Source organism: Artibeus jamaicensis, unplaced genomic scaffold (assembly GCF_021234435.1).
Source record: "Artibeus jamaicensis isolate MK-2021 breed Jamaican fruit bat unplaced genomic scaffold, CSHL_Jam_final contig_332, whole genome shotgun sequence".
Classification (NCBI taxonomy): domain Eukaryota; kingdom Metazoa; phylum Chordata; class Mammalia; order Chiroptera; family Phyllostomidae; genus Artibeus; species Artibeus jamaicensis.
Window position 1 is genome coordinate 21,655,011 of NW_026521788.1, and position 60,948 is coordinate 21,715,958.

Consider the following 60,948-nt stretch of genomic DNA (forward strand, 5'->3'; position numbering starts at 1 on the left):
GCCAAGAGAAAAATATCAATCAGTAGAAACTGAGACTTGAAAGATGTGATGGAATTAGCAGACAAGGATTTTAAACAGCAATTATAAAGAGATTCAAGTATTTAAGGAAAACATAATTATAATGAGGAAAGAAATGGAACGAATTTTTTAAAAGCACTAAATGAAATTTTAGAACTAATGAATACAGTATGACAGTTCATTTTATTTGTCAACTTGATTGGGCCCAGATATGTGGTTAAACATTATTTCTGGGTGTGTCTGTGAAAATGCTTCCAGAAGAGATTAGTATTTGAACTGATGAATTGCGTAAAGAAGGTTGCCCTCCCCAGCGTGTATGGGCATCATCCAACCCACTGAGAGCCAGACGAGAAAGAAAGTTGAGTTCTCTCTGTCTCTCTCTCTGCCTTACCGTTTGAGCAGAGACATCAGTCTTCTGCCTTGAGACTGGGAACTTACACCATCAGCACTCCCGGGTCGGGCCACTGGTCTTCCCTGCTTGCAGATGGCAGATCATAGTCCTTCTCAGTCTTTGTAATAGTATGAGCCGGTTTCTTGTAGTAAATCTCATTCTACATACATGATAGACAGACAGACAGACGTGTATTTCCTGTTGGTTCTGTTTCTCTGAAGAACCCTAATACGTATAGTATATGAAATTTAAAAATCATTGAGTAGGCTAAATAGCACACTAGACATGGTGGAAAAAGATAAGTGAACTTAAAGATGGGATAAACTGAAGCACAGAATAAAAATCTGAGGAAAACACCAACAACTTCAGTGACCTATTAGAAAAACGATCTTACATACATGTAATTAGAGTCTCAGAAAAAAGAGCAGGGGCCGTGTAGGTGTTTGAAAAAAGATCGTGACTGCCCTTGCTGATGTGGCTCAGTGGATTGAACACCGGCCTGAAAAAGGAAAGGTTGTTGGTTCAATTCCCAGTCAGGGCACATTTCTGGGTTATAGGCCGGATCCCCAGTTAAAGGGACAGATGGGGTGAGGGGAGAGGCAACCAATCCCCATTTGATGTTTCTCTCCCTCTCTTTCTCCCTCCTTCTAAAAATAAATAAAAAATAAAATCTAAAAAAAAAGATAATGACCAAACGTTTTCCAAATATGATAAAAAATATAAACTGATACATTCAAGAGACTCAATGAATTTCAATCTGGAGAAACACAAAGAAAACCATACCCAGACAACATCACAATCAAATGGCTGAAAACCAACTATGAAGGAAGAAAAAAAAACCCTTAAATGATGTCAGAGAAAAATCTTAGCCTGTGGCAAGGATCAAACTGATAGCATGGCTGTCATTTCCGTTATTGAATACTCTGAATGGACTAAGGTGAATCTTTTCACCTGTACAGACTCACTCAAGGAAGAGACTTGAATGAGTGCTCTCCCAAATACCTGTGATTAATTACCCCCAATCTTAGTGGCTTGAAGAAAGCGGTGCTCAATGGGGACAACAGGAGAGACATTCAGCAAATTTTAAATATATGTCTAAAATAAAAACTATGAATGTGGCTATTGGTACATCGAGTTATCCAGAATAGATCAGAAGACTGCTATGTTTTTAAGTGAGTTGTACTGCCAAAAACCCCAAAGCCTAGAGTTAAAAAGCCTATTCAAGGTTTAACTTTTGAGCTTGCAGAATTCTACAGGCAGAAACAGGCTGAGAAAACTGCTCAGCCCCCAAGGAGGGCACATTTCCCAGTGCTCACTATAGATTTGGTCAAGGAGGATAATAGGGGAAAAAATGCACTTCCTAAAACAGCAGGGCTATTGCTCCAAACATAATGCTTCACATCACGTCTAAATACTGCAAGTCAAAAAGACAGTCTCTCAGAAATCTTCCTCTTTTGTCAAGGAGAAAAACTTTTGTCAGAACACTCAGCAGACCACTCCTCAGGTCCCATGATTCAGGACTGGACCTTGTGCCCACACCCTAGCTGCAAGGGAGGCTGATTAGCAGGAATTTGGTATTTTTAGCCTCAGTTATGGGAGGTGGATTCTGCCAGCAGAAAATAAATAGGGGGTGTGGGATGACTATTGGATACCACCCCAGGAGTGCTGAGAGTGAAAAACGAGGTTACCCAGAGTGGAACCCTGGGAACTCAAACATTTCATGGAGCTTCATAAAAAGGTAAAAAAAAAAAAAAGGTGATCTTAGTTTCTGTGTACCAATTTGCCCCCAAACTTAGTAACTTAAAGCAACAGTTATTTTCTCACGCTTTCTCAGGGTCAGGAATCTGGGAACAGCTTGGCTAGATGGTTCTGGCTTAGGGTCTCTCATTAAGTTGTAGTCAGGATGTTGTCTTGGGCAACATTATGCTCACTCACATGGCTCTCAGTTCCTCTCTGGCTATTGGCTAAAAGTGTCAGTGGCACAACCAACTGGTCCTCTCTATAGGCTACCCGGGGGTCCTCAATATATGGCAGCTGGCTTCTTCCAGAGTAAATGATCCAAGAGAGAGAATGAGAAAAAGACCAAATGGAAGACAAATTATCTTTTTTTTTTAGTTGAATTTATTGGAGTGACATTGGTCCATAAAAACCATACAGGTTTCAAGTGCACAACTCAACAAAACATCATCTGTACACTGCATTGTGTGCCCATTACCCCCAAGTAAAGTCTTTTTACATCCTTATTTTCCCCCTCTGCCCACCTCTACTTACCCCCACCCCCCTTTCCCTCTGGTTATCACCACACTGTTGTCTCTGTCCGTGTGTTATGTACATATGGGGTTTTTTGCTTAATCTCTTCACCTTTCATCCAGTCCCCAATCCCCCTCCCCTCTGACAGCTGTCAATCTGTTCCATATGTCCACGCCTCTGTTTCTATTTTGTTTGTCAGTCTATTTTGTTCAATAGGTTCCACATATAAGTGAAATCACATGGCACTTGTCTTCCTCTCACTGGCTTATTTCACTTAGCAATAATAATATCCAGGTCCATCCATGCTGTTGCAAAAGGTAAGATTTCCATTTTTTATGGCCAAGTAGTATTCCATTGATTCAATGTACCACAGCTTTTTCATCTACTCAACTACTGATGGATATGGGCTGTTTCCAGATTTTGGCTATTGTAAACGACACTGCAATGAACATAGGGGTGCATATATTCTTTCAAATCAGTATTTCCAGTTTCTTTGGATAAATTCCCAAAAGTGGAATCACTGAGTCATAAGGCAGTTCCATTTTTAGTTTTTCAAGGAAACTCCATACTGTTTTCCACAGTGGCTGCACCAGTCTGCATTCCCACCAGCAGTGCCCGAGGGTTCCCTTCTCTCCACATCCTCACCAGTACTTGTTCGTTGCTGCATTGTGTTTTGCAACCTAATCTCAGAAGTGACATACAATCGTGTCAGCCATATTCATACTGTCTGACCCTAGTACAGTGTGGGAGGCAACTATGCAAGGAAAATTCCAGGGGGTGGGGACCTTTGGGGACCTACTTGGAGACTGGCTATCGCAGAGCTCTTGAAGGAGAGGGCTGTGAAGGGTGATCGAGAAGAAGACAGCAGATAAGAGGTGGAATCACAAATGTAAAGGGAAAGAGTTCCAAAAAAGAGTTCAATCATTTTCAATACAGCTGGGAGAACTAGTAGCTGAGGCTTGAGAAATGTCCATTGGATTTGCCAATAGGGGTACTTAAGAACATTAAGTGCAACTAAGAGCAGCTTAGGTGACCAGTTTACAGGGAGCTGCCACGTGAGTGGGTGGTGAGCAGTTGGAGCACACCAGGCGTGGACTACTTTTCTGAGAAGGTTAGATGAGAAGGGCAGAAAGGAGATTTGGACAGAAGCTAGAGGAGGACGTGGGAAGATTTTGGTTTTGGATGTGAGAGGCCTGAGGATGTATCTCGGCAGAGAAGCAGCAGCCAGTGGACTGGGAAATGCGTAGATCCGAGGGAGGGAAGGATGACTGATGGGATAGCCTCTTGGAGGAGGCAGGAGAATTGGAGGTCAAAGGCACGGGCAGGGTAGTTGGCTTTGAACAGAAAGATACCTCATCCTCCAAGGCTGCGATGAGGGAAGCAGGATGAGTGGCTGGCACGAGACCTAAGGGTGAGGACATGTGGGGGTTGAGAACTCGTCCCTTATGGCCTCAATTTTCTCCGAGAGAGGAGGAGGCAAGGTCGCAATGAGGGGAGAAGAAGGAACAATGATGTCAATTACCTCAGTGATTGCTTGCATACAGCGCAGGCAAAATAGGTTCACAGATGTGAGCATGTGAAAGTTTCTTCTTGTATTATTATATATTAATTATTATATTAATTTTTATTGTTGTATTTATTTATTAATTGTTGTATTATTTGTACCTGTATGAAGGAAGGCTTGGAAACCGTCTGTTCTCATGGGCAGGGCAAGTCCTTTCCTCAGGATGTAATTTCACTTTCTGTCTCCCAGCAAACTCATTTTTCATGTCTGGTGATGCCTTCAACACGGCACCAGTGAGTTACCACGAGGTATGAATTAGTGGGATTGAACTGAGCAGGGTGGGAGTGTCCAGAACTCAGTGGGTGTGAAGAATTACACCATCTCAGTGGGGCAGGAAGCTCCGAGGTCGCTTCAGACCTGCCATCGGAGAGTCTGTGTCACCATCCTCTGTGCCATCATTCTCCCAGTGGGGAAGTCACTGCCTCTCTAAGAAGAGTCTCTCCATTTTCAGACAAATCCTTAGGTCTTTTCTTCAGCACAGCTGAAGTCCGATCCCCTGTGTCCCTTGGGTCCACATGGAGTCCCAGGACTGGGCCTCCCACCTGACGTCCTTTCACATCTGTTTCTCCTGTAGAACAAATCTTCCCGGTTTCTTCATCCTTCTTCATACAACAGGGTTTTCTGACCCCTCGCCGAACTGCCTTCTCCTCCAGATTGCCTCCAGGGAAACAGGGGTTCTCAGGATTCCGCGGTGACCTGGCCAGGTGGCTTTCTTCTGAGTGCCCGCAGTGCTCAGGAGCGTGCCAGGCAACCGGCCGCCACCCAGCGCTGTGGGCTGTTACTGGCAACTCCTTTAGTTCTCCTAGGATGGTTCGATCAGACCAGCAGTCTTTTTCTCATCATCCTCAACCTTTTTTAAAAATTCGTTTTGATCCTTAAGTGTGACATGCAAAAAGAAGCTCCACAGATTATTTGGGAACTGTGACCAGTGGCATTGTCTTTACAGATCATTTAACCTCTGAGTTTCTGGGGAGTCTTGGCTGCACCTCAGTTAGTGTTTTGAACTACTAGCCAGTGTTGCTCCCCACCTCTGGCATTCCCCCTTCCCATACTTTGCTCTTTCCTTCTCACCCCCAACCACAATCTGTCCCACCCTATTATCTCGGGGTGTGACCTCAGAAAGCAGGGGGAGGGTCTCCTGGTTTTGAGTTGAAAATTCTTAGCCCATGAAGCAGCATAAAGTAAAATCTGGAAGATAATGTGAGCGTGAACAATGATTCCATCCCTCAGACTCTGTCTCCGGATGGGGAGTGAGGCAGCGACAGGAGCCGCAAGAGCGCAAAAAGTGGTGATTTGAGAGAAACCTAGAGAGCTCTGGGGCACTTGAGAGCAGAGGGGACCTGGGTCCTGGTACGGAGCTCTCCTGGCAGGTGGCAAGATCCCCAAAAAGGGAAACGCCTTTATGGCATGTTCCAGTAGCAAGGTCTTCGCCAGCCTTGTAGAGATGTCCACACACCAAAATGGCCATGAAGAACAAGATGTATCTGCTACTCCCAAGCATGGTAGCAGTCTGGATGAGAGAGATCAGGGCCCTGTAAAGGGACACAGACCATTTCCATGGCAGCCTGCAGAGACCAACGAACAAGGACAGGCACAGTGACAGATGTCACAATGGCAATGAACACCAGATACATGGACACCACTTAAGCTTCTGGGAAATGAGGCACCATCATGGAAAATCAGAGCACCCCAAACCGGCTGTGATGATATCTCCACTACTAGAGCTGAGTAAGGCCTTGACATGGAAATGGAGACAAAGCTGTCTGTCCTACCCGAGTTAGTGAACCGTAATTCATCCTCACTGCATGATGTTGTTGCCATCCTCCCAGTGTCCTCACACCTGCACAGATGAGCTCCTCGGCTAGCAGGGCCTTCATTGGGCAGGAGGGAGCAGGGGAGACTAAAGACCCAGGTAGGGACCTCCCACAGCTGTAGGTGCATGTATCATGTCCAAGGCATGGAGAAAGAAGCAGAAGCCACAGGCCAGCATGGCAGAACGGGATGGGGACAGGGCTGGTGAGAGCTGGGGCCTTTCGGAGTGTCGGGAGATCTGCCACACCCTTCCCAGGAGCTGAGGATAAGCGGCCCAGGAGGGGACCACTGAGTTAAGGAGGGAGAAGCTCTGAGCTCGGTGCTCAGAGGTGCTGCTGGGACTGAGGGAAGGGGATGTGTGAGGGAGAGAGACAAGCCCCTTTTCCTCTATGTCCTCGGGGTTCTGCCTCCCCTGCAGCCACTTCTCCACCCCAGACCACTTCTCCCAGGAGCAGCTGAGGCCATGGGAACCTGGGATGTTTTCACGGAACATGCCGTCAGTGAAGGCCCTTCCTTCCCACAGGACAGAAGGCACTGTCCATCCCCTTCTTTACACAGGGCCCTCCCACATGGCTGGCCAATCTGGCCTCACCCTGCCCTCATCCCCTGCAAAGTGGGGCTGTGGCCCAAAGGGGCAAGAAAGCACCCAATACCTGCTCCTGTGAGCCTGCCAGAGGCCCCTGGCCAAAGTCCTTTTTCATTTTCTGCCCTGGCTTTCCCTCCTCTACTTACAGAGGTGGGGGAGCAGTGCTTTGAGTGCCAGGTCCAGCTCCCTTCTCCTTTCCCTGTGTTTGCCTTATGGAGAGACAACTCAGGAGTTCTGAGTACAGGCAAAGCCAGCCAGGGGTTGCCAGTGGCCCTCCCCATTCATACCTCACACGACTTGTGATCTGGCACTTGTAGACAGAGCCACGGGCTCATGTGGCCTTTTGGGGGGTCTGACAGAAGCCTCTGCAGGCTGAGCAGCCCCCCAACCCCACAGCTTGTTAAGTGGAGCATGGGTTGACCAACGCTCTGCCCACCCCTTGGGCCGGCACACTGCCCAGCCATATGTGGCAGCTGTGACTGCCGACATGGCCCTGTGTGCATCTCACGAGCAGCCTTGTGAGGCAGGCGGACTGATGTCCCCACTTTGATAAGGAGAACACTGCGGCTGCGATGTGTCAGGGCCGCACGGCCAGTAAACGGGAGCACCGGCACTCACCAGGTCCTCTCTACTTCCATCGCATCTCTGTCACTAGGCAACAGCCGCATCTCTGTCACTAGGCAACAGCCGCTGGGACTAGTCCCCAACTGCTGCCCTTTGGCTCCTGGCCAACCACTTGTACCTATGTAAGAGACCCTGCTTGCACCTGTACTGTGAAATGCTTTTTCTTTTCACACATCTGAGCCCATTTTCCTGCCTTAATAAGCAAAGTGTCACAAATTGTTTTGACCCTGGGGAATCACTGGGGGACCTGCAATTAGCTCTGTGGGTATTGACATACTGCTCCATGTGTCCGACCCCAGGAGTCCCAGGCCACTGGGGGCACAGTTTACCACACTTTCATAACAACAGCTTCCAGTTCTTATTTTATTTTTCTCTGTCTTCCAAAGAGGACTTGAAATGAACATGAGCTCACTGAAAGATGCATTTGGGGTATAAGTGAGGCCTTCCTGTAGTTCAGTGCTGACTGAAGGCCTGAGGCCCCCCATCTTTCTGTTCTCTTCAGTTCTTCCATCTTCCCTCTCCCTGGCCACGTCAGCTGCCTCCCCTTTCAGGCTCATGCAGAGACTGAGCTCCTCGCCCATCTGCATTAAATGAATAGAATCCCCCTCTCCTTTGCTCCCCGCCCATCCTACTCCAGATGCCTCCTGGCTCCTTGAGCTTCCTCATTATCTGAACTGTATGTGCAGAACTACACTGAGGAGCCTTAGCCACACCTGGACTTGCTTTAGATGATGAGATTCTGGATTTTGAGCTTTTGAGCTGATGTTGGGGGCCCTGGGAAGGAATGAGTATATTTTTGTATGTGGGAGGGCCTCGCATCACTGGGGTCCAGAGGGAGCCCTGCAGTAGTTAGTCTCTTGCCTCCTGATATTCAGGCCTTTGGTAATCCCCTCCCACATCCAATCAGGACTGTGACCAATGGAACACAATGGAAGTGATAGCATGTGACTCCTGGGGCAGATCACATCATAAGGCGGTGCTGCCTCCGCCCTGGTCTATCGGGCCCCTTGCACTGGGGGGAAGCCAGCACCTGCGTGATGCACATACTCAGGCGGCCTTGTGGGGAAACTCACACGGAGAGACACCGAGTCCTACGGCCAAAAGACTTTGAGCCTCTTGGAAGTGGGTTCGAGCCCTCAGAGGGGTACAACCCCATCCACACCTGGCTGCCACCTCAAGTGAGACCCCAATTAGATGCCCCTAACCAACCCACTCCTGAATTCCTGAGCCACGGTAACTGTGGGAGATAATAGATGATTTTTGTTGTTTAAAGCCACCAGATTTCGCATAGTCTGTCATGCAGCGTTTGATCACTGAGACACCATCACTCACCACCACAGGCTCCAACTCTTTTTTATTTCCCTAAGTGAAGCACAAAGCGGTGGAACGGTGGCCCCAAGCCCCACAGCACAGCAACTCAGATTCAAATGAACACCTTCAGTGTCTCCGCTCCCAGACGGCTCCTCCGTCTGCCCCACCCTTCTCACCTCCCTCTCTCCTTTCTGGCCGTGTCTTTATTTAGCCCATCCCCACCTCACCATCACCTCTTTTGGAAACAGGGTCATTGCTCCCCTCTTTTCAAATCTTTTGTGCTCAAAACCCAGCCCCCTCCAATGTGGAGCTGGTAACAACCACCCACTCCCGATCCAACGTGGGCAATTTGTGACAGAGAGCGTTTGTAGCTGTGGCACAGCCAGGGGTTCTCTCGTGTGGGAGGCTTAGACTCTGTAAGATGCACAGTTATTGGCTTTGTTCGAGGCTTGTCAGATTGGCCCAAAGAAAGGAGAGTCCTGGCCAAAAAATCAAGAACTTGATTAAGGATAAGGGTCATATGTGACTGTGAAGTCTCAGTTTCAACAGTTAACCCTTTGAGTGTGGTTTTTATAAGCCCCTCTTGAGCTTTAAATGCAGAAACACGGTTGAAAAAGATGGGAGGGAATGTGAACACAAGGTCTCGTATCTTTCTATGTCTCTGCTCCACTGTTCTTCTGGCTCAGAAAGCCTTCCTCTCTCCCCAGAGTGAGGGTCCCCTCTCCACTAAAGGGGAGGTGCCACAGCAGGCCCAGTGACACCCGCCGCCGTGCCCGCTTCCCCATGACACTCCTCCCCCACGTTCTCCACACAGGGCTGTAACCCCAGCTCACTTGCCCTTATTTCTCTGGGCCTTGTGTAACAGCTTGTCCTTTTCACATCCCACCTCCCCCACCCCTGAGCTCTTTAAGAAGCAGGGGTTGCATCTGGTTTACACCAGGGCTCACAAGGGCTCCACTGAACCTGGGCCCGGCAGGAGAAGATGCTCAGTGACATCTGAGAAATTGCACACAATCAAAGCTACCCAGTAGGACAGCTGACACACAGTCCCAAGAGTTACGGGATTCCATTAACTTGAATTCCACAAGAAGAATGTCTCCATTGGGTTAAACTTAGCTGGCCAAGAGAGGCTGGCAGAACAAATAATATGTGGAATGAAAAATACATAGCAAAGCTCTTCGGATTATTTAGCCATTTGAGGAAGGGCCTGAGTGGGAATTTGCAGCAAGGCCATGCACGTTCTCTTGGGAAACATTCCCAACAGCCAGACTTAATTTCCCCAGGGGGCGGCCCGGTTCTCCCCCTGCGACGCCTGTGTAAGGGCTGGGCCTTGCCTGCCTTTCTCTTCTGCTCCCTGTGGAGCACCTCTTTCTCCAACATTTCACAGTCATGATTAAAGTAATGGTGGCTTGACAGTGTGGCTTTGAACCATTAGAGACGACTGTTTTTTCTCAACAGGCTCATGTTTTGACACTCCCAAGCAGAATCACTTGGCAGAGAAACAGTTTTCTCATTGAAAGCCTGGGCTCTGCACAAGATGAATCAAGGGCGTTTAGTCCAGGGTGGGTGGGTGGGGGGGGGGAACCGAAACACTCGCTAAGGACACTTTGGGGTACCAGTGACAGAAAACGCAACTCATCAGGCTTGAGCAAAAGGAATTCTTGGAGCATATTCCTGACAAATCCAAGATAGCTTCAGCATCAGATGTCACTTGTTTCCGGGTTTCGGATTGTCACTGGGAAGCAGCTTGGCCCATTTCTCAGTCGCCCTTCTGGTCGTCTTCATTTTCAGGCTCTAAGTTGTGGTAAGGTGGTTGTCAGCAGCTCCGAGCTGTATCTTCTCAGACTCAAACTCAACAGAAAAGAGTTTTGCCTCCCACAGTTATGGGAAACAAACCCCTGGGCCTGGCTGTCATCGGCCCAGAAGGGGTGGCGTGTCTATCCCTGAACCAATCACTGAAGCCAGGAGAGTGGGACGGCACTGTAACCTAATCCTAGGTCACATGGTACCAAGGTCAACCCAGGGCACATGGTCCTATTCGAATCACAGGGACAGAGAGTGGGAGGGACAGGTTGTTTCCCAAAGGAAATTTGGGGTGCTGATCCCGTGAGGAGCGTGAAGAGATCATGAGTTATAACAAAAACAAGCGTCCGCCCCCAAGTACAGAAAGCACCACAACCCTGGCTGTTATAATGGTGCTACATGGGTGAACAGAGTCCCCGGAGCATTCACATCCACAGAGCAGTTGTGAGGAATTAACAAAATATTTCATTCTGTCAAAGTATTTAGATGCATTTTTACCGATAAAGAGGTCGAGGGGCCCCAGTGCCATGAACCATGTGGACGCTTGTTGGTTGCCACCCAAGACCCAGGAGCCCCTCCCAGGAGCCCTGTTTTCTGTCTGATGATAGTGATTCAGGAAGGTGAACTCTAACTCCAGGCCACCTGAGGAGTGAAGCCAGTTGGCACATTCTTTCCTTTGCCCACCAGGACTGGTCCAGAGGTGAGCATGTGACCTGAGCTAGCCCAAGTAGGATGAATCTCAGGATTTCTGCTGGTAATGCAAAAATAAGATGCTCTTTCTCCTTGGCCAGATATGAGTGAGAAAGCATTGTGGCCCTGGGAGTGATGGGCAGCCATCTGGTGACCACAGAGGAACTGAGGTTGATTTACAGCATTAAGGGGAGCAGAGAGTGGGGCTGGATAGAGCTGGTGCCTTCTAAATCCAAATTCAGAGGTTTTCCCACCGCATCCCAGACTGACAGAGCTTCTGGAACACGTGCTTTGATGGGGCACAGTGGTGGGTATGGAAGAAAGTTCCCAGGTCAGGAGACCACACCCTTTCCTCTGGTCCTGGCTCTTCCATTTACTTGCTGAGTCAACTTGGACAAGTATTTTCACCTGTTGGGGCCTCAACGCACAACACCCAACAGGCTATGGATAAATGAACAGCCTTAGTGGGTGCCGTGGTGCTACCTGCCTGCAGCAGTCACCACTGAAAAGAAAAAGCTAAAAGGAGGGGAGTGGGACCCCCACCCCACTCCCAAGGACCACATTCCCACTGGGGAGCCCCCGCAGGCCTCCTAGGGGAGTCTGAGATGGGTGCTCCTGAGGCTACACGAGCCTCCATCAAAGCCAGAACCATGTCAGCGTGGAGCCCAGAGCTGGAACCTTCTGCATCTGTGTAAAAGGCTTCATTTATCTTTCTTAGTTCTCTTTGGCCAAGGGAGACAATAGGAGTATGCTTTACTTTCTCTCTTTCTTTTTTTTTAAAGAAAATTTTCCATGGTGAAAATAGCATGCATTTATTTTTTAAAATCCAGCCACAGGGATCTATAACTTCTGGGGGAGAAGACTGCACAGGTGTCAGTACTGACCCACCCGGCTTAAAGTCAGGCCTGTGTTTCTCTAGCCCCTTGATTCTTTCATCCTAGAGGGGAAGAATCTCCTTTTAGCAGAACTGAAAACTTGCTGGTCATTGGCTACAGTCCAGACATGGGGCCAAGCTTGAATCTGGAGGCTGTTCCCTACAGAGGGATCTCTTCTCTTCCAAAGAAAAGATCAGGCCTGCCACTAGTATGCTGGGTGACCTTGGACCGCATTTGAACTTGGGTAAATTATAAAACCTCACTGTACCTCAGCTTCCTGATTTGTTAAATGGGGGTTAGAAATATTGAGAGTCATGAGGATTTCATCATTCAAGAAAAACAGCCCCTGGCACACAGTAAATGCTTAACAAAAATTTGCTGCTATTATTCTCCAGAAGTAACTCATTTTGACCAAGTAGGCCATGATTAACAAATAGTCACAAATATACACCAAGAATAAATGATCAGACACGAGATGCAATGCTTTTTTATGTTTGCTGTCTTACCCCAAGTTTACCTGACCTGATGCTTGAGTCCCTGGAGCCACCTGAGATTCTCCTAAGGACCCGATAGGGTTGAGGACCCCTGGTCTTTCTGTTCCAGAAAGTTCCAGTACAATTATCATGTTCTATTAGGATACCATCTGTGACCCTCCTCTCCACGTCAGATTTAGCTAGAATTTATCCAGCTAAGAAAAAAGACAGAAGCTGACGTTTCTTGAAGAATTCGTTTGCCCCTGCGCTATCTTTCTTTTGTAAATGGTCATTTTCTGCATCTTCTGAGCCTGTTTCTAAGACGTATACCCAGATTAAGCTGGAAAATTCAGCATTTTCACCATCATCAGTCACATGATCACCACCATTATCGTCAATATCACCATCTAGTCTAGACCACAATCCCCATCACCTCAATCTTGGTAGCGTCACCACAACACCATGATGACCTCCATCACCAGTGTTGTCTTTACCATTTTCATCTCTACTGTCATCATCTTGAAACTTCTCACATAATCATCTTTACACCTTCATGATTACTTGCTAAGATCAGTCAAAAACTTTTGGTAACAAGAGACAGAAACCCAAGTCAACCAGCTTAAGGGGCAAGAGAAAAAGAGAGATGGGGTGTATGGTTCACACACCCAAATTGGAAAGTGCAAGACTGTCCTCAGGAAGAGACAAACAAACACCAATAGGATGCTTTCTTTCTCTTCATCTCTTTTCTCTGCTTTTCTCTGTTTTCCTTCTGTAGACAGACCCCGGTTCATGTGAGCTTTAGGGATTTACATCCTGGTTGTGTAGTGATGCAAAAGCATAAGAATTTCCACCTCCCAAATTCAAATGAAAAAACCCCAAGAAAGGTCCCCGATTGGTTTAGCTTGGCCATCCTTTGGGCCAATCACAATAGCTAAAAATGTATGTTCTTTCGATTGGCTCAGCTTGGTTAAGTGCCAAGCTCAGACATGTGTTTGGGAGAAACTTGGAGAGCACATGGGTACCCTAGTTTGTAACCACATTCACCCACCCCATCCACTGCTACCACCACCACCACCTTCACGACTACCATCTCCACCACCACAACCACCACTCCCACTATCATCGCTCTTTTCCTGAGAACTTTAATGTGCCCGGCCTTGAGCTCCACATTTGGAACCTCAACAACTTCAAGTTTGATGAAGTCTCCAGCCCTTCAGAAACTTTTCGTCTCTGGGAAACCAGTTGACATGTTCATGGAGCTGGACTCCTAGTCCTTGGCCATGAGATGGGAACAAAGAGAGGGCTGTGGGGACAGAATCCAGCACATTAGAGCACTGGCTCTAATCCCTGAGCAGGCCCAGTGTGACAGTGGCCCATGCCCAGCCCAGAGGAGGAGCCGTTCCTTTAAAATTGCAAAGTTCTCACACTAGCCTATGGCCTGCAGTTTGCCTGAGCTAAGCCATCAGCACATCTGCCCCCTCCTGCAGGGGGCTGGAGCTTGCTTTTGGCCCCATGCCTCCTGCTCTTGCTCCATCTTTGAGCAAACATCTGTTTGCAGATGTTCTCCCAGAGCCTTACAAAGCCAAGGGAAGATTCAAGTTAATATATCTACAACAGACCCAACTGTCGGCGGCGAGCTAATGTCAGGAACCGATCAATCAAGGAAAGCAAGACCCCTCATTTCCTGATGGGGGGTGTGGTGTATAGGAAAGACAAACAGGGCATTCCCTGCCCCGACTTTAGAAATGACCTTAACAAAACAAGAACCCTTAGGAAAAAAGAAGGAAAGAAAGAAAGCCTTTGTAATGAGATTTACAGGAATGTTTCAGGCAGTTCTGCTTTCACAGCTATTGCTAGTGAAAGTGCTTGAGGGAGTAAAGCTCGGTTGGGAGGACAGAGCCTCCTCTGGGTTTGCTGGCCATTGGCTACAGTCCAGACGATGGGCTAAGCTTCAACCCAGAGGCTGTTGGGTGCCTGGCAGAGAACAGACCCTGCCCAGATCTGGGTCTGCCACCAATATGTTGCATGACCCTGGACCACATTCGGACCTCTCTGTACTCAGTTCCTGCAGGTGAATATACCAGGGGAAGCCTGGAGGATTTACAAAGGTTCTTCTGGGCAAGGATTAAGGATTCTTCCTCCTTCAAACCAGGAGAGCTACTCTTAAGATGAGGCTCAAAGACTGAGCTCCATGGTCAAGACAAAGAGCTCCAGAGTTGTGGGGGTGGGGACAGGAGAACACACAGAGACGCCACACTGTAATTTGTAGTTCCCAGGTGCTGGTAAAAAGGGATCTGCTTCAGTAAACTAATTGTGCTCTCCAGTACTGGTCTGTCATCAACCAAAAACATCTGTCTTAACCCGCAGTCACCTGCCTTTCCGACAGCTCTTCCTGCCTGTCACTGAGAGCTCAAGTCTTGGGGCGCCCTTGCACTATTGCTGCACTGAGGCCCAGATTCTGAGTTCTGTTTCCACAGGCTGACAGCTCGGAGGGTCTGTGTCTCACTCCCACTCCTGAACTGATTGTTCCTCCTCCAAAAAGCTGCAAATGGGGCCCTAATGGATGCATTTGCTCAAGCTTTCTGACATCTGGCTGCATCAAGACCATCACCATCATCTCTTCTGAAGATTGTACTTTATTAGAGCCTCGAATACATGATCTTATTTGAGTCTCTCAACATTCCCCTGAGTAGGAATTAATATTCCCCTGCCCCAGATAGGAGGCTGAGATCAAGAAAGGTTAAGGTGCTCACACAGTTTGCAATTGGAGAGGCCAACACACAGAGTTTTGGTTTCAAAGATGGCGCTTCAACTCAACCTGAGTTAGCAAAATGGTTTCACCCCAAGTACTAACCTTAACAGATTGATAATAGCCTCTTGCTTTGAGGAGCTAGAAGGTATGGGGGAGGGGAGCTCAGGGGAGGTGCTGTTCTTTAATTGATTAGTGATGTCTGCCAATGGTGTAGGAATGGGAGTATTGGTATGTATGCTGAACATGACCAGATCAAGCCATATTAAAAGAGAGGGATGAAAGGGACAGATGGCTAGTGCTGGGGGGGAGGGGGTTAAAGCTGTCACATGACTCATCCTTGGCAAGGAGAGACCACAAAACTCATAATTTCTAATTTTCCCAGTCCTCTCTTCTGTCTGGATCTTGCTTTAGTCCATGCCCAGCTCAGGACTCACCTCTTCCAGGAAGTCTTTCTACACTTCACCCCAAGTCTAAGTCTCTACCTATCTTTCCTTCTCCAAGTTCTAAGCCACTACTCGTGTTTGTTTGGCCCTCAGCTCATGCTGCCTGGCACTGCTCTTCTCTTTCCTACACGTTTAAATCCCTACAGGGACCCCACGGGACTGCAAGGTCTGTGAGCCTCTGACTCTGGGTTTTGCTCCCACCAGGAGCTCAATAATAGGTGTGGACTGACTGATGGACCAATGACCTACACCAACCCTCCTCCCAGCTGCAAGAACACAGGGCCTGAGACAGGGCAGGAACTATTTGGTCTTTGTTGTATGTCCCCAGTGTCTGCAGTTATTATGATGGCAATGGCAGTCTCACATTAAGTACTGACATGGCACTGAGCATGCACCAATGCATCCAGTCCTCCCAATGGCCCTAGGAAATAGGATTGTTCTCATATTTCAGGCTTTAAAAACAGCTTCACAGATGCTGCATAATTCGTCCAAGGTCACACAGCTAGTAAACAGTGCAGCCACCCATGAAACCATTCAGAACAGTCTTCAAGGGAGCAGAAAGTAGGCTCCAGAACTTTCTAATGTTTTACCTTAGAATGAGGCCAGGATGGAGACTTCTGCTGAATTACACTTGGACTACCCAAGACCAAGGGACTATGTACTATTTGGGGCCTCCAGCTGCTCCTGCAGAGGCTATAAGGACACAGCTAGTCTGGGCAAGATCTGGGTACTGGGCATGGGCTTTGCTAACCATCACACTCCCCAAACTCTACTTTTTAGGGTCAAGCAATTCTGTACACAAGCCCACTAGCCCACCCTACCAGGCATTCTTCCTATCTGGGGTAGGCAGTTACATCTGAGGCTTCCAATGGAGCACATATCCTGGAATCAGGTTCTTAGATAGTTCCTTGGGCTTGAATCTGGGTTTTGTCATGTGATTTGTTTTGGCCAATGGGACATTAGCAAATGTAATAAGCATTTGCCCAATGGGACTTGTCCTCTTGGAACTCTCCCTTTGCAGTAAAGAAGCTCAGGATAGGCTATGGGATGACAAGAGGCCACCTAGGGTGACTCCTGAAGTGTGAGAGGCCATCCCGAATGCCCCAGCCTCAGCCAAGCTCTCCCCATGCAGCCACAAGAGGGACCTCAGCCACGCTACTTGGATCAGAAGAACCACTCTGCTGAATCCTGTCAATTCACAGAACTGTGAGAAATAATGCCATTCTGTTTAAGTCACTGAGTTTTGGGGTAGCTATAGATGACTGAAATACTGTCTCTAGTTACTACCACTATCACTCCTAAATACGGTTGGGGCCCTGACCATTCAGAAGCATGTACATGTGTGTTGTCGCATACACATCTAGACCAAAGCAGATGACACACATAGAGGTCAGCATACACCCCTTTCTGGGCACACGAATGGGTAAATATGCATACCTGTGTGCACACATACACACATTGGGAGTAGCTGGGAACCAGCCCACTTGTACTGTGGAGCAGCCCTGGCCAACCACAGCACTTGCTCTTCCTTGCACATGCCTGCTTGTGTGTGTGTGCAGAAATGTGCGTGATCTCACGTGTACCAAAACACAAGAGCAGATAAAGGCAAGTGCATGCAGTGAGATATTAGAGGGATGGCAGCTGGCGTCACACCCACACACGTGCACACAGTCACTCATGGCCCAAAACCATAGCACTGAGATTCCTCCCAACCCTTCAGCCTGCTGAAGAGGGTCCCCAGCATTTTCATAAGTGCAACCCCCACACTTGGCTCTGCTCTCTAATGAGAGAGTTTGTTTTGGCTCCAGTTAATAACGTTCCCAGGGCCTCCTGGGCAGGCTGTCCCTCCCCCACACATCTGCAGCCCCTGCCCCTCGACCCCCACCCCCTACTCTGCAGAGTCACAGCCAGTGAACTGATTGGTGTGGTTGAGTGGGAAGGAAATGGGGACTCAAGGAAAAGCACTTCCAAATGTCTGATCTGCAGTTCCAAGCAGGAGCTGTGGGCTGGCCCACAACATCCCAAAGAACTCTCCCCAGAGATACCACATGCTACTGTCCTTGACCTGGGGCAAATGCATCCAATTTTAGAGTCTATACCAAGGCAAGATTGAGAGCTTGAGCCCAAGAGAATGCCTGTGTGTGCTCATCTTATCCTCTGAGCCTGGCCTCATTCATGCTCTCTGGGACCTCCATCTGGTGCAGGTCAATAGCTCCCAACACCCAGTACAGGAGCACAGCCCCATTCAATGGCCACCTTTGCCCTCTGGAAAAAATTTAAGCCCCTTATCCTGCCTGGCCCCACCCACCACTCCAGCATAATCCCCACCCACCCCTTTCCCTTTGCTTTCCATATTTCAGCCACAGTGAACCACTCACAATTTTCCCAAAGCACATGCTCTTTCTCACCTCCAGGCCTTTACACAAGCAGGCTTGTTTGTTTGTCGTGCCCTCCCTGTACCCCTTTCTCTAACTACCTCTGCTCATCTTCAGGTCTCATCCCCCAGGCCTATAGGGGCTCCTCTTCTGTGGTCCCCAAGCACCCTCTTTGTCCTGCATGGTAGCACTTACCCCTGTCGGCCCCCACCACTGACCTGCCTTGTTCACCGTTATGGCCCCCAGCACCAGCTCAGGGCCTGGCGCTAGAAAATGCTCCATAAAGATGTGTTGAATGGATGAATTTTTGAGTTGGAAAGGCCTTACACATTCCAGTTCTCCTTTTTCTTCCTTGTCCATCAATCTTTAAATCTTACATAAGTGGAAGTAGATGCAGGTTAAGTAGTTTAATTAGGAAAGAGCCAGAACTAGAATCCACCCAACCATTCACTCATTTACTCATACATTCAAACCACCATTTCTTGGGCACCTATATTATTCTGAATGCTAAGGATACAGAGATGAATACAGTCATCTCCTGTTCTCTAGAAACTCATAGCTTAGTGGTGGGGACAGACACAGGTTATATAGTTAGGACATGGTTCAAGTTGCACAAGACAGACCAGAATAAAAGTGGCTCAAATGAGATATGTAACTTCTCATTTGCATGCAAGTCTAGGCTTGCCTGGCCACTGAACTCCACCAAGCCACCAGGAGCCCAGGCCTCTCCTATTTTGTTGTTCATTATATGCAGGAGTCAGAAGCAGAATTGAGAGGCAGGAATATCATGCCAGTGATTATAAAGCCTGGGGGAGAAAAAAAGAACAGGGAGTCTGCAGTGCCTGGCGCACATTCTGGCAGGTGCTGGGGCCAGGCTTCCTCAGGTTAGGTTTCCTGGTTGTGGCTCCCATGTGGGGAAGTTGGGCCTGCTTACAAACTAGGCATGGGGCAGGCAGTAAGAGGGAGCAGAGAAGCCCAAAAGGAGGAAAGGATCTGAGAGAAACTAAAGAGGTAGAATCTGCAGGACTTGGTCCCAAATGAGTGAAGGAGGTAAGGGTGAGGAGAAGGCAATCATCCAGGCTGCCAATGTCACTGGCCAAGGCAAGGAAAGGGAGGCAGAGTGAAGGGAGGATGACTGGGATAAGGTAGGGGTCGCGGAGTTCGAAACAAAGCCACCAGGAAGCAGCTGCAGACATGAGTGAGAAGTGCCAGGGCTGGGGATGTGGGCTGTGGATTTGCACGGGAGAGTCCTCATCAGGGAGACAGAAACTGCAGCTCAAGTTCCCCCTGGGGGAGGGCCCAGTGCAGTGACCTTCTGCCCTGGATGGACATTCCAGTCCCTCCACAAAACAGGTTTTTAGTCCCTTCTAAAAACAGGCTGGACCCTGGGCTTCCCTGTGCTGAGACTCCCATCACAAAGAGATTCTGACTCAGAGAGATGGGGTGACTATCTGTGACTGCGGGTTCTCTTGCTTGCAAGAGAAGAAACCCAATTCAAACTGATGTAAGCAAAAATGACTCCTGTAATTGAAAAGTGCAGGCAGGGATGAGCTTCAGGAGCAGTTTGATTCAAGATGACAGATAGCATCCTGAGGACTCAGTCCGTTTCCCCAAGGCCTGCCTCCAGTGTGGGTCTCGTTCTCAAGCAGGACCTTTCAGATCAGTGGCAAAAGACCTCCTGCAACCGTTGCTGTTCTTTCAGACAGCCCTTCGCAAAGGAAGTTATCCCTTCGCACACAGTCTTTCCAGCCTGATTCTTGTGAGTCTGACCTGGGCCACACGCCCATCTCTGGCCCAAAGGCTGTAGCCAGGGGAGACAGTTAGATTCGTTCATTTCCGGAGAGCTGGGTATGGGGTCAACCTCATCAAAGCCACATGGACTGAGAGTAAGAGGGTTTCCCCCAAAACTGAGCCGCAGTTGTGAGGAGAAGGGGGAATAGGTGCAGGGAAGATAAAACAACAGGGGTCCATGCTCCTGTAGCCTCCGGAGGTGATTATGATACGCAGCCATGTTAAGAGTTGTGGACAAAACAACCCAGCACAGACTCTGTAACAAAGTTCTGAGGAAAGGTGACCACCATTTTGATGTGGGGAGAAAAAGGGGAGCCTTCGGGGAGGACGGAAACCCAGGCCAGAGAGACAGCAGTAGACAGGGCAGTCGGGCCTCAGAACTGGGTGGTGACGGCAGTGCGGGCAAAGCTGCAGAAAGAGGAAGAGAGGCGGGCTCACTCCATAAAACTGAGCTGGGGGCTATGGGCAGGACTTTAAGGTACAGAGAACAGGTGATTGAAGGACAATCTTCCTGGAAGAGGGCCCAGCAGAAACAAATATGTGGATGCAGAAAAACACAGAAGATGCTTGAGGAGCAGTACATACCCATAGGGACACTTCTTGGCTTTCTGGGCTGGTACCCAGAATATTCATTTCCATATAAGAGCATAACCATAACCACAGGTTGAAGTCAAACTCTTAGGGTTAGCATCGAAAGTCTTCCTTCTTCTTGCTAGAAACAAGATAGTCTATTTCCTAGGGACTTTTCCTGAGTCACAGGATCCCTGCCCTTCTTGGGAGCCTGCAAAGCACCTTCTTGTGGCCTTTACTCTGCTTTGCAGATTTTCGCTCTCTGCCTCTTGTGGCAGTTGTCTCTGAATGTATCTTATCTTCCCTACTGGACTTTGAGCTCCGGGAAGAAGGGGTCTTTTCACTCCTGTGTCTCTACATCCCAGGTTGTACTTGTGCAGAAAAAGGTTTCAAGATAAGCTCAGTTCCCTGGGGTGGGCAGTGCTTAACCAGAAGGGAGAAGTCCCCAAAGTAAGAATTTCAGTCAGTGGGCGAAGAAGGAAAAGGACACGTGGGGACAGGGCCCCCCACTCAGGCTGTCTCCCACAGGCCACTACCACCAGCTAACGGTTTTGGGGTGGGGGGAGGCTGTGACTCATTTGCTTTCTCTTTGGGCTGAAATTTCTTCCTGTTTCACAACTGAGAGCCCAGAAGTGGCTGTGTCGTAGCCACCACTAGTAGCCATGAGTTCCTAAAGAATGAAGCACAGAACCCTTACTGAGTGCCTACTATGCACCAAGCACTGTTAAGGGCTTTACATGCACTACTCTGTAAGTTTCCCCATTTTGTAAATGAGGAAAAAAACCCCAGAGATGTTAGGCAACTCTGATATTGACAGAACTGTGATTCATACCAGGTGTCTCTGATTCGAGTTGCACTGGAAGTTTCCTGGGTCCAAACATGTCATTTCTGATGCTGGAGTCAGGTTAGTCCTGTAGCCTCTCCTTCAGCTCCCTATCACAGAGGATGCGGCAGCCCCAAACCTTTAAGGGTTCACTGCCTTAGCATTCTTGAGGGCTCTTAAGGTCCTTAAAGGGAAAAGGTCAGCTTGTGGAATAAAAAAGGCTGAAACTAACTCCCCCGTACAGTTCCTCCATTCCCACTACCTTTGCAGCAGTGCAGCATCAAGGTCCTTGAATCCCCAGGCAGTTCTGAGTGCAGAAATTCTCTAGCGCCCCCTGGTGGTCTTCAACATCCCTGCGTGCTCTCAGGGATTATTACTCCGTACAGCGCAATGGAGACACCCCATCACAGCGTAGGGAGACGGAGGCGCACCTACCCAAAGCCCCACATGCAGGAAATGGTAGAGCTGGGATCGACCCACAGCTCCGGGCAGCCGGCCCTTTCCGCAGCATCACTTGCTATCCTTGTAGTTCTCCATAGTGGTTGACTGACCCAGCAGGCAATGCTATTAACACTTATTACTTATAAATACTATATTACTCTTTCAAATGTGCCACACTATTAGGTGATACTGTGTTATATATTAAGCTCAATTAGGCAAATATCTAAAATGTGAAGATGGCACACCCTGTTATTATACACTGGAATCACAACACTCCTGTGATTTCAAGCGTCCCCCATCTCACAGGTCAAGGACCAGACTTACCTCCCGCCCACTGTTGTTGGGAAGCAGGCTCTCGCATAAACTCATTCCCACCACCTCATTTGCAGGAAGGTAAAGACGCCCAAGGAGATAAAGTCTCTTGAGATACAAATGGTACTTCAAGTGGAAGAGGTGACAAGAGAGGAGAGGAAACAACGAAACGCCCTTCGGTGGGCTTTTCTCGCCTGGGGGATAGGAAATGACCTCAGGAGGGAGCGGAGTTGGAAGGACTCTCGGGGCCGGGGCTCGAGAGTGTGAGGACTGCTCACCTTTGATGGCTGGGACGTCGGCGCTGGCCGGTCTGGGGGCAGAGGGACGGAATGGGTCCCGGACCAACGGCAGGAATCAGGGAGAGTCCGGACTGCAAGGCACCGGGACCTGCCCCTCAGAAACCCTGGAATGAACACTTCCTCTCAGTTTTTTAAAAAAAAAAATTCATTTATTGTTTACACTACTTTTATTGTATTTTCCATTACCATTTACTCCCCCGTACCCTTTTCCACCTCCGGGCCCACCCGGTCCCTCCCGCTGCGCTCTGTTCGTTCTCCGATACCTTTGCTACGCCGGGGTCGCGAAAGAGGAAGAGGCACCGCCGTGCTGCCCCCTGGAGGGCTGACTCATCACCTCCCCCGCCCCCACCCCGAGGGAAGGTGTGGTTGGCGGAACGCGCCCCACCGAAGTCCCTGGGGAAACTGCGGGACTCGGGAGGCAGAGAGCCCAAGGCGGCGTGAATTTGGGGAGCCAGGGAAGGAATAAGACATGGAGGGGACGGGGAGGGGGGAGCGCGTAATGGCAGCCGGAGGGATTCAGGTCCTCCTGCTCAGAACCTGGAGATGCATCTAGATGCCCGGTGATAACTCAGCCGGGCTCCTTGGAGGATCCCAAAGGCCGGCTTTGCCAGTTCATCAGAAAACAGAGTGATGCCTGGCCCCAAGTCGCAGAGGGCTCCGGGTGAGAATCGGGAGGAAGAGAGAGAGGTGAAGCCTCAGCCCCACTCCACACCCTCTTCCTGCCTATAAATAACCCCGCGTCACTTCAAAGCGGACAGAGATAGCGGGAGAGGCCGCTCCCCGGGGCCGGTGGCTCGGGGGAGCGGCCCCTGCACACCACGCCCCCCACCCGGGGCGAGTTTGAATAAATAAACAAATCCAAGCCGTCGGCCCCGCAGGAGGTGGAGGAGGAAAGGAGAGGAGGAGGAGGAGGAGGGAGGGAGGCGGGAGAGATTAGTTTGGGAAGTAGCACGGATTGCTCATCCGATCCGTGCAGCCGCAGCTCGTGTGTCAAGTTACAGAGACGCCGGAATCGGCCCCAGCGCTCCTCCGCAGCGGCCACGACCCACCTCTGCCCATGGGGCCCTCTAATCGCGCCCCTTCGCTCCGGGACTGAAACTGGCTCGCCGGGAAGACGCGAGACACCAAGAAGCACCGACTGTGCAGAATCAACTCGAGGACTCTGCAGACACTTGAAGGGAAAGACGGGGCGGAGAGAAGTGCCGGCCAGATTCCCCTAACTTTCCCGGACTTGGAACGCTCCTCGAAGTAACTTTTTCTCACCTGGGCGTACCCCGATTACGGCGGCTTGTGTTTTCTCGGCTTCCCCTCTCTTGCTGCTAATTTTTCCATACTCTTTGCCGGGAGTAAAGGAAAGGGACATTTTCCAGCCACACAAGCCCTTTCCCCCCTGCCCTGCAGCTTGGATCGAGCCTTTGGGCAGTGGCTCTCTCCTTTATTTATTCTATTTATTTATTTATTGATTTTCAAGACGCGAGGGGATGGTAGCGGAGCGCACCCGAAAAGCGGCAGCTGCCGGTGCCCGAGGCCCTGGGGAGCTGGGCGCTCCCGGGACGGTGGCTCTGGCGGTGGCGCCGGCTGAGCGCTGCGCGCGGCTGCCCAGCCCGGGGTCGTGCGGGCTGCTGGCGCTGACCCTGTGCTCGCTCGTGCTCAGCCTGCTCACCCACTTTCGGACCACGGAGCTGCAGGCCCGGGTGCTGCGCCTGGAAGCAGAGTGTGGGGAGCAGCAAATGGAGACAGCTATTTTGGGACGAGTCAACCAACTGCTGGATGAGGTCTGTGCTCTTTGTTGCTGGCTTTTATCCCTCCCCGCGGCGCCCCCTCGCGCAACCTCCAAACTCTCCACCCTCCGGTGCCCGCGGGAGCTTTCTATCCACGCCGCGCGGTGCGCCCCGGGACTCACCCAAGTTGTCTGAGGGAAGGGTGGGGGCGGGGAAGGGCTCTGCCCTGCCAGAGACCCCGAGGACCCGAACTGTTTAAACGGGACCCCCTCAATACCCCCCTTGGGCAGGCGCCCCCAGTGTCTGGGGCTGGGAGCGCCCTGGGCGCTTGAGGCAGGTGGAGGAAGGCAAGGCGCGCCCAGAAGCTCGGAGGCGGCCAAGCCCCCACTTCTCCCACCCGGCACCCAGCCAGGGTAGGGTGAAAGCCGCCCAGCGCCCACGCGGCAGGACGTGTTCCTTGTGGCCCCAGACCGAGGCTTGCTGGGTCCCCATGACCCTCCCCATCTATCCCGGGAAGATTAGTATTACCTTTTATTGCTAATGTTCCTTTTCGGAAGATAGAGTGAGGGAGTAAGTTATCCAAGGGGCTGAGGGGGCCAGAGGGGACAGTTCTTGCAGCTGGTGGTGTCCTGGCCCCTGCCCACTGCCCCAGACCACTGGGGCCCAGGTGTGGGTCTCCCTGGCTCTGCCTACCCTCTTGTTCCTAAGCTGGGTTTCTTTTTTCCTGCCCTCTGCAATGGCCCCCAAACATTTTGTGTCAGTGTGTTTTTTTTTCTGGGGAAAAGATGCTGAGCTTTCATCCATTTCCAAAATGTTCATTAACACAAGTGGATTAAAAGCCACTAGTGTCCCTTAACCGTGGCACTCTGGGGAGTACATAAAAAGACCCACCCTCCCCAGGAAAGAGGGACATGTGTCTTATAGGTGCCATCAGAGAACAGGCCTGAGGCCTGGTGAGTAACTTACGGGAATCTGGACAGCACAGGGTATCCAGGGCGGGGTAGAGGGGAGGAGCCACAGGTAAGGGCTGCAGCAGCCTGGGAAGAGGTCCTGCAATAGGCATGGAAGGTTTCCATCGGAAAAACCAGGAGGGCCTCTTAGTAAGAAGTGGGGTGGAACAGTGAGGAACAGGATGGTAGAGTCCAGCAGGTCTGTTTTGTTCCTACTCAGGCTGTGCAACCTGGGGCAAATACCCTATTCTCGCTGGGCTCAAAAAATGGTGGTGACAATGGAAAGCGCAAGAGCCCATCTCTTTCTGTAGTGGTGTTGTAATGGTTCTGGAATGATGCACCAGTTCCTACAGCCTGGCTCCTCTCAGGTGCCCCTACCTGGCAAAGCAGGTCTCCAGATTGGTCAAGGAGGGGGAGGCCACGTGGCCAGAACAGAGAGAGTGGCCACAGGACAAGTTTACTGCTGCTGTCAGCTCATTCCCATGCTCTGCCAGATCCTAGGGAATCCAGAGGGCTGTCAGGCCGCCACAGTTCCCTGGCCTGGCAGGGTGGGGGAGGAGGCCGGGCAGGGGCTGTAGGCTCAGCAACGCAAGCAGGCAGCCTCTGTGGTCCGCCTGCCTGCGAGTGCACATGGGACTGGCTGTACAGCGGCGGGTGTGAGGGCAGAGAGGGCTGTCCCGGGCATCTGTGGGGTGCCACTGGCTGAAAGACAAGCGTCAGACCCTGGGAGTTTCACTCCTTTCCTCGCATCCTCCTTTCCCCTTTCTGGCCACCGCCCTTTCCCAGATCTTGTTTCCTCTGTTTGAGACTTAGCCACGCCACGTCTCGTGCTCTTAGGGTCTTGGAGCTGGCAGTGTTATCTGACATGCTGATTCCTCTTTCCGAAATGGCAGCTGCATGTCTACCCCACTGACGTCTAGCCCTCTCATCTGCAGAGCAGCTGAACTGACCCTGTTTCACAGACGGGGGAACTAGGGCCCAGAGACGGGCAGTAGGTTACTCAGAGTCACATGGTGAGATCCAGGACTAGAACCTAGGGCTCCTGACCCTGCGTCCAGCACTTTTCCCACTCTGTCCTGCCATCTTCTTTGTTGGTTCTCATCCAGTCATTCAGCAAAAGCTTCCCGAGAGTCACCTGTGTGTCAGGCCATGTGTTCTGCCTTCCTAAACGTGCAGACGCACAGGGCACAAAGAAGAAAATGGGCAGGGGCTGCGTCTTGTGAAAGGTACTGATCGTGGAGGGCGGGGAGGCCTGGGGAATGTACTGCCATGCAGCCACCTGATGGGGTGGCTTCCTGGGAGAGTGATTTTCAAGCAAGGTCTTCAAAGTAAATAGGAGTTTTCCAGGCAAAAGGGGATGAGCGTGGGGGTCTTGTTCTTAGGGGCAAAGGAAATAGCCTCGGGAGGCTGAAAGTCAAAGGGAGGGGTTTGCTTTGGGGAAATGAAGAAAGTCCATGACCCTGGAAGGCTGGAGGGTGGCGTAGTGGCTGGAGAGACAGGGCCTCGGTCGAGAGGGACCTCGGAGACAGTTAATCTATGTAAGAGCGGTGGGGAGCCATGGAAGGGTCTAGAGGGGAGCAGTAATGTCCCCAGAATGGGAACTTAAGGCAGAGCAGGGAGGTCAAACGAGAGGCTAGTGCAGGCCAGAGAGGACTGTGACCCAGATTAGGGGGAGAAGTGGGGTCAGAGGGGAGTGAATGGAAATGGTGGCAACAGTGGTGGGACCTGAAGTCGGTAGGAAGGGCATGGGGACCGGAGGGAGAGAGCTGTCCTGTGGGTGGCAGGGTGCGTGGCCCGGCCTGCATACAGAGGGCCCCAGGGTGCATCTGCTGGTTGTGCCATGCAGTCCAAGGGCTCCTGAAGGGACACTCTGAGGACTGCGTTGTCCAACATGGTAACCTCCGGTCATGAGTGACTCATCTACATTAGTTCAAATTACACAAAATTTAGAATTTAGTTCCTCGGTCACACCAGCCCCATTTCAAGTAAGTGTCCGGTGGACACCTGGAGCTGGTGGCTGCTGGGCCAGACGGCACAGACACAGAGTCATCGCACGTGTCGTGGTAGAGAGGTCTACGGGGCAGCACTGTGTCAGAAGCAGGACACTTCTGGGCCAGCCAAGGTGTCCCCGAGAAACTCAAGGCCCTCCTCCACCCCAGGCCTTTTCTTTTTCAGGTATGATCTCCCAAATTGGAGCCAAGGGCACAGGTGAGGAGAGGGTGAGGCAGAGAAGGGAGAGCTGGAGCTAGCGGAAGTCCCTGGGAGAAAAGAAGATGCAGAGAAGAGAGGGGGGCGTGGCTTTGTTAAAGAATGAGCCTGTGAAAGTGTGTGCAGGGGATCCCTGCTCTCAAGGGGCACACGGACGCCCTGCGCATATGGGGGCCTAGACCCAGGATTCCAGCTGGGCTTTGCCGCCCCCTGAGCTTCCGCTTCCTGCTCTGTAAAACCCAGGCCCGGCCTCCCTCTTGGGGAGGCTGTGGGATTGCACTGCAGGGTGCTGCCACCAGAGGCCATGCTCAGGGCCACAGGAGTACCTGCAGGGGGCCCCCAGGGACCTGGGGCGGGCAGGCAGTCCTGCAGCAGGTCGGCCCTGGCCACTCCCTGAAGGGTGGAAGAAAGGCATCGGGCACAGCACCTGGTGAGGCACACAGCCTGTGCGGCAGCCCGGAGGCAGGGATCTGGGGGCGCATTCACTCTACCCACCCCATTTTGGAAGCAGCCTGCTGGGGCACAGAAGTGAGGCAGGAGGAGGAGGGGACTGCCAGGGAAAGCTGAGGGGACCCAGCAGGAGGGGAGCCTGGAATGAGGCGAGCCCCAGCCCCAGGCAGATGTGAGCAGAAGGGCCAAGCCACTGGGAGGGGAGGCTGGGTGGGGGATGGGTGGGGGGCCAGCTCCTGGGAGCTGGGAGCGCGGCTTCCAGCCCTCAGGCCCCAGCTCTTCCCCCGTCGGCCCCCTCTCCTGGTCTGGGACCCTTAATGAGCACTCCAGCTGCTGTTGCTTGATGTGCTCGCCGTGAAGAGAGAAACCGGAATGTCCCAAATGGAAGCAATCAGATGTCACCTATGGCTGGGCAGAGGGTGTGCACTGGAAAGAGGGGGGAGAGGAATTTGGAATAACCAAATCCATTAGTAGGCCAAGGGCAAGCAAGGGGTGTCAGCAGCCACCTTCAAGGTGAATACTGAGGGACCCCAGGCAGACTCCCTCATCCTTAAATATAATAAAAATAACCATTGTAATAGCGACGTCTCACATTTATAGGGTGTGTGCAAGGGCCCTTTATTGGGTCCTTTCCAGGGGACCTTTTAGGGGAGAGATCAAAGCAGTGGCTGAGAGGCTGGGGCTTTGCATGGGTTCCCCTAGGACTGAAATGCTGGGATGAGGGCAGGAGCGGGCCCTTAAAGGGAAAGTGTGTGTGGGACACAGTGAGGGGGTGGCCTGTGTAGTGTCCTGTAGCGATCACAGCTGCCTGCACCTCAGTAAAAGAACAGATCTTAGATCCAGGTGCCCTCATATGCAGCAAGGACCCCATATGTCGTCCCAACCCTGCTCCACCCTTCATGGAGGGAGGGAATGACTCAGGGTGTTGGCAGAGGGAAGGTCCTCAAAGCCTCTCTAGTCCAGTGCCCTTGCCCTACAGATAATCGTCTCCGCTAGCCAGTCCCTGGCCCTCAGCAGATATTGCTCATTCGTTGTAGTGCACTTTTCCCCTGAACTTACTGCCCAGAATCCTTTTCAGCACTGTTCCAGGAAGCTACCGCTAACTAGTGAGCTGTTATTCAAGAGAAAGAGCTATGTTATGACTTGAAGTTTTGTAAATACAGAGCAGTAGTTACTATAGATAAAGCCAGGGAGAATTTCTAAAGTTTTATAGCTTCTCCAAGTCCTTAAAGCGAGCTGGCAGCTCCAGGCCAGACTGAGGACCTCGTTAAGTAGCCAACCCTCATGGGAAGGTGGTGGGAAAAAGTCAGAGCATCTGAAACAAAATGCCATCTGTCCTAAGCATAGTCCCACAATTCGACACTCTCGGAAAGATGTCTTTTCCCCTTACTCTAGACTTGCCCCGATGCCATCTGGAAACCCTTACCAAAGAACCCCAGCCCCAACGGGGCTCTCTCCCTGCTTAGACTTCCCGTAGAACTCCCTGGCCACACCAGACAGCCAGCTCAGGGGAGGAAAATAAGTGAGACATGGCACGCGTTGACTTCTCTTATCTCAGAACCTCAGCGGCCATGCCTCATCCCTCAGCACACTCCCAGAGAACCTAGATGGGCCTCAGAATCCTTCTCAACACGGTACACCGGGCAGCCACTTCTGGTCAGAGTCAAAGGCCAAGGTAAAATTTATTTGCCATCCGTGGCTCAGGCACAGACACATTGTGCAGTTTGCCTGCCTCTCTACTGCCTTTAAATGTCTTATTTCTCCATTTGATCACACCCAACCCGGTGGCAGGGATAGGGCTCCCTAGTCTTGGGGTCCTCAATGGGGTCTAGCCAGGACTTGGCACATAACAGGCAGCCCTCACCAATCAGCTGCTGGTTCACAGCCGCCCTGCTGGAGGCTGCCGAAGCTGTCTCCGTCTGCTGCCCTCCCCACAGCCCCAGGCCCAGAACCACCCGTGTGCTCAGCACTTGCTGGGGAGATGGTGCCCTGGAGGTGGGTGTTTGGCAGCCACCAGCAGAGGGTGAAATGTTCAGCTCCTGAGTCAGGGCTGCACCCCTGGCTGAAAGAGTGGGGATGGTTTAGTCAGTGCGGTGTGTTTCCATCTAGACAGACCAGCTGGGAGCACCCAGCCCCTCCCATTGCCTCCCTTTGAGGGTCTGTAGCTTCTCCTCACCCTCCCAGGCTGCCTGGCATGTTTTGGTGGGGGCGAAACAGTAAAGTGGGCAAAACTCTGACATTTGATGCCACCTGGACCTAACTGGTTGTGTGACCCAGCCTCAGCGTCTTGATCTGAAAGAAATGGGGATGACAACATCCTCCTCCTAAGGTTGCAGGATTAAGTAAAATCATTCAATTAATAGCAGCATTACCACCTCCTTCACTGTCAGAAGAGATAAGATAGGGCTGTGCCAGGCTCACAACTTTTATTAATAGTTAATATCTACTGAGCACTGTATAAACAGCTTTGCATCTATTCATTCATTTAATTCTCACAATGGTTCTATAAAGTGGTTATATTTTTACTATTCCCTTCTTACAGCAGAGAAAAATGGAGGCCCAGAGAAGTTAAGTAACTTTCTCAAGGTCACACAGCTCGTAAATAGCAGAGCCAAGCCTTGAATCTGGGCAGTCTGCCTCTAAAGGTGGCATTCTGAGCCACTGTATATATCACCTGCATGAGACACCCCACTAAGGCAGGTCACCCAGGCCAGGGGCTGGGGACCTGTTCAGTTCGGCTCCCACAGAGGTGGCATTTACTGAATCGACACAATACCACCTTTGTTGTGAGGATGACACGGAGGATGCCATTTGTTGTCGACAGCCTTGGTTTCCAGAATGCTTGGGCTTCCCAGGAGGGACGGGTTGCTTCTTGTCCCTTGGACACCGCATTGTCCTCTGGGAAGCTTGGTGCCAAACCTGGGCTCCCCGCGTGGCATGGCCCCGCCCTTCAGGCAGCGGTCTTTGCAAAGCCCCACTCCGGGCTCTGCGCTGTCCCCCTGCCCCGCCGGTCTTTTTCCCTCTTACCACCTGTTGCCTTACTATATAATGTGTGTGTGTCTGTCTACGCAGCTGCCCAAATGCCCCTTTTTGGTGCAAGATAGGGGTAAAAGTTTTATAGTAACTGCACCTCTTTAAAGTTATTCTTTCCTCCTTTTCATCATATTTGCACGCCCTCAAAGGCTGCTCCGAACTGGTGACAGGCTGGCTATGTAGTGCCACCTGGGTACTTTCAAAAACACCAAGCTGACCCACTTCCCAAAACCCTGATGTGAATCCCTGTGGGGAGGCCCTGGGCATAGGGTGTCACCAGCTCCACGGTGGGCAGTCCCCTACACACAGAGAGAACTGCCCTGTGCCCCGTGCCTGGGGCGTCCTGCGCATTCCTACCCAGACCCCTCTCAGTGCTTGAGGGCCTGATGGTGACCGCAGTGAGGGTCACAACAAAATGTCAATAAAAGCGCTACCGTGCTGTATGCAGTATGACAGTCTGGGAGATTCGAACAGTAGGTTCTTTTTCGTGGGGGGCGGAAGGGTTGGTTTGGAGTTTTTGGTTTGTTTTTATTTGCAAAAAATAAAATCAACGGAGGGTTTGCCATCCAAAAGAAAGGAAGTTTTAGGAGAAGCCTCAGGAATTCTTCTGCCACATCTTTTGGTTGGATTCTGCCCTCCCAGAAGCAGCTTGCTGAGGCCTCAGTGAGTAAAGGAAGTCAGCAGTCTCCCCCCAGGGAAACTGAGGCCGGGCCTGGGGAGGAGCTGGGAGGGCTGTGCAGGCTGGGTCCCTGGCTCTCCTGGGTGTCATCTGGCCTGCCAGCAGACGCCAGCAGACGCCAGCAGACGCCAGCAGCCACTCCGAGCTGATGCTCCCATTGTCCTAGCGGCCGGCCTCATGCCCTGGGGGCGGCCTCCATGAACCAAACTCTCCATGACCAAAGGGCATCGAGATGGGGCTGCTGGCAGCAGGGGCTCCTCTGGACCCTCAAAGGGTGAGGGCCAGCCCAGCACAAAGGGGCGGAACTGCCTTCCTGCGCGGCTGGGCGCGGCCTTCCACAGGGACACTGGGCCCTGTCTCCCTTCCTGGAGGCTACTGTGGGTGCGCCAGCAGCCCTCCCCCCATGGCTAGAGTCCATGTGGGCTGCGCCCCTGTCACCTCGGCAGTGCCCTTTCCTCCTCGAACCACCCCTGCCCCCAGCCTCACTGGCCTCCCTGACGCCCGTAGTTCTTCCTCAGCCTTTCCCTTGCTCAGGCGTTTCCTACCTGGGCAGGCTCCTGTCCACCCCAGTCTCCCTGCAGGCAGCTCACTGCTACCTGTTGTGTAAGGTGCACTAGAAAGGCCTTGCTGCCCCCAGGGCTGGCATCCTGCCATCCAAGGAGCTTTGCACCTGCAGTTGCCCGTTACACAGTAGATGCCTTGTGAAGGTGCCTCTTCAGCTGTCACTGGAAGTTTTCTGTATCAGGTCATGCTCTGACAAGGTGGCCTGTAGGATAGGACACGAAGGATGACCTCTGGCGATAAGGATGCAGAAAAGGGGCTGATTGAAGGGGCGTTCGTTGGGGTCTTTCCAGAAACAGACTCAGTCCACTTCCCTGTGTTGGCACCTGAGGTTTCCTGGGCGTAGGAGGAGACTCCGTGACAGCGGAGGTCAGAGGGTGGTGCTGCCACCTCCAGCCTCTCCTCACTCTGTATTATCAGAGTGTTGGAAGGAAGGGGCTGTGCCCTGTACCAGGAATCTCCCACAACATTTCTGGTTCTCCGGCTTGTATACTCTCCGTGATGGGGAGCTCATTACCTTATGCAGGCGACGATTCCATTATTGGACAGCCCTGGCTCTAATGTCGTGTGTGTTCCTCATCTCATCAGTGCTCCAGAGCCATCTCTACACCAGCCATCCCACCCCTCCACATGTCTTGAAAGTGACTCAAACTCAATGTGTCTAAACTGAACAGGAAGTCCAGCTCCCCGCACCCCATTGTCAGTGAATGCAGCACTGGCTTCCCGAGCACCCAGCCCAGGAGCACAGCTTCTCAGCCTCCCGCAGATCTGTCCTCTTCCCTCGTCACTGCCCACCCTTCCCCACTGTGCTTCCCTGGGCTCTCCCGGAGCCTCCTAACTTATCTGCACCCATTCGCCGTGCCCTGCCCTTTCATCACCCACACGGAAGCCAGGGGGGTCTTGAAAAACTCTCAATACAATCACATTTCCCTGATTACAGCTCTTCAATGACTTCCTGTTGCTCTTGAGCAAGAAACTGAAGTTTATTAATGTGGTCCATGAGGCCGCAGCACCTGGCCCTTGCCACCCTCCCCAGCCTCGCGACTCACCTCCCCTCACTTTCAGAGTTACAAGGCTAAACAGCACAAACTCTGGAGCCAGAGCTCTGAGTTCAAGTCCAACTCTGCTAATTACTGGTGGTGTGGCATTGGGCAAGTTGTTTAACTTGTCAGTACTTTGGGTTATACCTCTGTAAAATGGGGGTGATGATAAGAGGACCTCCTTCTAGGATTGCTTTTAGGATTAAACAAGTTAAAACAAGTGCTCTGAGCGGCTCCTGGCAGGCCAGTAATAAGATCGTGATGTTGCAATCCCCTGAAAAGAGCCCAGCCTCCCGCAGCCCTGCTCCTGGTCGCAGGCACACACCGTGGGGGGACTCTGGCTCTGAACTAGGCTCCCTGGTTCAAATCCTGCCTCTGCCCTTCCCGGCTGTGTGCCATCACACAAGTTAATTCACCTCTCTCCGTCTCAGCTTCCTCGTTCATGACAGAGTTGTTGTAACTGCTGAATGAGTTCATATACACAAGGCCCTGCCTGGCTCATAGGAAGCACATAGTTGTGCCGGGTCTCAGCCATTCCCCTGTACCGGGCCCCTCAGCTGGTCGGTGCAGCTCATTCTGCATCTCAGCCCAGCTGTCATGTCCCCAGGATGAGCCCCCCTAGTCCAAGTCACAGGAAGGCGCTCAGCACCTCGCCCCTTCCAGACGTAGCTCTGATGGCCGTGGGTGTGTGGTGCTGACGTGCGAGGTTTGCAGGCGCCTGTGCACCCCTAGAGGGTAAGCTCCGCGAGGGCCGCCGGAACGTCTGCTCTGCCAGACTTGTGTTCCCAGCGCTTTGCGTGGCTCTGGCTCATACAGATGCTCAGTACCCATTTGTGAAAGGGAGGGAAGGAAAGAAGGGGCACCTGGCTTCCGTCCCAGCATCTTCACCCCCAGCCTCTCCCCACTCTGTTGCAGGGGACCCCTGCTTCATTCTGCTCCCGGCCCACAGGTGACCCCAAACCCCCTAAAACTCTCGAACTCCTGGGCCCCATGCTAACCTGGCTCCTAGCCACATCCACATGGTTCTATGGCCCAGTTCCTTGACTTGCCTGAAGTAGCAACAGGGCTTCAGATTAGCAGGAAGAAAGGACTTCCTCCTGCAAAGGCTGGAAAACTCACGCGGGAGCATGCATCTCCCTCCCTTGACTTTTTCTGATCTGCAGCGCCTGGGGCCACATCTGCCTGTGGTTCTGGTGAAGCAGAGAGGCAGAGGCGATGGCATCCGGAGGACCCTGTTTTTTGGCCCTGGGAGCCTGTGATCAGGCGCCAAATTCATTGCACAAAGAGAGCTGTGGAAGGAGGGAAAAGGCAGTTCCTAAGGCACACACCCCCATGCCACCCCCTCCAGTGCTCCAGCACACAGCCACCCCCTGCCCGGGGCAGACCAGGCAAGTCCAGTTCTGGTGGGTGTGGGTTGGGTGTCTAGTGTCTAGATTTCCTCCACTTTGATTTCACCCTGCTGAGCTGCCCGTGCCCCGGGGCACGCCGCCTAACTGGGGCTTACTTCCTAAACAAACCCGGTCTGTGGGTCGTCATCTTCGGTCCGGGGATTGGGCCCATGGAGCCAGTGCTACACGGCCCTGGTCCTGTCTCTGTGCCTTTGCTCCTAGTTGGGATGCTGTCCTGCCCCCCTCTCCTTCTATCCAGATTCTGCTGAAGCCAAGCCTGAAGCTTGTGTCTTCCTGGAACCATACGGATAGGTCCTAGTAGGCAGACCTCGAAGTAAGTGATTTGGTTCAAGCATAGATCAGAGACACCAGACCAGGACCAGTTCAAAGGCCAGCTCAGTCTCCAGTGGGGTGCTGGCCCAGGAACAGTCTGGCACAGGGTGATGAAAGGGCTCTAGCAGATGGGATCAGGCGCCCACTCTATGCCAGGCCTTGTAATCAGACACTGAAGCAGGAGCCAGAGCTTTGTCCCGTGTGTTCATTTCAATGGGCAACTCCTCTTTTCAACTTCTAGTTCTCAAGGCCAGAGGCAGGCTTGCAGGTGGGACCCTCACTCACCTCCCTCTCTGCAGCCAGAGGGGGTCTGAGTTACCCCAGAGGTGAGGGGCATGGCAGCAGACTTGACCACATGCCCACATGCCTGCAGCATTGCTGGGGCCAGGCCAGCCTCACCAGGGCAGGCGGGAGGAGGCAGGCCTGGCACCAGGCAAGAGAGAAGCAGCCCTCACCTGGCCACCGAGCAAAATGAGCTGACACGGCAGGTGCTCACCCCTCTTCATGTCTGAGCACCTCTTTTTCTTTTCTGATCTCATCTCACTTTACCCCTCCTACTGCCCTGGGGCCAGCCGGCAGATAACTAATACTAACCCCAGTTTACAGATGAGGAGACTGAGGTCCCGAGCGGTTATATCTTTTGCTTAATACACAGCAGAAGAGCTAGGGCTGGGCCCAGAGGGCCTGGCACTCCCAAAGGTACCTAAGCCGTGTCAACACTGCCCAGCCCTATGTGAGGTAGACACTTCATCAGTTTGGGGGCCATCTGTGCTAACCCAGAATGGAATCCCACCGCAGCCTCCAGCAGGCAGGTTCTAGTAAGTCATACACTAATAATATCAAACATTAATTTTATTAAATGACAGTTTCATCTAAGGCACTTAGCACAGTACCTGGTATATACCACTCAATATGTGTAGCTGTTATTATTAGTATTAACTCTTAATAATTTCACATGGTAAGTGCTTCATGGTTTCCAAGGTACTTTCTCCAGCAACGCTTACTGATATCCCCATTTTGCAGATTCCCCCAGGGGCAAGTGCCAGGCTCAAGGTCACGACTATGGAGTGCAGAGCTCACCTGGACTCTGCATTGGACTTCCAACACCCACATCACAACCTGGGCCCACCCACATGTCACTGAAGTCCAGGTTGAACCTGAGCCCTTTAAGAACCCAGGGCTGAGCATGGGGAGGGAGTGGCCCCTAAACCCAAAGCCCGGAGGGAGCTGCATTCTTTGGGGGGAGTGAGTAGCCTCTTGGCATTTTCCCTTTGATACTGATACAGGCATTTTAATAGCTGCGATGACCAGGCGGGTGATGTTTCAGCTGTGGCCACGTGGGGCATTCCAGGAGGCCCTGGCCGCCCACAGGGGCAAAGCAGGAAGGCTTCTCTGCCCCAGATGGGGGTCCACCCCAGGGCTTCAGGACATTTTCTACCTGTCCCTGAACCTCAGCCTGGGGATTTCTTTCCAGGGATCTCACACTCAAATTCAAGTGCCCAAGAGAGCCAGGGTGGTAACCTAAGTAGGGAAGCTGGCCAGGGTGAGGGTCCTGTGGTGACCTGGACAGCACATTCCCCCTCAAAAGGGGCAGCTCCCACTCAGTACTACCTGACTGTTACCATGGCCCAGGGTTGCCAGATCCTCCTGTGTGGGGGCGACTTTCCTCGCAATTCCCCCCATGTGCCACGGATGAAAGTAAACACTACCAAGACATGATCTGCTTGGGAAGGAAAGGTGGCCAATCCCTCAAAGGGGAAGGGCCAAGAGCCCCCTGCTCAAGGGGCTTTTGTTGGGTTCGTTTGCACAAGAATACAGTTAAGGATCAAACAATAGCTATCATTCAAAGAACTATGAGGGCTTATTCTCGGTCAGGGTCTGATAGCTAACGAGCCATAAAACTTCAAGGAACAAACTTCTTGCTTGGACCCTTATCATTTAAATGAGAGCATTCTAAACAAAGCAGGTTTCACAGGATTTTTACATATTCTTTCTTAGGCCTGATCACCTGGGGAACCCGCCCTTTCCAGCACAGGGCCGCACTGCTTTCCCAGTCATAGGCTTTTAGACTTAAGTGGATTAGAGCCAGGCACCGCTTCTCCCAGACAGAAATGGGGACTCCAGCTATGTCACAATAGCCGGGAAGGGGGGGTCGTGGTGTAAGGGTCCATCGCGCCCTCTTTGTTTCAGCCGCAAGTCCTTCCATGATGGTTTCCCAAGTGATTGTGTCTGGCCTAGGTTGCCCCTCTTTGAGGGGTCGTGCCCGCCATGGACCTTGACCATGCGCTGGGGGCAGGGAAAGAAGCAGAAGGAGCGCTTGCTGCCAGAGACAAGCTTTGTCTCCCGTGGCTTGCATTCCAGAGGTCACTCACTTAGCCATGGGAAGCAGTTACCATTCCTGAAACCAGGCAGGGCGGTTCCCAACACTCCTATTGCACAAGAGATTGGGAATCTAGACCTTTATGTGAAATCGCCTGTTTTGTAGGAAACCAATATTTATTGAGCACTGACCACATGCCAGGCCACTTGGGGATAGGGCAGTGAATGAAACAGACCAAAGTACCCATGTTCTATGGTACTTACTTTGGAGTGGTGTGGGGAGACATTAAGCAAAACAATTAAGGCAACAGCAAAATCCCAAGGAGAAAATAAAATGGGGAGGAGGGGTAGAAAGTATATTGTAGGAAGGCACCAGGGACAGGGAAGGCCTCACTGAGAATGAGCCTGGTGGCCTAGGAAGAGAACGTCCCAGGCAGAGAGGGTAGCATGTGCAAAGGCCCTGAGGTAAGGGGGAAGCCCGGCATGTGCAGGCCCATCAAGGGGGCCTGTGAGGTCACCCTGGCTGCCACGTTGAGTGGTCTGCGGGGCAAGGACAAAGGCAGGGGATTCATTCAAAGGGTATCGCAACCATCAAGCCAGAGATGATGAGGCTTGGCCCAGGGGGTAGCGGTGGGAGTTGGGTCCAATTCTGGATTTGTCTGGAAGGTAGAGAACAGGAGATGCTGACTGAATGGGTGCAGAGTGAGAGGCATCATCGATGAAGTCAAGGCTTTGAACAACTGGCAGGATGCAGTTGCTATTACCTGTGATGGGGGAAGGCAGGTCTGGGGAGAGGGGACAGAATATGAGGAGCTCAGTTTTGTCGGGCTAATCGCGGGAGGCCTGCCGATAGAGACGTCAAGTGGGCCGCTGGGTAAGTATATCTGGAGCTCCTGAGGAAGGTCCGGGTGAGAGGTGCAAAGTGCGGGGCATCTCCACACAAATGTGGCGTCAAAGCCCTGAAACGGGTGAGAGCCCCAGGGGGCCAGGGCAGAAGGAAAGGAGGTGAGGCTGGGCCCCGAGGGTCTCTGACATTGCGCAGTCAGGTAGGTAAGAGGGAAGCAGCAGAGGACACTGAGAAAGGGCACGGAGTGGTAGGGTGCAGGTCTGGAGAGAGGCATCCTGGGGGCGAGGGGAGCAAGTGTGTCAAGGGGAAGGTTGAGGGAGCAGATGCCGTGACGGGCTGAGAAGAGGTGAGGACCACCCTCTGGGCTTAGTTACCCCGAGGTCATGGGTGGCCACAGAGAGGTCAGCAGTGACCATTCGGAGAGCCTGTCTGGGTAGGGAAGGTAAGAGCTGATAGAAGTGGTCCAGCAGAGAGCAGGAGGACACACCCTTCATCAGAGAGGGGTTTTTCTTCACATTCAGTATTTTTATTAAATTTTTAGCAATGTGCATATCTCCCCACCTTTTCTTTTAAGTTACTGTGGCAGTTTTCTGTAGCAAACTATTATAAGAGAAGTTTTGGTGGAAAATGGGATGAAATAGCAAAACCCAAAACCAAAACAAGCAAACAGGCAAAAGACCAATCAACAAACAAAATCCAACTGCTGCTGCTTTCTAAAAAGAGACCGACATTTTCACCAATTATATTCGCACAAACCACACTAACAACATTTGCTTGGCCAAGAGAGGGCTTTCCTTACCTTTTTTTTACAATGGAAGGAGCAACACCACGCTTGCGTAATGATTAACATCGGAAGTGGGCAGGGGCAGCTCGGTCCCACTCGAAGCCGGCTTTCTAGCTGCGTTTTCTGTGGGAGCACAGCCACGCTTGTGTTGGGAGCTGACTATAGCTGCTTTCCGCCCACGTCGTAGAGGTGAGCGGTTGTGACAGGGATCATATGGCTCAGGGGGCCTGAAAGATTTACTAGCTGGCCCTCTCCAGAAACTGTCTGCTGACAACTGTATAAGAGATCAGTCCAAAGGAGGAAATGGGTGATGCAGGTGGAGGAGACTTGCTGCCGAGGTGCCCTGGAGCAGGCAGGAGGGGCAGACCCTGGAGCAGGTAGAGAGTTGACCTTCTCTGGGAACACAGGTGGGCATGCAAGAGGAGAGAAGGGAGTGTGCGGGCACAGGCGCAGACAGGCCGGCGCGTGTGGTGGCCGGAGCCTCTGGAAGGCCTCTTCTTCCTGCTCCTGTTTTCTCAAGGTCATCAGGTGACCATGACCGTGTGTCGGGATTGGGGAGAGCAGGTGTGAGAACTACTAGCACAGGAAGATGAAGGAACTAGGGAATCACAACACACTTGCTGCGCTTTCATCTGAGATAATGATCACATATTAAAGTGAAGCCAGCCCTGTCTGGTGTGGCTCCATGGGTTGGGTGCCAGCCTACAAACGGAAAGGTTGCTGGTTCCATTCCTGGTCAGGGCACGTGCCTGGGTTGCGGGTTAGGTCCCCAGTTGAAGAGGCAACCAAGCAGTTTTTCTGTCACACTGATGTTTCTCTCACACTGATGTTTCCCTCTCTCTTTCTCCCTCTCTTCCCCTCTTCCTAAAAGTAAATAAATGAAACCTTTAAAAATAAAAGGAAAAAGAAGTGAAGCCAGTCAGCAAGGCTGTGTGCTCTCTCCAGCTTCATTTCGCTGTGTGGGTGCCGGCGTGGACCAGTGGAAACGTTCAAGCTGCTGGCCTTGTGGCTTAGCCAGGAGAATGTGCGCAAGGGAGAGGGTGGCGGCCCAGGTTGTGGCCTGATCATAGTCACTGACCACAGAATCTGGGCTGGGCGAGGAGGGGCATGCACCTGGTGGGCAGGGGACGGTGGAAAGGTGGAAGCACCTGCAGACAGCAAGTGCCGCAGGCCGGAAGGAGCCCTGGGGCTGAGCTGTTGGGAGGAGTGAGCTGCAGAACAGTTGGTGGGTGGGGTTGAAGCCCAGGCTCTGGAAGGGGTACAGTGATGCTGGGGTTTAGAACTTTTTAGAAATAAACACTGGGCACACCAAGAAAGCGCACCCACCCCCTGAATCGAGCCAGTTTCCTGTCTCTGCCAGGAGTCTCCTTCCCCTCTTGACAGGTGCCCCGGCTCCCAGGTCCGCCTTTCTGTCTCCAGCCTCTGCCCTGAGCTCCAGGACCACACTTGGCCCTGCCCATCCCGGGCTCCTCCACAAGGACAACCCTAAAACTCAGTTTGTCCCGAGCCAAACTTGTCATCTTCCCATAAGCCTACTCTTGCCCCTGTCCTGTCCCCATGGGGCCATCTTGGCTGCCCACAGCAGAGCCTGAACTGTACCCTCTCCCCCTACTGCGTCCGTCCTGTGCCCTGAACGTACTTCCTCCCACATGTCCTTCCCCTTATCTCCTCTCCATCTCTGCCATGCTGTCACTCGGACCACCAGCGTCTCACCAGCTGGCTTGCTGACCGACAGACTCCAACCTTTGGTCCCGGGCTGCCTCTCCAGGGCCCAACCTGAGCTCGGCGTCCTGCAGTTGTCAAGTAAGGGACAGCGTCCTGGCTGACAGCCGTCCTGGCTGCAACCTGCAGCCAGAACGCTGCAGACTCAGCTGGCCTCGGCTTGTCAGTCACTGAATGGCTTTGTCACTTCACAGACTTCTGTCCCACACCTGTTGTGTGCCAGGAACAGCCACAAACAAGTCCCTTGTGGGCCCAAGGTTATCGGTGGGGAAGGGAAGTGAACAGGTACAGTCCTTGGTGGAAAGTGGCATTGGTGAGCTGGGCATGGCGGGCTTTTCACCAGACTTTGTCCTGGGAGGTCACTTGTGTGCCCTGTGGCCATTCTGTGTGCACTGCTGGCCGAACCTCAATGTCCACCCACAATATTTGTGTGCCAGTCTTCCTTTCCGAGTGAGGGGCCCCCCTTTGGGACATTGCTCCCTCCCTCCCCTTCCTGTCTGCTTTGACCCTCCGCCCCCTTCTGCCCTCAGAATCCTCACCCTGTCCATCACTGGACTCTCTCTCCCAGGGACACTTGTGCACTTCTTTCTCCAGCAGGGTGGAGTGGACTTTGCGTCAAAAAGCCTGAGTTCTTGTCCCAGATCCACCAAATTAAACTTACCTCGGAGTTAGGCTGTGAAAAATTGGTGTGAGTCCTGTGTTAAAGCACCCAGCTCAGAGCCAGTACAGATCAGGGCGTAGCAGACGTGTCTGCTGAGCACCATCACGAAGCTTCCCTGTCGTCCTCACCACCGCCAGACCAGAGGTGACACCACACCCCACCACATCTCCCACGCCACTTTTTTCACCTCTCTCACTGCCCGCCCTGAGTGGCAGAACTACACGGTAGTTAAATGCTGGAGAAATGCTGAATGGGGCAGCTGGCATCCTCACCGGTCCCCATGTCAGAGACCACTGGACATTGTCAACCGGGGCCAGCTATAGTACAGGCCCCACGCGGCCAGATCTTCCAGTTTTTCAAGAGGTTAGAAATGCAGGTGGGCATGTAAAGTCATCCCCTTCAAGATGTTGGCCACAAATTCAATGAAAAAAGATAACTGTGGGAACCAATTAAAGTACATCCAAGGGCCAGCTTGGCTCTGGCGGCTACCAGCTCCTGACGGCTGCAGTAGTTTCAGAGAGTGTGGGTTTAAATCCCGGCCTCCCTCTACCCCTGACCTCGGCCAGGCCACAGTCTCCTGTCTGTGCCTCAGGTTCCCCACCTGTAACATGAGTGCAACTATAGCCAACATGTACTGAGCGCCTTTTCTACGTGTCGGCCTTTTCTGTCCTCTCGGTGACCCAGTGAGGTAGGGACTGTTAGCAGCTCAAGGTCTGAGAACTGTGTTTGAACCCAGGCCTGGGAACTCTGGCCCCAGTGGCGTGCCTGTAACCTCCGTACGAGTGGCCCAGCCCCAGGGCTTCTGAGGCCTGGGGCAGCAGGAGCACCACACTGCCCACTGGAGTGAGCGCGGCAGGCGCTGGTGCTTCCAGGCCTGTGCTTGTCCATTTACCACCATGGAAATGGCACCTCCTTGAGGGCAGGAGGTGTCCCAGTCTACTTATCACCACCTTTTTGGGGCCTTCTGCCCTGGCTCAATGATTTGCAAGCTGCTGAGGAAGAGGTTTGATGAAGAGGCAGAGGACCTGCCCTACTCCGTCCCCCACCCCCTCTCAGACTGGCTCCCTGAGGGACTCTGGAAGAACAGAAGCCACTGTCCCTGCCCCGGGATTCAACAGGAGCCCAGGCCTAGTCAGGAAACAAAGAGCAGAGAGCGGAGAAGTCAGGCCTTTGTGCCCATGAGCGCTGGATGCAGGAAGGCCACCACTGGTTTAAAGGGTCCTGTGATTGGGGGTGATTGCTTTAAGAGTGCTCTGAAGACATCAGACACTGGGATTACCTAGATGGGACCTCTCTGTCTGCTTTTTATTACCCAGACATCCGGTGGCCAGTCTTTGATGCAGGAACAGTGCGCCTGCCAACCCTTAAACGGCCCCTCTGCCCCATGCCCTGCCCCCACCAGCCCACAGATGATTCCAGGGCTCGGCCCTCAGGCCTCCCAGTGACTCCTCTCCTCTGTCTCCTTGTGCAGAAATGGAAGCTCCATTCTCGGAGGCGCCGGGAGGCCCCGAAGACATCTCCAGGGTGTCATTGCCCACCAGGTAAGGAGCCCTGCGAACGGGTGACTAGGATGGGGACAGCCACCAGAGGCCCTCTGTGGTTGTGCTCTGGCCGCACCCTGCTCAGGGCATCACCTTTTATTTGAAAGATGGGGATGACAATATCCATGATATTACCTTTTATCTACTCATTGATTGGCCTACCTGTCCCCTATCCATCATTCATTCATTCATACGTATGTTCATTCATTCATTCATTCATAAACTTTTCTATGGGCCTTTACTATGTGCACCAGGTTGTGAAATGAGACAAGATAATGGGTGTGGCTAGGTTTTGCAAATTCTGTTGTATTATGCAGCATTGAAGAGAATCCCGAGAGGGCAGGGACCAGGTTCATCACTGTCACTCTTGTGCCTCCAGCTTCTGACATATTGTAAGTGTGCAAAGGTGTTTGTTACCAAAATGAATGAACTGCAAAACTTCCTTGCCCTTGCTAGGTGGCTTAGGGTACTTTGTGCTGTATGGTATCTAGACTACCTGCACAAATGCCCCTTGCACGCAAGTTCAAGGTTGAAAGGTGATGTGGCGTAACCAAGTTAGCCAGTCCAATCAGATTCTGTCTCTGCCATTGACTAGCCCTGTGTGGGTGGGTCCCCTCGGAGGGCACCTTCCTAGTGCTCTTTCCTCTGCACCGTGCGAGGCTGCCCCTCACTGGGTCCGCTCCTCTCATCGCTGCTGTGTACCGAGTGCCCGCTCCATGCTGGGCACCATGCTGCGTGTTGGGTTCAATCTCATTGTCCACAGTTAATAATAACGACAAGTTAGTGGACTTTTCTAGACTGCTGACTATTATTATTAAGCCATAAGAATAACAGATGAGCAAGTTTTATTGTCCCCATGGTAGCTGGAATGGGCTGTACTTTTGGGAGATGAAGAAAGAAGCCCCCAGAAAGGGTTGGGGGAGAAAATAATCAAGTAATCACAGAGGATTCTGCCCTGCTATGGACCTCTGCCAGCTCAGAGTGCGACCCCTCGGTACCTGCTGTGGGCAGGTGGCATGGGCAGGACACTAAGTGGGCTCTCTGGCAGGCCCTCCATGGACACGGGAGCTGAGGGTCCCTGGTAGCCCTTGCCCATGGTCCCCAAGCTGGGGACAAGAGGCCAACAGATGTTGAGCATATGGGAAGTGGAGAGACCACATCTGCTGGAGCATGAGTGGACCGAGGTGGGAGTCACACTTCAGGGGGCCTGCCACGGGAGATGGTGACATCCAGATGGGATTCAGCTGGCCCCCGTCAGAAGAAGGTCATCCGGGTTAATTAAAAAGGTGTCCAGGAGCCCTGGGAAGCTCCCTCCCTCCCTCGGGGCCCAGGAGATTGAGCCCTGGGATGGGGCACAGCTTTGGGGAGAAGAGTGCCGAGGTTAATGAGATGAAATGGAGGCCAGGGTGGGTGGGGGGCCTGGGCAGGGTGACGGCAGGGAGCGCCGGGGTCTCTGGGCAGCCCGCATTTCGGATCACCGTGTCTGTCGTCTCCGTGGTCTCTGGTCGATGGCCCTGGAGTTGTGCTGCAAGTGTGCAGTGCTGGTGGAGAGCAGGAGATCGGGAGCCATGGAAGATGGGGGTTGGAGTTGCAGCCATGGCATTTACCAGCTGTGTGACCTTCAGAGAATCATCTAACCTCTCTCTGCCTAGGCTGCCTCCTGTGAAACAAGGGGATGTCACCTGTCCTACGGGTATATGGTGACAATTCAGGGGGGTAATTTTGGGAAGATCTTAGCATCGTTCCTGATTCCTAGTAAGCACAATTATTTTTTTCCCCTTGATTCCTCTTGCACTTTAAAGATGCTCAGAAATCCTTACCAAACCCCATGTGCTAATGCTAAGGACAACATGGGCTGCACCTTGGTGGCAAAGCAGACACTTACTTTTCTCTCTTCTCTACCTGACTGGGTTCCCCATGTTCCGCACCATCCAAGCGTGTGCCCAACCAGTAGGCAGCAGCTTCGTGCTTGGGAGAGTTTGGCTCTGGAGGCCCTGGGAGGCTGGCAGCAGGGGAGGGTGTGGCAGGCAGGAGGAAGGATTCGGAAGAGTGCTTCATCTCTCCTCGCCTCCTGGGGGTCTGCATGGGGGTCTGGGACGGTGAGGAGAAAGCCGTGAGCAGCTCAGAGGTGGTGGGGAAGAGGGACACATTGGGATGAAGGGACACAGTGGGGAGAGGGAAGGGCCTGATGCAGGTCCTCTGTGGGAGGGGCTGCCAGCAGGGACTGAGCTGCACAGGAGAGGGGAGGAGAGAGAGCAAGGGCTTCTGGAAGGGTGTCCAGGGTGTTAGAGAATTCCCCAGAGGGCAGTCTGGCCTGAAGTATAGATCAGAGCCAAGTAGTTAACACCGAGAGGATTTAAAGAGGAGACTCCAAATTGAGGCAAAATAGGAAGGAGACAAAAATGTCTTCCCAGCTTTCTGGAGCCGGCAGTGAAGGACTGGAAGAGCTGCAGAGGGCTGTCTCAGACCATAGACCCGGGGAGTACGTGCATCCGCTGGGATGTCTGGGTCCTGCTGCATCCCTGGACCTGCCTCCTGCCCAACCAGAGGCTTCTCACCCTGCAGTAATGTTACCACCTCCACACTAAAGCCTGCGGGCCATGTGGCTGCTGTTATGCATAATAGCAGTTATATTGCTTCTGCCTCTAATTCAGCACCTACTATGTGCTAGGCATAGCACTGAGCACTGCACAGTGATGGATACCTTTTCCAAACAGGCAGAGTGGAGTCCTGACATTCTGAAATGTTTGCAAATCTCCGCAGTCCTGGGTGACATGCCACCCTCACTCTTCCATCTATATCACACATCTTCGGGTATTTGCTCAGGGTCAAAGTTTATGAAACACTGTAAAGCTCCTGATACTTACAGAAGGACTTAGACAATTATGGAGTGCCCCGTGCAGAGTCAAAACATTACTCTCTTTTGTCTTGCCAGCATTTCACACTGTGCCCCTTATATAGTAGATGCTCAAGGAGTGTCCCCTAACTGATCATCAAGAATCATTCCTGAGTGATTGGTTCTTTCTCATGTTCTTCTTCACCTCTCTGGTTGGTTTCTGGCACATCCCCCCACTTCATGACCGCTCTGAGTCTTGCCTGATGCTGAAGTCACAGCTGTTGGGACACAGCAAATAACACACACTCTTTCTGCCCACTGTGGCTGCTGAGACTGGAGCGTTGAGCCCCAAACCCATGCCTGCCCCCAGTTTGCCTCTGAGGCTGGCTGGGCCGAGGTGGGAGTCCTGTGGTGGGTGTGTTCTTCCTTGTGGCAGCCTTGGGCCCTGGGCGGCATCCAAAGGGCTTGGGACACATAATCGTGGGCAGAAAACCCACCTCCTTCCCTTCCTACTCTAACCTCGCCAGCATCCTCCCAGGATCCTCCCTGTCCCAAAATAGCCGCGTGCTGGCCAAAGTCTGGCTGTATCCTGCTTCTGAGCTGCATGTACTGTTCACTGGGGAGCAATGGGCTTGCAGGCCCGGGACGGGGTGCCAAAGGTTGGGCCTTGTTAGGAGGGTCACGGTGGCCAGAAGTTCAGAGGAATAGGTGTGGGCAGTTTGTAAAGCATATGGCCTGGCGGGACAGGACAAGGGCTCTGGGAAAAGATACACAGACCGTGGGACTTCCTGGGCCACTTGAAAAGAACACAAAGATCAGGGAAACTCTCCCATTCTCTTTCCCTGTTCTTACTAACAAATGAGGAGCAGGACAATATAGTCTCCAGTCAGCAAGGAAGCAGCTACTTCAGCCCCGCCACACCGGGGCTGGGTGGGTCGGGCAGGGTGAGGGGTGACCCACGGTTGTGCACATGGAGGGAGCCGGGACCAGCGGAGCTGCTGGGGCAGATTACTTCACACTCTGGGCTTCACCTCCAAGGCAGAGAGTAGGTCAGGGTCACAGGAGGACCACCAGGCCAGGAGGCTGGAGTACAGTAGTGGGGCGAGGGCCAAGGTGGCCCAGTCTGTGCACTAGTACCGTCATCAGCTCTGGCATAGAGGATGGAGAAGGGGAGAGAAGTGGCCTCCAGCCAGGCTAGTGGGAGGGGCCATGGCCACCCCCTGGCTGCGGGTTGCAAATGCGAGGTGCATATGAAGTGCCAGGGATTCCAGAGGAGCTCGGGACTCTGGGAAACTTCACTGAGGAGGTGACACTGGAGGCTGGTGGTCAGGAATGAGGAAGCAGGCAGGGGCATAGAGTCAGGGCACAGACACAGCTGCCATCCTAACAACAGGCCCCAAATACAGGGATCCCAATAAGGTCAGCGGGCGGTCTCTTCTTAGGCTGCAGATGGTCCGGGGACAGGAGGGTGGCTCTACCATCGTCATCCAGTGGCTTCTATCTCTGGGCTCCTGTCAGCTCCTTCACTTGCACCATCCCCTGGCCAGCATGAAAACGAGAAGGGGCCCAGGAAAGTACATCCTTGAACCCTTAAGAGCAAAACTGGAAGAAAAACAACCCGACATGCATCACTTCTCATATCCCATTGGCCAGCACTTAGTCACATGGTTACCGCCCAGGTTTAAGGGTGGACAGGCAGTGTTTTTGGTTGGGTGGTCCTATGCCCAGATGCAACTTTATTACTGTGTGAAATGGGAGAGCAGGGGCCAGGGAGCGGTCTGCACAGGGGGTGTTCCAGGCTGGGCGCCTGCACGGACTAAGGCTCCAAGAGTGAGAAAAGGTCTACTGGGAATGGCAGGCTGCTGGAGGGAGCTGGAGCGCAGAAGCGGTGATGGGGAATAAAAGTGGGAAAGGACCACGAAGGGCCAGGCCAAGAAGTTCCAGCTCAGCAATCTGCATAAGCAAAGGGTTTTCACCCTGAGAATGAATGATTGGGAATGGCAGCCTGATGGGCTGTACTGAGTTCGGTTGTGAGACTGCATCCCTGGGCAGCAAAAGATGTGGCGACCTCGCAGTGCTGCTGCAGCGGACGCCTCGTGGTGGGCCGCCGTGCCTGTGCCCACAGGAGATGATGTTGCACCAGAGAAGGTTCGTGGAGCAGGGATGGGACCTGATCCAATTACTATTCTAGAGCCATAATTAGCAGTGTTGTGGACAATGGCTTAGAGAGGGGAAAAACCCTTCCAGCCACAAAAGTCTGAGATTCTATGAACATGCTCTATTTTCTCATGTTTTTCTATTTATGTTCACTTTGGAACTGCCTCTTGGGACTTGGTTATTTTCCACAGGTGGTGAGTGCTGGTGTTCACACATCCTGAAGTCCTTCCTTTGTCTGGCCTTGCCCTGTTTGCCCTGGCATCAGCTTCTGCCACGACAGCCTCACTGTGTTTCCATGGGCAGGGCCCAGGGCCAGAGCCCCTGTCACCTCCCCCAGGCTGCGGCAGACCGGTCCCACAGCCCCGCCCCCTTTCTTTGTGGTTCTCCTTGTTTCAGACTCAGCTAACCCAGAAAAGAGAGGATTCAGAACAAATTGTCCCTTGGTGCCATTAATAAAGGAAAGGATTGCAGCCCTGCCCCAGGGTTCAGTCGGTTGGAGCATCCTTCCCACAGCCAAAGGGCGAGGGTTCGATTCCTGGGCAGGGCACGTATCTAGGTTGTAGGTTTGGTCCCCAGCTGAGGTGCATACAGGAGACAGCCAGCTGATGTTTCTCTCTCACATTGATGCTACTCTATCTCTCTCGCCTTTCTTCTCTCTCTAAAATCAATAGAATCATGTCCTTGGGTGAGGATTTAAAAAGAAAGAAAGAAAGAAAAAGGATTACAAAGCTAACGGATGTTTCGGGGAGAACATTTAAACTAAAGAAATGCTGTTTTCAGGTACCTCTGACACTCTACGTGCAAACAATCGTTGGGGTAATTCTGAGTCGTTCCTGGTGATTCCATCAGGCGCATCCCTGAGGGCCAGCCTGGGCAGAGACCCTCCTATTCAATTTAGACTCCCCCACTGTTCCGCTTCAGCCAGAGGGAGGGGCTGTCACGTGCTGCGTCAGCTTCATCCCCCCACTGTCCCACCCCCACCTTTTCCTCCTGACTTTGCCGTCCTGTCTCATGGCCCGTCCGACCTCCCAGACACCCAGGCACCCACCCGTAGTAGTAGTAGCATCAGCACCTCCTCCTCCCTCACCCACTGTACCCCGGCAGTTGCTGGGTCCTGTCAGTTCCACTCCTCTGCTCAAAAACCATCCATGGCTCCCTAGTGTTCACACACGCCCTCACCCCAATAAGAAACCCGCTTCCATCCCTCTCATCTAGTCTCTGACCAATCTCCCATGATGCTCTACTCTTTTCTTTCAGTAAAACTGGGCTACCCTCCCGCCCTGCCCACAGGCTGGTGTCTCACCTGGGCACATTCATTCATGCTGTTTTGATGTCTGTGTTCTCCATTTCTACCTGATGAACTCCTCACCACGCCCCGCCCCACCCCCGGCCTACTACCGCATCCCTGCAGCTCCTTCCACCCTTTGCTCCTACCGTAGCCTTTTCCCCTAGTTCTGCTGCCCGGTTACTATGTTAACATAATGCCCGGCATGTGCTCAGCGTATAATCCAAGCAAAGGCACCTACTGGGGCAAGTCATTTGTCTTCGAATGAGAAGTGAAAACAGACCAGACTGTACACACCTGCAAAGTTTCTCCTTGGCCACGATCATAACCATTGGATTTCAATTCCACGGGCTCCCGAGAGCAGCACTCAGTAAGAGGCTCTTACACACAGAGGAGCTTTCGTGGGTATCTAGCTATGGAGGACCTCTCCCACCTGCACACCACACTGGGCCGCCTCCCTGATGTCTCCACATGGCTGTGTCGCAGGCCACCCACCCTCAAAGGGCACCTGGCGGAGGCCAGGGTTTTTCTTCCACACCTGGCCCTTTTCCAACACCCCCAGCCCTGGGGGCCGGCGCCATCACCACATAGGCCCCCACCTGGACTGGAACCTGGGCACCAGCCTGCACCAGCCTTTGCCCTCACATCTCATCAGTCACCGAGCCCCACTGACCCCAGTCCACCCACTCCTTCAGCATCTCCACTGTCACTTGTGTTCAGGCGGCTGCCATCTCTCAGCTTAGTCGCTGCAGTAACCCCTAACTGGCCTATAATCCCTCCCTCACCCAGAAGCCAGAGTGGTCTTTTTAAGGTCAATGCACAGCCCTGACTGTCATGGCTCAGGTTGCTGGGCATCATTTGGCAAAGCAAAATGTCACTGGTTCAATTCCCAGTCGGGGCGCATGCCTGTGTTACAGGCCTGGTCCCCAGCTGGGGTGTGTGCGAGAGGCGACTGATCAATGTTTCTCACATCGATGTTTCTTTTCCTCTCTTTATCCCTTCGTTCCCTCTCTCTAAGTATAAATAAAATCTTTTAAAAAGAAAATAAATAAAATGAATGCATAACCTCAGTTAAAGCACTTCAGCGCTTTCTATCACACTTAGGATAAAGGGTCGAATCCCTGATGTGGTCTGCTGCCCCTTCAGGCCTCCTCTCTGCCTGCAGAGTGACACCTGTGATGCCCGATGACGCCCGTATGCTGGTGACAGTAGTCGGAGCAGAGAGGCTGCAGGGGAAGGCGCCGCAGCCGACCCGGAGTGGGGGTGGGTGCTTTAGAAGTCAGACAGCCAGTCAGTAAAGCTCGGACCCTGGGCTTGAAATGAAAGCACATCCTGTGGCCTCCATGGTCCTATTTCGGGCAACTGCTTGCCCCAGAAGGAGGGCTGGGCTGTGACCTCAGAGTGGGCCCTGGACATAAGGAAGCGCCCGGTGTGAGAAGGCCTGCAGGGACCAGCAGCTGCCCTGGAAGCGCCTCTTCGCTCCAGGCCCTCCGCGCTGCACTTCAGAGCCTCCCAGAGAACCCGCTAAAGCTAATCACTTCTTCCCCGTTTCCTCTTTAAAGCACTTCCAGATCCTCAGCCCTCCTGGATGCGGCTGATAATGTGTTTCTCCTAGATCGGCTCTGATAACACCCACTCGGGTGGTCACTGGGATTTGTAGAGAAATAAAAATAAGGAAATGGAGGGTTCCGGAAAGGTAGTGTGCTGAGGCCAGAAGCCCTGGACTGGGAATCGGTCCCAGACACTGAGGGGACTCAGCAGGTCACTGTTCTCCCTCTCGGCCCCTGTTGTCTCACTCGGAAAGGGAAATGACTTTAAAGAACAATGTGGACCTATCTGGTAAAGTGTGGAAGGGCCCCCCCAACAGAGCCCCCCGCTCCTGGGCACATCACAGAGAAACAGTCACACGTGCATAAGAGAAGAAAGGGTATTCGCTGCGGCACTGTGCTCATTTCCAAAAAAAAGGAAAAGGAAACCTAAACATTTGTCAGCAGAAGAAGGGAGACATGTGAATATTAAACTGAGGTACTTCCATCAGTGAAATACCAGACACCCTCAGCACAGATGAACTTGACCTCCAGACCAAGGTAAACTACAGTTGAATCTCATCCTATGGTGAGGAAAAAAAAAAACAACAGGTTACAAAGCATTTTTACATACAATTTGTTTTTATAAAGTTAGAAACATATCAAATAACATGATACATATTCGGGGACTATATGTACCCAATATAAACAATAAGCACGTAAAGAAATGCACGGGAGTGATAAACATCAGATTCAGTGAAAAGCAAGGGTGAGGCAGAAATTGGGCTCCCTGAGGTTTGGCTGTGTTGCTAACTATTAAGCTGGATGATCGGTATGCCAGCTGCTTTATATTTTGTAACAACTTCATTAAGATATAGTTCCATATACAATTCCTCCATTTAAAGTATACAGTTTGATGATTTCTAGTACGTTCAGACAGTCGTCCGACCATCACCAAAATCAGAGCATTTTCACCACCCAAAAGGAAATCCACACCCTTCAGCACTCCACACGCCTCCACACGCCCCAGCCCCAGCCCCAGCCCCAGCCCCAGCCAGCCGCGCACCTGTCCATTTCTACGGATTTAGTGTAATGCTCTCGGGGTCATCTGTGTGGGAGCATGTCCTAGTACTTCATTCTTTTTTATTGCCGAATAATATATTGTATTCTTATATATATATACTCTGTAGCTCTTTGAGTGTCTAAAATATTTCAAGATGAAACATTTTTTAATTACAAAGTCGATTAGATGATGCTGTTGGATCAGAGCATGCCAAAACAACCCTTTGGGATTGACGCTATTGTACCCGACTGGCACTCCCCACCAACAAGGACATGTCATGGCTTGGAGCTTAGATCCCACGCCTGGGGCCTGCAGCCACCTCTGGGCTGCCAGCAATAGTGCCGCCCGCCAGGACCCAGGGGGCCCCACTCTGCTCAGCCGGACTCCCGCACCCAACCTCCTCCCGACGCTGTGCTGCCTCCTCTGCCCTTCTCACTGTCACCACCTCTGTGATGCTCCCACGACTCTCAGGTATGGCTGGTGGCCCTGCCTTCTGAGCACCTTCAGAGTTGTGCTTCAAGGGCTGTTTGGCCCCACGGTGAGAGAGCAGCTGCCAGACACTGAGGGCCGAGAGCCCTGCAGGGTCCTTAACTTTTCTGAGTGGCCATCCCTGCCACTGTGAACTGAAGGAGCCGGAGGTGAGGATTCAATGAGATGAGTTATATGTCTATTGTTCAGAATCGAGTTTTATGTCTCTGACTCCCCCACTACAGGGAGGTGGTCCTGGGCAGGGCCGGGCCGTCTAGGAAGATACGTGGCAGCGGTACCCACTCGACCTGCCCGGGGAGGGGTGGCTAAGCCAGCGGCTACAAGTTTGACTCCTAACAATCCTGGGTCAAATCCCAGGAATCCCATTCTGCTCCTTATTGATTATGGGACTATGGATACATTACTCTCCTGACCTCATGTGAAATGAGGGATAATGACCGTACCCACTTCATTGGACCTGACCCATACTTGGCTCAAAACGATTTGTTAGTTGCCATAATGATGATGATGATGTTGAGTGGAAAGGGGCTTCTGGTGCAGGAGAAGTTGCCCAGCCTTCACCCAGTTGCATCCAGCCACATGAGATCCTGAAAAGGTGCGTGTCATGCCACCCAGTGCAGCAGGGAACTGCAGCTTAGGCGGCAGAAGCTGTTGGCTTCCTCTCTCCTCCTGCTCGGCCCTGTTGGAGCCTAAGTCATTCCAACTCAATGAAAAATTCCGGATGCTTCTACATACAGGGCAGTACGCAATGCACTGCAAAAGATGCAAAATGAGTGAGAAGCATGCCTGCCCTGAAAGCATCAGCTGAGTGGTGGGAGCCCTCTGTGGGACGCCCAGCTCTCTCTGCATGGCTTTCAACATTGGAAAAGCCACCTAACCTCTCTGAATTTCCATGAGCTCATCTCTTACATATAAATAAATATACTACAGGGTTATTGTTAGAGTTCTTGGTCAACTGTGGGGTACTATACACACGAAAGCTATCAGAGGGAGAGGACTTAGACCTGCCCACAGTCCAGTTATACAATAGAAGGCAGGCTGTGTTGAGTGATAGAAATAAAGTGCCATGGACCATGGCAAAGGGAGTATTAATTACAAGAGGGGAGATGGTTGACTCCTTGGAGGGGATGTTTGAGATCACTGCTGATCCTTAGGGTCAGAGGGCTTAGCACCCGAGTTATGAAGAAAGACTCACCCCTGCACTTCACTGTCTCCAGCCACAACCAATAGCAGGAACCTCTGGACAGTGGGGCTTTTCTTAAAGGTGTTTGAGCCCTGTATCCATACAGAGACAGGCAACTGGCCTTACTCTGCCCTGATAGGGGAAGGGAGCCATGCCTGTAACAGCTGTTGGTGGCGTTGGGAATTTTGCAGGAACTCCAAACGACAAGGGGCAGCTGTCTGTCTGGGTGGACTCACAGTAGATGGCCACACTTGCTGTGCGTTCATTTTCCCCTGTCAGTCCAGCCTCCAGCCTCAGAGAGGCCAGCAGAAATCAGGGGAAATAAGAGACCCCCCAAGTCCGGGGAGGATCATCACTCTTGTGACGGTGCCACACCCGCATATCACATGCTTACTGCCAGAGCCTTTTCCTTAGAGCCTGCCTTGTGAGGGCAGAAACTGTGGCCAGAGTGAACCCCCACTTCCCACCCGCTTGATCCCAACCCAGCAGAGGCAGGTCAGGGACCAATGGCCAGACCCTGAGCTGCCTCTGTGCTCTTCAGGGCTTCAGGCTGCCTGGATGCTATGTTGGCACGGGACTTGGGCCCTCTGTGGGTTACCAGCAGCTCCAGGCCCATGCTCAGTGCCGTGGGGGTGCAAAGTGAATCAGACCAGTCTCTACAACCGGGACTAGGTAGAGACTAAGCAGAAGCAGAAGCATCACAGTTGGAAAATGCAGGAGAAAAAGTGATTACTTTAGAAGGGAGAAATCAGGAAAGGCTTCCTAAAAGAAGTGGCATTTGAAGCAGGCCTTGAAAAACAAGTAAGATATCAGGAATTGAGTGTGTATATAAGGATATTGTAAGCAAAGGAAACAGTGTAATAAAAGTATAGAGACCTGAGGAATGTGCTTGTTTTACTCTCCATTCTGGAAAAGGAGAGAGAATCTGGAATGGCTATAGCAAGCTCTCAGGGAAGGACGTTGTCAGAGATAAGTCTGGAATGAAAAGTTGGGGGTGGGGGACAGACCAGGGAGAGAGTGGAACACCACCATGACCGTTCCTCAGAAAGGGTGTGACAGCGTCCAGCTGTGCACACCGCAGTGTAGAGGAGGAAAATTCGAGTCCAGGAGAGGACTGAGAAAGAAGCTGCAACGGTTGTGCTAAGAGGAGACACAGAATGGCCCGTGGACGGGGCTGAGGGAGGGGGATAACTGCAGAGGTAAAACAGGCAAGTGTTGGCCACCCAGTAGGTGGGCGGGGGCCGGGGAGGAGTCAGGCGGTGGTGAGCCTATGAGCCCAGGGAAGCCACTGTGATCATGGCATGTATCTTTTTAGGCTAAGACTATCCTAAACTGTCTTTCTAGATAAGAATTTTACAAATACTAGGGTAGCGGTGGCAGTGGAGCTGAAGAGCATTTGTTACACCTTCTCCGTGCTCCAGGGTGAGAACCCCCAGTAGTGCGGTGGGACCTGGGGCCCTTCCCAAGGCCGTGGTTCTTGCTGCCTGCAGATGTCAGCCCTCACAGCTCCCTGTGCTTGTGGACTGTCTTGGTGATCCACTGGGGGCCAGGATTCCAGCTGATGGCCTACGGAATGGGTCAATGAGGACGACCTCAAAGAGTTGGTCCATTGAATCTTCACCAGCCCAGTAAGAATTCAGGACCCTCCGAGCCCTGTAGTGGTGTCTGGCTTGCTCCTCGGCAGCAGACTGAAGGCTTCCGCACTGTATGCTGGTGGATACCATGATACACAGGCTCACTGTAGGTCGCACCCTTAGGAACTGGGCGTTTGCCACCACCACAACGCACACAAATCCAGTGCCATGCCTGGCCTTGTATATCCCAGCCTGTGTTCTTCACTGGGCACGATGGGGGACATGTGGAGCACAGAGAGGTGACGGCACTGCCAGCAGAGCGCCCTGAGAAGGAAGCATGTTACACCAGACTGCTCCTTCCTCTGCAGCTCCTGGATGTAGTCGTAAGTGCCCATCTTGGCTCACCTGCTGGCTGTGGCTGGACAGAAAGGGGTGATCATGGCTTTTGTTTATATAAAGAGATGACATCATCCTCATGCTTTACATGCAGTATTGCTTATACTCCCGTCAACCATTCTGCGCTGTAGGACTGTAGTTGTCCCCATGTCAAAGATGAGGAAACTGAGGATCCCAGCTGTTCAGGGATCACCCAATGCCCACCGCAAGAGACAGAACCAGCACTCAAGCCCAAGGCTTTTTGTTTTTGTTTTTGCCATAGCAAATTTACTTATTTATTTAAGATACATTTTATCTATTATGCTATTACAATTGTCCCATTTTTTTTCTTCCCTTAACTCCTCTCCACCCTGCACAACCCCCCTCCTTAGTTCATGTCCATGGGTCCTACATATAAGTTCTTTGGCTTCTCAATTTCCCGTACTATTCTTAACCTCCTCCTGTCTATTTTCTACTTACAATTTATGCTTCTTATTCCCTGTATCTTATCCTCCTTCTCACTGATAACCTTCCATGTGATCTCCATTTCTGGAAATCTGTTCCTGTTCTAGTTGTTTGCTTAGTTCATTTTTGGTTTTTTCAGGTTTGGTTGTTGATGGTTGTGGCTTTGCTGTCATTTTACCGTTTGCATTTTTTATCTTCTTTTTCTTAGATAAGTCCCTGTAACATTTCATGTAATAAGGCCGTGGTGATGATGAATTCTTTTAACTTGACCTTATCTGAGAAGCACTTGATCTGCCCTTCCATTCTAAATGATAGCTTTGCTGGATAGAGTAATATTGGAGGTAGGTCCTTGCCTTTCATGACTTGGAATACCTCTGTCCATTACCTTCTTGCCTGCAAGTTTTCTTTTGAGAAATCAGCTGACAGTCATATGGGCACTTCTTTGTAAGTAACCATCTCCTTTTCTCTTACTGCTTTTAAGATTCTCTCCTTATCTTTAACCTTGGGTAATGTAATTGTGATGCGCCTTGGTGTGTGCTTCCTTGGGTCCAACTTCTTTGGGACTCTCTGAGCTTCCTGGACTTCCTGGAAGCCTGTTTTCTTTGCCACGTTGGGGAAGTTCTCCTTCATTATGTTTTCAAAATAAGTTTTCCATGTATTGCTCTTCCTCTTCTCCTTCTGGCACCCCTATGATTTGGATGTTGGAACATTTAAAGATGCCCTGGAGGTTCCTAACCCTCTCTTCATATTTTTTAATTCTTGTTTCTTCCTTCTGTTCCAGTTGAATGTTTAATTCTTCCTTCTGCTCCAAAGCATTGATTTGAGTCCCAGTTTCCTTCCCTTCACTGTTGGTTCCCTGCACATTTTCCTTTACTTCACTTTTCATAGCCTTTACTCTTTCCTCTATTTTGCAACCATACTCCACCATTTCTGTGAGCACTGTTTACTACTTATTACCACTGTTTTGAACTCTGCATCTGGTAGGTTGACTATCTCTTCATCGCTTAGTTGCATTTTTTCTGAAGCTTTGATCTGTTCTTTCATTTGGGACATATTTTTTTCTGTCTCAGTGTGCCTGTTAAGTAGTAAGGGGCAGAACCTTAGGTATTCAGCAGGGTCGGGCAACCCACATTGCTGGGTTGTGGCACTGTATGTGGACGAGAGGTCCAAGAGGGAACAATGCTGCTTGCTGAGCTCTCTGCTGGTTTTCATTTATTTCCTCTGCTGCCCACAGGCAAATTGGACCCTGTTGGTGCTGATTCCCAGATGGGTGGGCTTGTATACATTCTAGGGCCCTGTGGGTCTCTCTAATGAACTCTCCTGTGAGGTTGGGAGTTTCTCCAACCACCTCAACCCCCACAGTTTTTTCAATCAGAGGTTCTGAGGCTTTATTTCCCCACACTGGAACCCTTGGTTGCACAGTCTGTCTCACTCCCCACTTGTTTCTCCCAGTTTATCTGCACACAAATGTGGGACTGCCCACTCCTCCAGCCACTGCCTTGCTGCAAGTCCTCTCTACCACACTGCCCATCTCCACCCTTCCTACCAGTCTGGATGAATGTTTCTTCTGTAACTCCTTAGTTGCTGGACTTCTATATAGGTTGATTTTCTGGTAGTTCTGGTTACTTTTTATTTTTAAATTTGTTGTTGTCCTTCTTTTGGTTGTGTGAGGAGGCCAAGTGTATCTACCTATGCCTCCATCTTGGCTGGAAGTCTCAAGCCCAAGGCTTGAGTGCCGGCACCTGTGCCCCCCAGGACGGGAGTAGGTGGAGAGAGACAAGCTAGGGGTTGGGTGGGTGGGGCTGTGGGATGTTCCTGTGGAAGTGCTGAGGGCCCTGAAAGGAACCGTGGGGAAAGGGAAGTGCGATGCTATGGCCCTAGAAAAGAAAGACCTTACCTGGAGCTGGCTGGCTGCCGGACTTACTGCTCAGGGCAGAGGGAGGGCAGGGGTGCATCTTGCTGGGGAGCCTGCTCTAGGCACCCAGGCTGGGGACTCTGTTTCCAAGAGTTCCTGCCTCTCCCAGGGCGAGCCCCCATCCCATGTGGGCTGAAGAGCTCAAGGCTTGGCCCAGGCAGCTGAGGGTAGAGAATCTGCTGGCCTAGTCTCTACCCACTCTACCCTGAAGGGTCCCAGAAGAAAGTTCTATCACCTCAATGTTAAAGAAACGCCGGGTGCTACTTGGAGGAAGGGGGCAGTAAACAGGAAGAGCTCATGACCCTTATGAGGGACTAGAAAGTGGGGTATGCTGGGCACATGGACACAACTCTCAGTTCCTCCTGGGGCCACCCGGCCACCCACTCCCTTTCTGATTGCCCCACTCCTTGTCACCACCGAGCCAGCCTCTCACCTCAGTTACTCCCTGGTAGATTCCCATTCCACCATCAAGGCAGCTTGGATGGTCTCCAACAGCCACAAGGGTGCCTGCCTGCTTTGCACCGTGCAAACCTCCCTTCATCCTTCAGCATCTTTCTGAGGTTAAGGCTCACGTTACCACATTTTCCAGATGAGAACTCTGAACGCAGAGTATTTCACTCAAAGGCACATGGTTAGGAAGTGGCAGGGTTGGTACTGAAAGCCAGCTCCAAAACTTCATCAGCTGCATTAGGAAAGATATGCTTCTGATGGACATCCTACAGTGACCGGAGTGGTACCCTGCAGCTTGCAGGGGAAAGACTTGGCAATGGCCCTAATGCTTGTCTGGGGAGGTGGTGTGCAATAAGCCTGGAGGACACTCATTAATAGTGATAATAGCAACGGCATGTTTAGAAGGTTTACTCAGTGCCAGGCACTGTTATAAGCACTTAATTGAATCATCTCATTTAATCCTCATAATTACTTTACGTGGCAGGTACTATTATTATCTTCATTTTGCACACTCAGAAAACTGAGGCCCAAGGAGGTTATGAAATGTGGCCAAGGTCACAGAGCTAGTGGATGCTGGAGCCAGAAGTATTTAAATCCAAGTAGTCCGACTGGAATGGACCAGAGCCGTGTTGAAATGCAGACTCGCTCTCCCTCCCTCCCTCTCTCTGTCTCTGTCTCTTTTACTAACTTACTGACTCCGCCATGTAGGAGCCCACAGTCCCGGTAAAGGGGTACACAGGTGAAGCCGTGACTGCAGCAGAGACCAAAGACTCAGGTGGGAGCTGACCCACAGGTGCTGGCAGGTGGGTGCCTCCCATGGGACAGTCCAGCTGCAATGCTGGTGCCCCCACCCCTGGGGTCCCAGCTCCTCTCAGGTAGAGTGCATTCAAGGCAGGGGACAGCAATTGAGGACCACACTAGACACGGTGGCCCGCACAGCTGACGTTTGCACCTAAGACACCAGTTCCAGGGGGCAGAGACCTCCAGCACAGACACTGGCTCTGCATGGCTGGCAGGGGGCGGACTGGCAGAGGCTACCGGGGCGAGGCAGGCAGGCGGAGAGAGGAGGGCCAGAGCGGCACAGAAGGCTCAGACCCTCCGCTAGCTGAGTGGCAGCAGGGCTGGCTCAGGACCTTCCTGTCATTCTTTTCAGCTCACTTCACAAACTCATTTTCAGCCTGATGCTTCCTCCCACCCCCCTCCAGCCTTTGCCATCTGTCCGTGTGTGGCAGGTATGGCAGGCAAGGCATTGCGGGAATGTCTCCACCGGGGTGGGGGTGCAGCACAAGGAGCAGGAGGTGGCTGGGCAGGCCAGCTCTTCCATCCACTGGAGACCCGGAGAGGCTCCTGGAGGCAGGACTGAGGGTCCAGCCTGGGCAGAGGGCTGCAGCAGCCTTCCTCCCACCCAAGTGGGAGGAAGTGCCATGAGCCAGCCCGGCATGGAGCAGTAGGACATGCCCCACAGGCGACTGGTTTTAAGTGGACACCAGCTCCCCACGTCGTTATTCAAGCTGTCACAGGGGGCCTAGCACACCGTGACAGGCCAGTGAGGAGGAGTGCAGGTCCCAGACTCCCTGAGGGCAGTGTGGACAGGGCAGAGTGGCCGTGTGCTGGAGGGATCTTTAAGCTGCACCTCCAGTTCTGAATGCTCAGGCCCCCAGGGCTTTGGCAGCCTGAATGTCCTCCTCGGTCAGTTCCCTTTGAGCTTAGGACCTGGTGCCAGTCCTTCTCTAATGAAGAATTGCCTGTCCCTCCCGGTGCTCCTGAGTCTGGACATGGTGGTCGCATCCACATTCCATGGTGACGTGACCCATTAATCACGGCTGCTCCTGGTTCTGACTGGTGGGTCTGCACGTTATTCTAGTTCCAGATACTTGACACCATCGTGCTGCTGGGTCATTCCACGTGGATGGCCCTCAGGGGCACTGACCGGTGTGGGATGTTCTGTTTTTACCTCAGAGAATGAGAGGGACAAAGGGGTGGCACAGTCGTCGGGCTGAATGAGAACGGACGATGGAAGCACACGGACATTTTAAAAATCTCTGTTACGATACTTTTCTGGAGTTGAGTGCGCCTTTCTCCTAAAAACATGGTATCCTGGATAAAAGAGGCTCCTTTTGCTTAACTGAGGCTGTGTGTATTTCTGGTGCTCCTCGTGCTCAGTACTTTGCACACACAGGTCGTGCAGTCCTCTCCCCTAACTCAGCCCTTTGTTTCTTCTCCCCCACGCGCGAGAGGGAACCGGACTTTGGGAAGTCCTCTCAGCTCTGGAGGCAGCCAGCTCCCACTCCTTACCATCCCAACGCTGGCATCTGCCAAGCATCCCCAAATTAGCCGAGGAAGGAGCAGGGGGAGCAAGCTGGGCATAGAGGAAGAGGGGGGGCCTTTAAGCTGCAGGGGGGACGTTGGCCTAACTCTGGATCCCGACCAGAAGTGAGGGGGTAGTTTCTGCCTCCCCAAACCTGGTCCAGCAGGGACTGAAGGGGGCACATGCCTCCTCCCCACAGCTGCCAGGTCCAGACTGCAGCACCGAAGGGAGGTCACAGGTCACCTTGGGCAGCGGCGGTGGGGGGCGCCGCAGTGGCAAACTCTTTCTTTGAAAGGAATCTTTCATGCAGCCCAACAAGTACCTCACGCAAATGTAAGAGCAGAACCCCCCCATGTGGAACTGGGGGGGCCTCAGTGCTCAGACTGTGTCCCCCTCCAGGCACCTCAGAACTCCAGGAGCAAGATGCAAAATCCTCTGGTATTATCCAATCTGTTGGTTTTGCTTCTGGGGAAAATGAGGCCCTAAGCCAGGGATGTCAAACTCATTTTCACCGGGGGCCACAGCAGCCTCACAATTGTCTTCAAAGGGCCGAATGTAATTTTAGGACTATATGAATGTAACTGCTCCATAACAGTTAGGCGAGAACTCAGCACTGCCACTGGGTAGAAACAAGGTGCCGGGCAGATAAAACAAGGCAGGGGGCCGGATTCGGCCCGCGGGCCCTGTGTTTGCCACCTGTGCTCTAAGAGGACAAAAAGGAACCTGCTCCAACCTGCACAGCCAAGATGGGGACAAGTTGGGTTCTTTCCACCATGTCTTGTCCTCAAAATGGGTTCAAAAGTCACTGCTGTGGTCACAGAGGGGCAGGGGTTTTATGGAAACTGAAGTAAGGCAGAGGGACGTAAAACAGCCCAGTGGCCA

The 60,948-nt window shown here is 52.2% G+C and overlaps 1 protein-coding gene and 1 pseudogene across 1 annotated transcript; one reads left to right on the forward strand and one right to left on the reverse strand.

Annotated features, from left to right (window-relative positions):
• Positions 1-23,160: 23,160 nt before the first annotated feature.
• On the forward strand, positions 23,161-42,836 carry LOC128627203 (collagen alpha-1(XIII) chain-like). Its single transcript, XM_053664031.1, has 3 exons — positions 23,161-23,978; positions 42,371-42,440; positions 42,820-42,836. The coding sequence occupies exons 1-3, from the start codon at positions 23,685-23,687 to the stop codon at positions 42,834-42,836; spliced, it is 381 nt and encodes a 126-aa protein (XP_053520006.1). The 5' UTR covers positions 23,161-23,684.
• Positions 42,837-43,416: 580 nt separating this feature from the next.
• LOC119038173 (60S ribosomal protein L15-like) lies at positions 43,417-54,948 on the reverse strand (annotated as a pseudogene).
• Positions 54,949-60,948: the final 6,000 nt, after the last annotated feature.

Excerpts from the sequence above, each read along its gene's own strand:
- LOC128627203 (XM_053664031.1), top strand. The coding sequence starts at position 23,685 with ATGGTAGCGGAGCGCACCCGAAAAGCGGCAGCTGCCGGTGCCCGAGGC. Across the intron at positions 23,979-42,370 it reads TCAACCAACTGCTGGATGAG|AAATGGAAGCTCCATTCTCG; the intron begins GTCTGTGCTCTT and ends CTCCTTGTGCAG.